General features: G+C 39.8%; 7 protein-coding genes across 13 annotated transcripts in view; 5 read left to right on the top strand and 2 right to left on the bottom strand.

The window, feature by feature from the left end:
* Window positions 1–4648, top strand: part of LOC122014549 — a 7159-nt gene extending 2511 nt beyond the window's left edge. Inside the window, exons 3-5 of the mRNA XM_042570801.1 lie at window positions 3639–3722; window positions 3808–3936; window positions 4130–4648. Of these exons, the coding sequence (XP_042426735.1) occupies window positions 3639–3722; window positions 3808–3936; window positions 4130–4288 (372 nt within the window). The 3' untranslated portion in view covers window positions 4289–4648. The remainder of the gene's footprint in view (window positions 1–3638; window positions 3723–3807; window positions 3937–4129) is intronic.
* A 2069-nt stretch (window positions 4649–6717) lies between these two features.
* On the top strand, window positions 6718–12245 carry LOC122016600 (4-hydroxybenzoate polyprenyltransferase, mitochondrial-like). Of its 2 annotated transcripts, XM_042573955.1 has the most exons (9): window positions 6725–7446; window positions 8162–8297; window positions 8535–8656; window positions 9978–10047; window positions 10136–10285; window positions 10397–10532; window positions 10616–10712; window positions 10988–11060; window positions 12037–12245. In XM_042573955.1, the coding sequence occupies exons 1-8, from the start codon at window positions 7052–7054 to the stop codon at window positions 11055–11057; spliced, it is 1176 nt and encodes a 391-aa protein (XP_042429889.1). In that variant the 5' UTR covers window positions 6725–7051; the 3' UTR covers window positions 11058–11060; window positions 12037–12245. The 2 variants fall into 2 exon arrangements, 1 of the variants encoding a protein (XP_042429889.1); XR_006121141.1 differs by lacking the exon at window positions 12037–12245 and having other exon boundaries at window positions 6718–7446; window positions 10611–10712.
* A 332-nt stretch (window positions 12246–12577) lies between these two features.
* Window positions 12578–21022, bottom strand: LOC122015790 (putative B3 domain-containing protein Os04g0676650). Of its 2 annotated transcripts, none has more exons than XM_042572824.1 (9): window positions 20554–21022; window positions 17073–17258; window positions 15856–15971; window positions 15642–15758; window positions 14791–14880; window positions 14524–14624; window positions 13466–13512; window positions 13311–13387; window positions 12578–12905 (listed from the first exon to the last, which is right to left on the bottom strand). In XM_042572824.1, exons 1-9 carry the CDS (start codon window positions 20666–20668, stop codon window positions 12771–12773), a joined length of 984 nt encoding a protein of 327 aa, XP_042428758.1. In that variant the 5' UTR covers window positions 20669–21022; the 3' UTR covers window positions 12578–12770. The 2 variants fall into 2 exon arrangements, with proteins under 2 accessions (XP_042428758.1, XP_042428756.1); XM_042572822.1 differs by having other exon boundaries at window positions 14791–14883; window positions 20554–21020.
* An 830-nt stretch (window positions 21023–21852) lies between these two features.
* LOC122014679 lies at window positions 21853–35072 on the top strand. 2 transcript variants are annotated; one of them, XM_042571035.1, is made up of 8 exons: window positions 21853–22319; window positions 22721–22808; window positions 22903–22988; window positions 32714–32792; window positions 32877–32936; window positions 33080–33201; window positions 33292–33363; window positions 34481–34755. In XM_042571035.1, the coding sequence occupies exons 1-8, from the start codon at window positions 21931–21933 to the stop codon at window positions 34587–34589; spliced, it is 1005 nt and encodes a 334-aa protein (XP_042426969.1). In that variant the 5' UTR covers window positions 21853–21930; the 3' UTR covers window positions 34590–34755. The 2 variants fall into 2 exon arrangements, with proteins under 2 accessions (XP_042426969.1, XP_042426970.1); XM_042571036.1 differs by lacking the exon at window positions 34481–34755 and adding an exon at window positions 34770–35072 and having other exon boundaries at window positions 21854–22319.
* An 84-nt stretch (window positions 35073–35156) lies between these two features.
* On the bottom strand, window positions 35157–36486 carry LOC122014680 (stem-specific protein TSJT1-like). Its single transcript, XM_042571037.1, has 4 exons — window positions 36196–36486; window positions 35764–36007; window positions 35553–35673; window positions 35157–35455 (listed from the first exon to the last, which is right to left on the bottom strand). The coding sequence occupies exons 1-4, from the start codon at window positions 36420–36422 to the stop codon at window positions 35262–35264; spliced, it is 786 nt and encodes a 261-aa protein (XP_042426971.1). The 5' UTR covers window positions 36423–36486; the 3' UTR covers window positions 35157–35261.
* Window positions 36487–37137: 651 nt separating this feature from the next.
* LOC122014678 (protein BTR1-like) lies at window positions 37138–42326 on the top strand. 2 transcript variants are annotated; one of them, XM_042571033.1, is made up of 8 exons: window positions 37138–37336; window positions 38021–38259; window positions 38327–38427; window positions 38859–39049; window positions 40152–40252; window positions 41412–41558; window positions 41825–41886; window positions 41982–42326. In XM_042571033.1, the coding sequence occupies exons 1-8, from the start codon at window positions 37255–37257 to the stop codon at window positions 42073–42075; spliced, it is 1017 nt and encodes a 338-aa protein (XP_042426967.1). In that variant the 5' UTR covers window positions 37138–37254; the 3' UTR covers window positions 42076–42326. The 2 variants fall into 2 exon arrangements, with proteins under 2 accessions (XP_042426967.1, XP_042426968.1); XM_042571034.1 differs by having other exon boundaries at window positions 37139–37336; window positions 41415–41558.
* A 1785-nt stretch (window positions 42327–44111) lies between these two features.
* LOC122015636 (two pore potassium channel a-like) lies at window positions 44112–46368 on the top strand. Of its 3 annotated transcripts, none has more exons than XM_042572636.1 (3): window positions 44112–44429; window positions 45040–45951; window positions 46044–46368. In XM_042572636.1, the coding sequence occupies exons 2-3, from the start codon at window positions 45047–45049 to the stop codon at window positions 46195–46197; spliced, it is 1059 nt and encodes a 352-aa protein (XP_042428570.1). In that variant the 5' UTR covers window positions 44112–44429; window positions 45040–45046; the 3' UTR covers window positions 46198–46368. The 3 variants fall into 3 exon arrangements, with proteins under 3 accessions (XP_042428570.1, XP_042428569.1, XP_042428571.1); XM_042572635.1 differs by having other exon boundaries at window positions 44119–44278; XM_042572637.1 differs by having other exon boundaries at window positions 44119–44278; window positions 45044–45951.
* The last annotated feature ends 22755 nt before the right edge of the window (window positions 46369–69123 follow it).

Below are 69123 nucleotides of genomic sequence, written 5' to 3' on the forward strand. Positions count from 1 at the left end.
TCATTGTCTGCACAGAGACAATTCTCATCTAACTTCCATTATAGACTTACTAATAAGTCTTGAAATATCCTTACAATCACAACAACAATTTCTCCAACAACAAATTGAAACATTAACTAAAACTATTAAATAGAATAATCAGATTCTAGCTAAAGTATTACGAAATCTAGATTATCTAAAAGAAACCCAAGAATATGTTCAAAGAACTTTGAAGGATAGTAGTCCGCTAAAGCAAGACATACTAGCCCTTTCCAAATAGATACCAAAAACTCAAAGCTCAGATAATAAGTCTAAGGCTCTGTTACTTCAATCAAAAGAACTAATTGTAAGTAATCGAACACAACTTTATGAAAAACTGGGCGCCCTTCATAAAATACTTGAGGAAATCAAGTATAAATAAACAAACTTAGGTTTGAAAACACACATTACAAAGAAGCTTTAGAATATGCCAAACAATTTTCCGTGACTAAAGAAAACAGATATTGTAATATTGAATTGACTAGAAAAGGAGACCAAATCCTGTCACAACAAAACAATGCTTGCTATCTTAGCCCTCTTAACCTCACTTCACTATAGACTCTCTTTATTAGAAAATAGGCTACTAACCAAACTATAGACCGGAAAGAAGCTTTAACTAACTTGAATAAAGATTTAAATAAACTATCTCTTGGGAAAACAATAACTAGGAAATCACCAAGTACTTATAAGTTTCTCACTTACACCTTAACGTCAAAACAACAAGATGAATCTAACAAGAATTGAACCTTTCACTGGTCTGTCACAAACAGAAAGAGACAGGACAACAGAAACTAATACAACTTCTTGGCGAGACACTATTCTTACAAGAAGAAATAGCTTCTCTACTACAAATAGACTAGAAGAAGTTATAAATGTTGAACGAGATCTAAATATCTTCTCAATTAAATAGTTAAATGCATTAAATCCTAGGCGTCTATACAGCCAAGGTATACTTAATTTCTCAACTGCTGTGTACAAACACCATCGACAAGAATCCCTTCATCTCCCAGATGGAGGAGAAGTGAGATTGAACTTAATGACAGAAGAGGAAGCTAGGACTCTACATAATCACAGACATAATTATATCCATTTAGGATTAATAGTTTTTGAACTAAGAGGACTTACAAGAGCAACACTAGGAGGAAAAGTATTATTAGTCTTATATGACTCCAGATTTTCTGATAAGGAAAAATCCATTATAGAACTTGTTGAAGTAGATGCAAATAATAATTTAGGAATGACTTACTTATGGCCAAATTTTAATATTACAATCAGAGATCTCATCAGACATATTAACATGCATATCTAGGCAAAAGGATGTGGGTAGTTTCAACTTTCAAGGTGATAATCTTCAACTTGACATTATTTTCCTCAGAAAAGCAATGAACCATATACATAATCATTTTAAAATCATGATCACATACATGATTGAAGTATTTACTACGAAAGGAATTCACTTCCTAAAACCTAGAGAATATAATTCAGAGGTTTTAGCAGGATTAGAATGGAACATTCATCTAAATAATCCTGAACAAACATTAAAACCCACAACTTTGATCATGTACAAAGACAGAAATGAAAACCTGTCAGTTAGGTTTTTAGGATATCAGCCTTCTACTTCTCAAACTAATGAGACTATCAAAACTGATAACTTAAATCTCATGTCTATCGAAACTGATAACTTAAATCTCATGTTAAGACAACAAGAGGATCCTATCAGTATACTTAGAAGCTTAGGAAGGAGACACTTAAAATTAATCCAAGACATGAAAAATAAACAAGCCAGTCTTACAGCAGAAGACTTTAACTTAATGAATACATCTGAAGATGTTAAAAGTAGGAGGGATTTTAATAAGTGGTCATCCCCCAAAAAAAGCAAAAAGGGGTAGGATTTTCACCAACATAAATTTTGTGGCAATGTCTAAGTATCGTCAAATTAAATGTTATTTTTATGAATGTGAAAACTAGAAAAAAAATTCTAAGCACGCATTGTAGACCTTTTCAGATTTTTTTCAGGTTATGAGAAAAAAAATCTTAACATGCACAAAACAGCTTTGGTGATTCAACCTATTAGTTTCCTGGGGTCATTGTGCCGAACATTGTTGGTGAACAAATTTTACACAGTTGTCATAGATTGTAGGGAATGTGTTGCAGTTTCAAAAATTTGAGGACGGATCACAGTAGAAACAGATTTGTTCCCGATAGTATTACTAGACCTGTTGGTTCATTTTTATATAGATTTTAGTCAGCTTTGATGGATGTGGACAACTAATGGGTGTGCCATTTAATGAACTGTTCCATGATATACATGATTAGCTTCAATGCGTATTGATGTAAATATTTGACCTTGCACGACCTAATTCAACTCACAATAAAGGGGAAGAATGAACGGTTTGTTTTACCTCATTCAAGCACATGATTCTATGAAAGGCATGCCTTATCCATTCAGTTTGAACCTACTCCATGTTGCCTTTTTCATGCGTTAGAAATAGGAAAACATCAAGAGTGATGATAAAGAATATCTTTTTCATATTGGGGACTTTTTGTTTATATGCTGTGGCTTGTGATATTTAGGGAAATGTCTTTTGACTTACTAATTTTAATGTCATAAAAATAACAAGCATGGATATGTAATGCAGCTTAGAATAAGACTGTTACTTGACAATCATATCTGGAAAACTATATTCACTAGAGCTTGCATGCCCAATTTAAAACTGTGGCTTCATTGTGAATGGTATGATAATCATAGGACAGTTCATTTGATCATGCTTGTTATTAGGCATAATAATCTGGTAGCAATAGTATATATTCATATTATTCTCCTTAAGGGGTCAATTGTTCAAGTCTTTCTTTGAATCACGTGACATTAACTTCATTCCTGGTTAAGAAGAACCCTCCATTTCCATGATACCTGGGCATTACCTGGTTGTAGTACGTATACATACAATTCTTCTTAAGAGACCAACTAGTCTATTGGTTCATAGGATTCATTGGAATTAGTTCCATTCAAATGTAAGAATAAGACCTTCGTTGCTAGGTTATGTTACAGAAAATTGATGCTCTTCTATTATTATCTTCAGCTTTCCATGTAAGCTTGAGGTTAGTTCTTATGTAACATTCGTTTGAATGTTTTGGTCTATTTTTGTGTCTGATTTACTTATACTCTCATGTCTTCTGGCAGCTCTTAAAAGGCACTTCGTTCATAATTTAACCATTTCTTGATTTGAAATATCATGGTCTCTATTTGATAACCTCTTTTGTTTTATGTGGAAAAGGCCCCTTCAAGTTTAGAGAGAAAGGTTCTTCAGCCAGTAGTTGCCTATATCGACGAATTCCTTTAATAATGTTTTTTTGTAACTTATCGATCCTGATTCTACCAAATGCTTAGCATTTCTTGTGGTTGCCTTGCTAGGTAAGAATTAATCTTTTCAGAATACCAGTTGGTTCTCTAGCCTCTAGATTTCTGATTAGTTACACAGTTTACATTCTGTATGGTGTATAATTAATGCCTTGGATCATTTAGATCTATTCATTCAGTTACTGAATAAACATTTGTTTCTTTTATCACATATATAATCCTAATTATCCTTATGAATGTGTGACATTGTTTCATCTTATAGCTGGAATCATTGGCTACCAAAATTGAGACCTTGAACAAGGACAAGGAACATTTGAGGACAAATCTTCACACAGCTGAAGAAGAGGTTTGAAATCCCTTCACTTTCTTATTCTCGACCATAAATGATCCTCATCATGGCAAGTAATCTGGTGTTTTACATATCATGCAAGGTCAAAATTCTTTTTCAAGAGAACAAAATGCTGGATGAAGAGAACAAGAGGTTGTTGGAATTACTGAAAACAGAGAGGCAGCGCCAAGGATCCAACAGCCACAAGCGTTCCGCAAGTGCTGCTGCTAAAGTGAGGATAACATAAATCAGAATTTCCTGTCGTAAACACAAACATTGACAAGATTTTAACATAATTAAAAATTGGCAAAGTTTAGTCCGGGTGATTCAGTTTTGAAAACAGGCACCGTTTCATCTTGTCCTAGATAATCTCCTGCTACTAAACAATCTGAGAATGTTGATGCTTCTTTTTTCTATTTGTTCAGGGTAAACGCAAGTCAAGGCCAAACGATGGCAGTCCTTTCGGGCTAAGGATTGATTTTGAATCGTCAGATTCATCAAGATTACCATTGTCGCCAATCCATCAGAACTTACCTGAGTCTAGAATGCATAAGAAAGTTCCATCGACCCAATGCTCAAGCTAAGTTATCTCTAAACTGACAACCTGTTTGGTGGCCGTGTTGAGATCAACAGTTCTTGTTGTTCTTCTTCTACTGAAAACTGATGGCTTTCATTGCCCATGCTCAATAAAGTCAGATTGTTTGCTAGCTCCTGACTGTTGACCAAAAAATATCAATGCAATATACTTGGAATCACTTTTTAGGCCGTTGTAAAGACTGAACAAAAGTACTAATTGCATTGTTCTGATCTATGTTACTATGATAAATATAAGTAGGATAGAAGCAATAGGGATGTAAATAAATTTAGCTTGTTCAAACTTGTTTATTTATTTATCAAACTTCTTTAACATTGTTTGTTAAAGAATCTATCTAGCTCCATTTTAGCCTAAATTTTTATCGAGCTCAACTAATAATGTTATTGTCCTTGTAAATTAGGTTGAACTTTTATCTAATGCTATAAAATTTATATTGTTTTTTTTTCTTTTAGCATATTATAAATAATATTTTTAAATTATAATTAAATTTTATACAAATTAATAAATAAGTTTATTTATAAATTATTTATGAACTTTATTTATAAATAATTTTAATGAATTAGGTTTATTAGTGTTCAAACTTGTGTATTTTATATATTCTTTTAATACTAATGAATTAAGCTTATTTAGTTCAATTCATTTACAAATTCTAAATTAGGATTAATCAATTTTAAATAAAAAATTTGAATTTAAAATTTACAATAGAGTTTGATACTTATTTCCTTAACATTTAAGTCCTTTAGACAAAACATGTTTCTTTGCAAGAAGATAAATGGTATGCTTCTTTTACACTTCCTCATCATATAATAAATTTATATAACATCTAAATTCCAATTAAACTAATAAAATATATTTATTATGAATTTTAAAATTTTGTAGCCAGTTTACAAGTTTACAACACTTGAATTCAGAATTATCAAATTTATATTTATAAAAAAAATTATAAATGAAAACCAACATCTTGTGACACAAATCGGTAAGCTTGAATCTTTCAATTTTTCTCTCAATAGCCTATAACCTCTTCACAATTGATAACTAAAATTTGATTCAATTTAAACTTTTATGTTAAACTAACACCACTTAATCTTCGGGCTGATTAATCATAAAAATAATCGGTCCGATCTCATAAAAATTTTTCATCAATCATTAAAATAATTATGAAAAATGCTCGCAACGACTTAGCAATTCAACACTTTAGATTTATTACTTCACTAAAGAAAAATATCTCATAATACGTCGTAATTAAAAATTAAACCATAAACATTTAAGAGACTTCTAGACTCCCTGCTGCCTTGCCGCTGGACCCGCGGTTGATTCAATTTAAACTTAAACTATAGATAGTCTAGTTTGAAAGAGTAACGATTCACACCTCATTCCAATTAAGTAGACAATTGAATGCCATTAAGTCCTCTTTCTTCTAATAATACTTTTATAGGATAAATTCGAAGTATAATTACATTCAAAAGTTGATCTTTAAATTCATCCTCTTTAAAATTCAAATCACGATATTTTTTCTTTTCATTATTATGGTAAGAAGTGACCGTGGCCACATCACGTAGCACTTGCTTCAATTAAATTAAGCAATAGGAGTTCACAAAATGGGGGTGTCTGCCCTACCTTTTTCCTTGCAAGCAACCTAATGCCTCTAGCAAAGACCCTTTTTTTTTTTTGTCCTTTCATTGCATTAAAATTGTTAGCTAAAAGAGAAGAGGAAAAAGATGGCTACACAGGCACCTGCCTCCCCATAAGCATGCGGTTGGACCCCCATGTTTCTTGTCAAAATTATTGAGTAGGGTTGGTCAAGCCATGAACTAGCTAGCTAGAACGAGTTACTAGTCGAACCAAGAGGGAGGGCACAGATAACAACTGTGTCTACTCATTTTTGTTGCCATAGCTAAGATCAACAAGAATTATTGTTATCATCTTAATAATCTCATATTATGATGAAGTGGGTCAGATGAACACTCTTAATAGCATTTTCAGCCAATTTGTTACAGTGACAGAATTATTCTAGACTAATATTTGATATATAAATTAATAAATTTTTATGTAAGAGTTGAGCTTGAGTTATATCTTGTTCGGTTCAGTCTTACTATTGAAGGCACTGTATGAGGCGTGTGCAAAGGAAGAAGCAGTGGACTATACCTTTTCCTTCTATTTAAACAGGCAAAAAGGGCAATCTTTCTCCACAATCCTTCTCCTTTTCCTCGTCTATCTTCTTCTCAATTCTTCTACATCATAAATAATTCTCTCGTTTGAGCTGTTTCAGTTCAATCCAATGGCAAAAGATTGTAAGCATGCTTTCCACAGGCTTTCTTGAACTGCGTGAGTTGATTCTTAATTGTTTTTTCACAATTAGTTTCTTCTCCAAATCAAGCTGTGGAAAGAATTAATTATCTTGTTGTTCATAGTTCAAGAAAATCCGTGGAAAACATGGTATGAATCTTTCTTATCGAGTTTTTGTTGCTGTTCTTTTTCCATTTTAATTTTTTTAATGGGAGGATGACATGATTAGTGGATAATTTTTTTATTTCCTACTTGTTATAAAATAAAATAAAATTGAAAAAAAAATATATTTGTCATCAAAGATGCGTCATCGTCCTAAAAGTAACCGAAAAAAAAAGAGAAAAATAATAAAGCAGCTGAATATTTAAATGTCTGCATTTTCTAAATGGGCCTTCTTTAGATTTTAATTTTTAAACTCTCGGCCCATTTTACTCGGAGTTGTGAGCGCAGGGGATCGATCGCCTCCATGGCGCTGTGGTTTGCTCGCGCAGCTCGAAAGCTTCGCCGCCTATCGCCGGCGGCTGCCAGGTCCATCTTCCCCTTCGCTTCCCCTCCGCCAATTCCTAGCTCTTCCTCCATCCTCTATATTTTTGGATCTCCCATCCCGCGTCTGAGTCGCCCTCCTTGGGCGGGATCGCCGCTTCTCGTTGGATTCCCCCATCATCTGTCCTTCGCCTCTCTGTCCGGTTCCTCCAACGAAACCGAAGGGGATGGAGTGGCGCGGCGTCCGGAAGATGGAGCTGTGGAAGCGCCTCCGTCGTGGCTCGACGCCTACTTGCCCCCGTCGGTGCGCCCGTATGCGCTACTAGCACGGCTGGATAAGCCAATAGGGGTATGGCTATTGGCTTGGCCTTGCACGTGGTACTGTTTATTTCTTTTTATTTTACATTTGCTTGTCAGATTTTCTTTGAAGAACAAAATTTACGTGTGTAATTATAAAACGAAGATCAAATGTATGAATTTTTAACTTGCAAATAATATGAGAATACTTGAGGGAACAATTAAGTTGAATGAATAAAAAAATCTCCACTACATGAATCCACTGTTCAAAACGGTAAAAAAAAAGGGTGCTTGATAGGGTCCCAACTACTTGGAGTCATTTACCTGGTCTTATCCTGCCATCTAGGATTCTAAGCCATAAATACAAAATAGGTATAAGATCACCGATACATAGGGAGTGTTGATGACATGACCAAAGATGCTAATTACGTTTTTCTTTTGTATATTTAGTCTGTTTTTAAGATTTTTTTTTTTTCTTATGTGCTTGTTTGTGTGTGCGCGCTCGTGTGTGTGTGTGTGTGTGTGCGCGCGCGCACGCTCGTGTGTGTTAGCACATGCACCTATTCATGTTTCTGATTTCCACTTTTTTCATTCTTCTTATGAGGCAATCAAATGGGCTGCAATTGGCCAAAGTCTAATATAAACTAATTTTGCACGCCTATCAAACCCATTTGGTAAAAGTATTGAAACATACTTTGATGAGAAACTTGGTTATCTCTTTGGCATATCCTCTAGATCAAGATTTTTTTTGTTGATCAATTCCTGCCATGTTGATACTCTCATAATCGTGCATCAGGTCAATTACCATGGCAGCAACACCAGGGCACCTTCCTGACATAAAAATGTTAACATTGTTTGGTTGTGGAGCTGTGCTTTTAAGGGGAGCTGGTTGTACTGTGAATGACCTTCTTGATCGTGACATTGATGTCAAGGTAATCTACTTCCCTTTTTCTTCTATTATATATGAACATATATATATTTCAAGTTGGTAGGGCTTATTTACTAATGCAGTTTATTTTTAAATTATAAAATTTAATGTTTTTAGTTCCAATTTTAAAGTTTGTTCATGGCGGTAAATAGTGTCACAGCATAAATAAAAAGTTTTTGATCACTTTATAAACATCTTAACAATGTGCGTTCATACTCACATGAGGTTCCTTCTGCTGCAGGTTGAGCGAACAAAATATAGGCCCATTGCATCTGGTATTTTGTCACCATTTCAAGGGCTTTGCTTTTTGGGTTTCCAACTTCTTTTAGGTTTAGGAATCCTTCTGCAACTCAATACTTATAGGTAAACATATCTTCAATAAACTTTATTAATGTTTTCCTCATTGAGATGCCAACACATTTTGCATGTGTCAAAGGTTTCTTGTTAGATCTTGTTTTATATTTTTTTTAAAAAAGAATTCAATTACTTCTGTCATTTACTTAAATTGAATCAGGATGTTTCTGTTAAAAGTACATTGAGATATTCCCTTAGAATAGACTAAAATTGGTCTCTTCTCACAAAGGTTTTATACTGGTCTTAATCTTGACACTCTAATTTCAGCTAACATTCAAAATCAACTGGTAAATGTGTGTCCAACTTGACAGCAGAACTTAATCATTTTTCCTATTTTTTATGTCATTACCTATGGACAATCAGAATGTTCTGAACCAGACTTAGAATTGCTATACTCTTAAGACTTAAGTACTTACTGGACTTCTTTCAAAGCCATCATAATTAAAGCATATTTGTTCCACAAATAAAAATAATGTGGAAATTTGAAGGAATTTGTGGTAGACTCAGTGCACTCTTTATATGACAATCAAGTAACTCAGCAAGAACTGTTTCATGAATAGGAAACCATGCAGCAGACCCTTGGTGAAGATACTTTTCGTCATGGATCAAGCATGCAATCTTTGATTATCCACAAACTAAGGGAAAATTTGTTTGGGTGAGATTTAATGTCATGGATAATGATGCAAAAATAACAAAAAGGATGTTCCTCATTGCTCACAGTTCTAGGGTGATGGTGTTTGTTGTTTTAAAGATCATTATCATGCATAAAATACTTGTAAGTCAGAATTTATGTTTTTTGAATACTTGACAATATGATTCAGATTTTTGTTGTCTATTTAGTTTATACTGAACTCACCTTCTTTTCAACTAATATGCATGTCCGTTTCATAGATGGTAGAAATCTAGAGCACAAGAGAGATTTGATGTTGCCACGTCTTACTAGGTCCCTGATATTGGCTGAACAATGGAGAATACATTCTCAACTCAAAACCTTATGTGTCCAAGAGTACTTAAACTTTAGCATGGGCTTTACTTGCTTGACCCATCTTTTGTAATCTGTCCTCAGACCCACCTTTTATAATCTGTTCTCTGGTCCTATTTAGTAAGATTTTAGTTGCTTTGATCTCGTCTCAATATCAGTGTTCACCCCTTGTAATATACTTTCAAATATAGTTCAATTCTGTTATACATAATAGTGAGTTTCTTTCCTAAAAACATAAGCATGTGTATTTACAGAAGTACTATTCTTCCAAGTACTTAACTTGTATTAACTTGTAGTTTTCGGAGAACTAAATATTTTTTTACTCATTTTAATTTTTTCTAAGTGCAGCCAAATACTTGGTGCATCGTCGTTATTTTTGGTTTCCTCCTATCCTCTTATGAAGCGATTGACATTTTGGGTATGTACTAAGAAAAACAGGTTAATGACTATGTTATCATTAGTTTTTTTAGCGTCCATTCTACTTGCCTTAGCTAATATTACTACAGCCTCAAGCATACTTAGGTTTAACCTTCAACTGGGGAGCTTTATTAGGGTGGGCTGCTGTTAAAGAAAGTTTGGATCCTGCAATTGTCCTGCCATTGTATGCTGCTGGTGTCTGTTGGACCCTTGTATATGACACGATATATGCACATCAGGTATATATTGTTAACATTGGCACTTCTTGTCAGTTTGAGTTTTTTACATTTGTTTTTATGCAATTGATTAACTTTTTAAAGTAGTATTGACTTAATACAAATTACTCTTAGGATAAGGAAGATGACAAAATGGTGGGTGTTAAATCAACAGCTTTGAGATTTGGAAGTTTGACAAAGAACTGGGTTACTGGCTTTGCAATTGCATGCATTGGCAATCTAGCTCTTAGTGGATACAATGCAGAGCTTGGTACACATTATCTATTTCTTACAATTATTTATCTATGATTTTTTCATACTCTAATGAATGTGTGCTTATGTTTCCTAGGGCAGCATGGCAATACTATACATTTCTTATAGCTGCTGCTGGGCACCTAGGATGGCAGATTTTTACTGTTGACTTGTCTAGTCGTGCAGATTGCAACAGAAAGTAAGGCTGATTTTCTTCTAGAAAATATTTACATTTTGGTTACATGACATTCATGAGAAAGGATAACAAGCTTTGCTTTCTGTGTGACTTCCACATCAAGAGAAAAAAATAATCTTAAAGATCTGATGAAATGTAGACACGTCAAAAAAATGGAAATTTAGCAAGGAAGTTCACGAGTTATTCAAGAGCAATTTTATTTCTGCCAAGCAATCATTGCATTGTGAAAGATAAATTGTTTTGCATTTCAACCATTGGACAACTTTTCTTGTTTGTAGATTTGTGTCAAACAAGTGGTTTGGAGCTATCATATTCAGCGGAATATTATTTGGTCGATTAGCTTCATGAGAGGTAATCTGTGTATTTTTTTTTCTTCATATTTTTTGGTTGGAAAGTGGTTTGGAGTTATCATACTTGGCTCAGACATGGAATTCCTTTTAATTGTATATACAAAATCTAATCTTCTACTTCAGTTGTATCTTATCTAGAAGCATTCGATTACGTGCATAATGGAATTTATTCAACCATCATAGAATAGGATATGTCATGTCAACTAGAATTAGAACACTCAAGCATGATTTATCGACACAAGGAAGACACAACAAAACAAGGAAAGATAGTCTACTTTAGTTTATGTAAAATCATGTCATGTACATAAGGCAATCTTCTTGTTAATGACAAGTTATAATTGAAATAGATTAAATTTGTATAAATAAAAAATGGAATTAGATTTGCAACAATCTGAAAAAATTTACTGCGCTATTCAATTTTGTTTAATGTTAATTCAATCTGCTTTATTTCTTTTTCTTCTCAGTAAACAATCCATATGCACTTAACTCTGTTATTGACATCTTCTGCAGTTGCAGTTGGGTTCTTTTCAGAGTATCTGAATCTGAACTTTTGTAAACAATCACACTGATTATTGGAAAAAGTTTTTTTTTAAAAAAAAAACAAGGCGGGATTGATTTCATGGTCATTTTATAAATTAAGAATTGCTAAACGATTTTATTTTTCTTACTAGTTACAATTGGATGCCTTGCGTTGATTAATTTATCATAACCAGCTACAAAACTTTGTTATGATTTTGTTGTTGTTGTTTAAGAAAAATGATTCATGTAGAAGATGAAGAAACTCATTTTATAGGTTTGGAAGATGACGAATATAAAGGTTGGGACAGAGGTTCATATTTCTTAATTTCTTTTTTTCCCCCTCCAAGAAAAGCATGCTTACGCCTTGTTATTGTTTTCCAAATATGACCCTGAAGCTTTTTATGATCTCACCTTGTCCGATTTAATTTTAATACCTTTGCGTTAAATTATATTTTCAGGGATGTTTAAGAACGTGGAAAAAGGGGGGAATGGCTTTAGGAAGGAAAATGAGCAGAAAAGAAATGGAAAGGCTCCTATAAATTGTACTGTTAAAAGTCTATACGTTTTAAATGTATTATTTTTGAAGTAGCACTTAAAAGGTTTTAAAAGATTATATTGTTGGAGTAAACGTAAAGTTTTATAAAATATCAAGTAGACTTGAGGTTTGTGTTTATGCAATAGGAATCAGATATTTGCAAAAATAGAGCTATGCTTTCTTTCTTTAGGCATTAATAAAATTTGTTTTGATTTATGTTTATATAAATGATTAAAGCTCAACAGCAAAAATTTTATTCTTTTGTTTAACTTCGCACAACATTATAGTATCACCAATATTTATACTTTTTCTCTTTTACGTGTCACATTTTCTACTCTAATCTAAAATCTATTAGCCATCGGTAAGCATATTCATACAATCTTCTCACCTTTTTAGAAACCAAATTTTGGGTTGAATTTTGCATCTATTTTAAATGATCACGTACTAATTTTACAAACGTGAACTGACGTCCGACCGAAATAAATATATATGAAATTTTATTGACACCGGGTTTTTTAAATTTCTCCATGCTAAGGAATAAACAAAGTTGTACAAAATAGTTAGCAAAATAACCCCTGGGCCCTGGCCAAACCATAAACGATCAGTTGAAAGAACTGCTTCGATCCCCAATGAATTATCTTTGTTCCACGTACCTCCCTATCGGTTCCTTGCTTCATTATTGTACATGGAACTGCTGCAGTGTTTTTCATCGATACTGAATTGATTTTTCCAGTTGCACTTCACCGTATCCAAAGGAGACTGCTCTGGATTTGCCTTCTTGCCCCTAACAATCTTGAGAATAAAAGAAAAACTGAAATGAGAAACTACAAAAGGCTGAAGTTAAAAATTTTTTTGAAGTAGTTCTAAATTTCTTATGAATAAAGTAAATACATAAATAACTTTATGGCAGAAGAATCACATGAATGAGAATTATTTCTGTTAAGATTTGATCAGGTTACTAGGACTTATGCCTAGGAAGGAAGCAGTTTGTGTTATTATAGTTAAGATGTGATTTAGCTGAAAGTGTTTCAAAATATTAGGCAAAGAGGAATGCGACCAATTTATGTTGCCAACGTTATTAATTTCCATTGAGATTTGTGGAAATTATTCAGATTTCATATTTTTGATTCACCAAATACAGTAAAGATCTAGTAATTTCCAACACCTGGAATGGACAAAAGGAGAGTTTCAACTTACAAAACTTCCAGAAGTTGAATTTCGATAAATAATTAAAGAATCTCCTGTTTGAAGACAATGTGCCCTTACAAAATCTCCTGAATATGGAAAAGCCATTATATAGAAAATTAAAAAGAAAGAAAAAGGAAACAGGATGCAGCATCCACTATTCTTACCTGTATTTTCCAAAATATACATCCTACTTCTGTTATTTGGCCAAAACCTAAAGATAACAAGGGAAAAAGATGAACACTCAGAATTTCAACAATTCAGGGAAATAGAAATTGAAGATGTTTCACCATGAATATACACTAACAACCTTAAATAAGTGATTATTTGTGCAGTGAGAAGTATCTAAAGGTTAAGTTCGTAGCTTACAATTTCACGCTCACGATGAGGTAAGCTTCAATTCAAAACATAAAAACCACAGAGCACTGTGAAACAGCTGATCTAGAGCAACTTGATAGACAAATTCATAATAAAGAAGCAATAAAGAAGCACTGTGTTTATTGCAACAAAATAGTTCATACAAGATTTGCTATCCAGGTACTAATTCATAAAGTAGTTTTAGATATTATAAATACTCCATTACTCACAGAGGAAAAAGATAAGATATTGATAAAGATCACTAATTGAATAAATAGAGTGGTTGAAATACAGAAGAATTTAAGGTGTCTTGTGAGATTGCAATGTTCCATTTAAACTAATAATATTATATCAGACTGGTGCTGGTGCAATCTGCAATACTTATAACATGGATAGATGAGGTAACTAGAAATATATATATATATATATTATTCAAGAGTGATTATGAATTAGTTGTAATTCAAATAGATGATATAATAATAATAAGTCGGTTAAATGATATGAAATCCAACAAAGACAAGCACATGCTACACTTAGACAAATTGAATCACAAAGTTATGAGTGATAGAGAGAACTAAGGAAAACTATAATTAGTGAAACTAAAGGTGATTATTAAATATAACCAGTGAGATATAGTTTACACAGATTCAGTAGAGCGTTATACATAAGCCAACTAAAACTAAAATTTTATTTTGTAGAGGGGTTATTTTGTAATCTTTTGGTGGATATTCTAACATAAGGCTGCCTTAGCTAAAAAAGCTCCAAAGAATTATTTGCTTTGAGAAATGATGTTTAATTTTGCACAAGGAAATGGTATATTGAAATATAATGGAGAACTGCCTTTTCAGTAAATGAACTAGAGACATACCTGTACTTAAATTTCCATGAACATTGAAGTGTCATATCTTCCATGTGCAGCACTATGCCATCTCTTTCAGATAGTGGAGGAAGACAAGCCTCAGCCTCCCTCTACATGTAAAGGATATATCATACTGATGGTTCTTTAAGAAGGATACTAATGTTTAATTAAATGTTAAAATGGATAATAATTGCTCAATACACCACGAGCACTTCTATGGTTATTTTAAAAATAAAAACTAAGTAACAATAGGGAAAAAGACAGAAAGGATCACACCTTTGGCAGTACTATTCTTCCAGTGTTTCCAACATCACTTTTTGTCAACTCTTTGCACAGAGCAACTTGCAAGTCTTTACATCCAAGTTCCTTCTATTATAAGAAATTTGATATTAGTGTTGCATTATATGAACTGTCTTTTGTTGAACAACTGCCACATAATCAATAAATTATAAAACTCAATATTGACATGTGGGTACAAGATAACCCTCACCAATATTAAATGTTGTGTCTGTCTGGTATTAGCTGTTGTGATTCATTTAACATATAATTTAGGTATCCATTTTTTGCTATGCCATAGAATAGTAGCACTTATTTGCAAAACTGAGAGCGTTTGGTTTGTTCGTTTTCTGTTTTGTGTTTTCATTTTCTTAGAAAATGCAGTTTTCTAGAAAATAGTATTTGGTTTGCACTTTCCACGTTCATTTTCTAGAAACAAAGAGTATTTTCTAAGAAAATGGAAAATGTGAAAAAAATCATTTTCCAAATATCTAGAAAATGCAGCTTTCTGGAAAATGAAAATGAAAATGGCTCAAACCAAATGCTCCCGTTGGGAAAACATATGTTACAAGGATGATTCACACTTGCCATTAGACTTTAGATGGCTCATGGTGAAATTTACAAGACTCTTCAAACACTATTGAATAAATCTGGTTACTCAAATGATGGAACAGAGTGATCCTCCAACCAAAAAAACTAAAAATAACCATCTTTGAAAAATAAATTATGCAATAAAGGCTAACAAACAAATAAATCAATAAAAATTAACAGAGAATTATAAATGGAAGGCGATAAAGCTAGAAACCAGTTTTCAGATAAATGAAAATATGCAGAAACATAAAAAAATATACTTTGTCAGTTATTTCTGACTCAAGTTGAAAGGTTAATTGATTCGGTATTTGCAATGTTGCCTGTTCATTGTTTTCCCATGCTGGAAGTGCACTACATCCTCTGTTGCTTATCAACTCCTGGCACAATAGCCTCTATTAAATATTCACAATAGAAACAATAATCTTTTACTAATTTTACTTAATCAACTTTGAACCCATGTAACAAGATGCTTACCTCTTTCTTCCCATCCACCACGCTGAAATCACTGCTTTTAACAAAGCTTGTAGATGCCATTGGAAAGGTATAATTTGAGATCATTTGTGGGAAAAACCTAGTATTTGGCTGGAACACTGTAAAAAATAGTAGTTCAAGTTAATGTAATGCCATCAGAACACATCTCATTTCAAGAATCTCATCGAACAAGTTCTTGACAATTTTGTATTCTCCAGTAGATTGCTATGACTACTTTGCACAGGCATTTCAAGCAGTTGATAATCCTGAGTAGCAAATGCTTCAGAAAGTTTGGACGATATAGCCAAGTATGTGGCGTCAATGTACCAACTAAAGCTAATGCATCAATGTCCTAACTAAATATATCCTTCCTATTATTAAGCTATGAATATTAAATTCGTTTCTAACAGCTTATGAATTTGGGTTAATCATGATAGCAACCCAATCAAACAAACTAGTTTATTTAAGTTCAGTTTCTTTTGCTAATTTTTGTTTGCTTTGGTTTGTTATGAATTAAACACAAATAGATTGAAAAGGTAAGCTTTATTTTATTTTATTTTTTTTGCAAATAGTACGAGGGTAAGTTACAGTTTCAGCCTGTCATTTTTACATATTTCAAGTTGCATATCTATTGTTAATACATTATCATTTTACCCAATTCATTATTCCAGCCACATGAGTTTTATGGTTGTATCAGTTTGCCCACATTTAATGCTTTCAACAAAATACTTCTGTTGCTTCCTTTATAAAATAGAAACTTACCATTGAAAACATAGTGGATATAGCAAGTAGATGATCTGCTAACAATGTTAAATGTCAAAGGGAAAAGAGCTAAAAATACAACAAACACAGACAAACATAAAATGTGTCTACCTAATTTACTTTTATTGTTTTCTCATTTAATTCAGAAAACAATAAATCATGATAACTGAAACAATACACATGTTCCTAAATTCAACCAAATAAAATTAATATATTGCTACCACGTTTAAAATCTTCTCATGTAGATTTACCGCTTGGTAGAAGTTTACTTCCTGAGAGATTAAACTCTTGAGGATGGCAAATTTATGAAATAGCTATATAGAGGTCTAAGTGACCTGATATTGCTTGCTATGCAAGCATGACCTCTAGCGGCATAGAAGTGCTACAGAAATATTGAGCCAAAATACCTCATTTGTTATATATAACTAAAATGAAAGATATAACTTTAATATTCAAACCTGGTCCGAGATAAGCATTGCCACTTAAAAGTTCAGAAAAGGAATTCACAGATTGTAGCATTTCCAAATCAGCAATGGAAGGATTATCCATAGCAGCACTTGTGAATTGTAGACTTGAAGCAACCTCATTACGTGTAGAGTGAGATTTGACCTCATCATTATTTGTGTTTGGTTGTCCTGCGTTGCCTTTTTAGAGGCACAAGACGGTAATAGAGTCAAGAGAAAGAATGCAAAAGAAAACCACATAAGATTAAAGACCATAACTATCAATATTTTATTAAAAAGGAAAGGAGAAACAATTTAAAGCAGATCAAGCAATTATGTTAAATGATCAATGACTTGTTACTAAAGGCAAAAGGTTTCATGTGATAGAAAAGAGTCATATTGGCATCCCATATTCTTAACGTTCTTCACATTCAAGCCAGACTAAGACTGGACATGATTGTGAAGCAAAGATAATGCAAGCACAAAAATAGAAACTAATATGCAGAAAAAATCCAACAACGAGTAATTTAATAAGAAAAAATTAGGGGAAAAAAAATAAAAATGTGCCTTTGATCCCATTATCACTTGACCCTTGATCTCAAATTGAAACTTCAATTAAGTCTTGAAGTTACATTTAGTTTATCATTTCAATTCAAATAATCACATTTAGGTTCCTCTTTCCAAACCTATTAAGCTGTGACATCCTATTCCTACAGCACATACTGCTCAGCCAACGCCACCAAGGATTTCAGATCTTAGGGGTGAGGGAAATTTGATCAAGTAACTTAAGCCAGTCATCAGGCTGATGACATTCTAATCTTTTGCTAAGATAATACAAGTTGAATTCAAAACCTTTGGAAAATTGTCCTTCAATTTGAACATAAAGTGAATAATTTACAGTAGAAGTATGATCAGCTCCATGGGACTTGATTCTGAAGAATACATGGCATTTCTGAATCTTTTAAATGTGCTCTGGAAGAGTTGCCCCACACCCATTTAGGCCTTTCTCACTTTTTTAAGAGGTCACTCAAGTGTGATTGGTCCCTTATCTCTAGGGCTGACAACAAGCTGGCAATTAAGAAAGTTAGATTCTTTTATTAAGAAGTCACTCTAGTCAACAGTGATATTTGTTATTCCATTATGTTACTAAGTCCTTACCATGATTATTAAAAGGATCAACCAAACTTATAAATCATTTTTGCAGGCGTGTATTCTACATTTGCAAAGTCAGCAAGTCATGTTCTAAATTGGAAGGCCTTGGGTGTTATTGATATCAAGAACCACAACCTTGCCCTCGACTCCAATTGGCTGTGAAAATAAAGCATGATACTATGGAGCAAATTTTCAGGAATTAGTTCCTTGCTGTGTTTCAATGGCTCAATGGTTTTCCATCATACCTAAACCACAGAAAGCATGGCTACTTCACAGGTCAATCTTCATGGATATTATAAGTTATTTCAGTTATTGAAACCCTACAGCACAGCAAAAAAAAAAAAAGCTTAAGATCAACAGAGAATTACTCCTTATGAGAGCTATTTCCTGATCTATATGCATTCAGCACCATTCTCTATTGGAGATCTTTACTTACCATGTTAGGTAATTATTTGGAATACATCTAACAGCTTTATGATAAAAATAATGAGTACAATTTGAGGGGGGATTTTGGAATATGAGACTTCCATGAATTAATGAAGGTGCATATAGCATCTCTTGGATGGATCATTCTAAAGGGTCTGCTACATTCCAAACAGCAAGGTAATTCATCACCAAATCTACTTAATTAATGAATCTCTTTATGCTTTGTGTATTTTAAGATCAAATGCAGATGCTAAGATCAGTGACTAAAATTCTTCTGGGGAGATCAAAGCATGCAGGAGAAAAAAATAAGATAGGTGGGAGGATCAGATTAGCTGGCTAATTCACATTTCTTTTTTCTGGAAGTGATAGCTTTGCACTTTTCCATTTCTTAATTTCTTCCATGTGTCCCTTACATGATAGTTGGACACCCTGTATAAACAGATAGAAGTATGCACAGCATTAAAGATGGTGTGCAACTTGTCTCATTACTTTTCAGAAACCAAAAGAATATTTCTTATCAACATAAGATATATAATTAAGGCTATCTGGACTAACCAAATACAAATTTAAGGGGTGATGCAAAGTTTCCAAAAATTCAAATGTGAAAGTGGTAATAAGGCCAAATTTCCTTGAAACAAATTACGGCAAAGAACACTATACGACCAGAGCCATTGAAACCATGTCACAAAATGTAGGGGCTAATGTTTTATTTACCGAATTGAAGAGACAAATTGATAGAACAATCAAACCTCAATCACCAACTTTAAAATTCCATTTATACAAAAGTATCATTATGGCACAATCTGAATCAAAACAAAATAACAAATATTGGGCTAACATGAAGTTTTCTAAATTCAAGAGTGAAAGTATTAAGCAAATCAAACTTCAGCTGCAAGACTGAAATTTCGCTAGATACAACATTAAGATTCAAAATGTCATACAATCATATCCTTTGAATTAATTGAAGACAATTTCTAAATTTACACGCTAGGGTGAAGCTTTTAGAAATTCAAGTACAAAATGGTAACAAGGTCAAACTTGAAACCAAAATGCAATGTGACTACCTGGCCAAGTGAAAGTACCAATAGCTTGTTATGCTCAACCACTAACTCCAACACTACTTTTGGAAATTCAAGTGGCAAAAAGGTAACAGGATCAAAATTGAAACCAAAATTTAATGTCACTATCTGCCAATTGAATGTACCATATCTATAACTTGTTATGTCCAACAACTAACTCTGACACTAAGGCCAAGTTTGAATTAGTTAATTCTATAAACTTCCTTCACTAGCTCACAACTACTCATGTGAGACTAAATTAGGATGTAGAACACACTCAAGAATAAGACCTCGCGTAATTCTTAGCCTAGAATTACTGCTAATTAACAGTGTTTAAGGCCTAATGGTGGCTCCATCATCACCCAGATAACCTGTTCCAAATACCATTATGTCACCTGTGATACCAAATGTCACAAATCATCCAAATAACATAATCTATCTATCTAATTGTTAAGCCTCACTAATGATTGAGAATAATTACACCGAAACTAAAACTAATTCCCTCATATAAGCCTATTAATTACTTTCATTAGCTCATAACTCTCCACGTGAGACTAAAGTAGGGTTTAACATACATTACTTAGACGCTGATATGAGGTTTGCTGGAATCCAAGAAGGAAAATGATAAAACGATCAGATTCGAGGGAAATTCAACTTATAAACTAAAATCCAACAATTTATTGGCTGGTTTTTCACCCCTTGTCTACTACTACAAAAATCTGCATTCAGAAACAGTGTTCTAATGCAAGTATATAGCACAAAATATTTTTAAATGAACAAAATAATATTAATTCCAGGAACAGACATTAAAAAAGGTGGTAGAGCTAGATTTTTTTTTTTTTAAAAAAAAAAATACTGACCTCTGTCACAATAAGAACCTGGAAACAAGAACTCGTCAAACCCAACTACCTTGTCACTGCTCCGACCACCATTATAGTACTCGGCTGATTCACGATACCTGCTACTCCCATCCATTACCAGATCACAAGAGCAACTTTAAACCCTCAATTATGTGCAAGGAATTAAAGACCATGCTCCAATCCAACGAGAATGAAGCCCCTGGGACAACAAGAAGTGGGGATCCTGGAGCAATTGACCTAAACTTGCAAATGGTGTGCTAAGAGAAGCGAGAAGTCGAGAAATGAAGACAGGAAGCGAGGATTTCGAGGTCTAGGAGGGAGGCGAAACGGCAACCCTTCGCGCCGTTCTTTTCCCGCGCCCCCGCCGCCATTAATGCCCACAATATTCCACGAGGTTAACCAGCTCGAAGAAAGGGCGAGAGATGAAGGAAGAAAACTTGGATCGGCTGTCACCTAATGGAGCTTCGCACAGATGTATCTCTCTCGGAAAGTAGACGCGTGTAATTTAAAAATGTTTTCTGGAGTGATGGGGACGCGTGTCACGTCACTGACCGTGCACTTTCGAGAATGGTAGTTCAGCGAGACGCTGCGTTTCAGAAACTACTCCTCAAGCTCTCTCTATGTGAGTTAGTGGAAGCGGTGAGGTGAATTAGGTGATGACGCTTTAAAAGTAATTATTTAATAAATGTGATATTTTTTTGTTTTCGGGAAACTCAAAACACGTTGAATTTCAATGAGTGCCATTATTTCCCAATAAATCTCTTCTTCGAAATAAATCGGTCAAAAAGTATAATTTTGACTTTTTTTGCAGGAACGGAGTAATTGTACACGACAATGAATTGGTCACTGGTCAAATCGTGGGCCATTTAGGGTTCAAAATGGAAAGGCCCACTAACTATTTCTTTATACAAAACGTAGCTTTAAGTTAATTGCCCTTTGACCCTTTCGGTTGCGTATTGCTCTCTCTTTTGACTTTTGTTCGATCGATAATAAAAAATAACAATAAACTAATTAATATCAAAGAATAAATTTAAAAGCATTTATAATATATCTTATGTGGAGAGAAAAATTCTGTAAAAATTATTTGTCGCCACCGTAATAACCTTTCAAGTCGCTTCCAATCTTTTACTTATTTAATGTAAGTCAATGGGGAATGGTAGATTTTTTTTGACTTAGATTCTCTTTGGATAAGTTTAAAAAATATTCCTTTTTGTGTAAAATGGTTAAAATGGAAATTATAAGTGCTCAAAAAGAAATTTACTTTCAAAATTGTCCTCATCCGGGACGATGACCATAACGTAAAGCCGCAGGGGCTCTAAAAGGTAGAAGGGTTCGCGGTAAACTTACCGTTGACGGCAGCGGAGTCGACTCTGAAGAATGTTCGCGCTCCATTGCAGCTTGGTTTCTCTCGCTCCAGTCTTCTCTCCTTCCTTTTCGTTTGGTTCCTCCCTATCCCCAGCGTCCTCTCTACTTGCTCCTCCTCTTCTTACCAAGAATAGTTTTCGGTTGGGTAATCCTTGCGATGCATCATCGTACTCGGACCAGAATCGAAATGGAAGCCGTATAAGGAACCCTAGCCTCGCTTCTACTGCTAGAGAAGGATTAGATTCCATTGCAGGTGATGGTGAAGTTGAAGGGGATGCGCGATGTCCTGGGACGGCGAAGGGGTCGGGGACGACGGCCCGAGGGAGGCGGCTTCTTAAAGTGAGGGAGGAGAAGCGGAGGAGGGAGTACGACCGCTTGCATAACTACCCGACCTGGGCTAAGTATGTAACTATTCATTTTTCCTTTTCGTGCGGAGCTTTGGATATTCATGATAAAGAGAATGTTTTGGCATCCTGTGTATTTAATTTCGGAAAAAGTGTTGATTTATTTGACTATAAGTACAAATGATCTTGTTTTGTCTTTTTAAAAATTGAAATATTTCTATGCACAAAGGTTGTTCGACATAATGCTTGATTATTTTCTATCGCGCACACATTAGAGATGAGGTGATATATGCTCAGCAGTGTGAGCATTTTAACACGGAAAATTACTTCTTTTTGCATAATTGTAAGATGCTGCCTTGTCCTTAATCTGAACATCCCTCATTGTAATCTTGTCATTTTCCTTAATAGTTCTGCTAAGGGAGTTGAACTCTACATTAGTTAATGTTTTTATCTTTAAGGATATTAGAGAACGCCTGCAGAGATGATGCTGAACTCCGTGCAGTTCTTGGGGATAGCATAGGGAACCCAGAACTTATGAGAAAAAGGGTTTGTTATCTACAGTTTATATTGACGTTATATGATTATGTAATAGAAGATTAATGTTGATGTGCCTGATAAGTTTTAACTAAATACTTAACAGGTTGAAGAAAGGATTCGGAAGAAAGGTGGAGACTTTCGCAAGTCAAAAACAGGATCTGTCCTTGCTTTTAAAGTTAGCTTTAGAGAGTGAGACATGATTTCTTTCTTTTTCTCATTTTATGTTGTCCTTTCTTTTTTCTTGCTATTATGAATTTGCTCGCCAGATAACTAGTTGATACAAGTAGAATTTTAGGCATTGGTTCACTTGGATAGATAACTTGTTCTGGAAGGGGAGGGGAAGGGAAGGAACACAGAAATATACATAAGCGCTTCACAACTTGTGCAATTTTTGTCCCTCTCAGAATTTCACTTCGCTTCCTAGTCTTTCAATCAAGTAAATCAAGCCTTAATGAAAGGAAATGTGTCTCTTGGGGGTGAAGTAAAAGCCTTACTGAAAGGGAAAATGTCTTTTTGGAGTGAAGTAAAAGCCTTGCTGAAAGTTAATGGGTATGCTGCTTGATGATTTTCACATAAATTAAGTTCTTATTTGATCCTGTCCCAGCTAAGATGGCAAGCTAGGGATGTGGCTGTACGATTGACGCGGTGAAGACTCCACGTAGCTTTGCAAGACAACAAACGTCAGTGCCGGGCCGGAAAGAGGTTCCCGGTGTTGACCCTCCGACGCTCAAGTCAATATCCGATTATCTCAAAAAATGGGATCAGTAAATGTAGAAGACGAAGTTGCGCATACCTTTCCCTAGCTAAAAACCCCCATTTATAGTGTCAACATGGTGCTTGTGCACGCATCTCAAGGCATAGACACATCTTCCTAGGTGTCTTAGGAAGAGATATGTCAAAAAGTGTCCTTAGCACTATTCCTTAAACAGTCATGCAATCCTCTGACTTAATAGCCTAGAAGCTTCTAAAGTACTATTTACCTACTGGAATGTCCAACTGTCAACAACACAAACTCTGAAAAGGATATGATAAGATATTTGGTGGGATCTTGCTCAGTTGACCGACGCTCGCTCGACCGGGCTTATCCCGCTTGGCAATGTCATTAGGCTTGCTAGCTCGTCCCTTTCAGAGCTTCCCAACTGTCCTCAATTATCTTTGTTCGACCGAGCGTGGTGCCCGGTCGGCGAGACTAATGACTGCTTATCTTTCTTTGTGGTCGAAGGGCAATTTACCCGGCCAGGACAAACTCGGCTTGCTTGTCTCTCAAGCTGCTATCATCCACTCGGCAGTACTGGTCCGCTCGGTAGTACTCGATTCGTTCGACCGTAGCTAGTTTGCTCGGCGGACTTAGATACCCCGCTTAACTATATCTTCCACGTCAGTCGGTCTTTCCTACTTTGACTCATCTTTGGTGGGACCCTATATCCTTATCGGATCACAAGTTTCCCCTTTGAGTCTAGTCAAAGGAGGCTGCAAGTCCGACTGACTGGACTATTAGTATGCTCGTGAGCCTCTATACCCGATCAGGTGTCCTGCAACTCAGGGTCGCCTATAGACTTTGCCGATGTCTTCACAGGGTTTTTTAGCCTTCGTTCGGCTATTGCTGACGAAGATGTCCGGTTTTAAAGCCATCGTTTGGCTACTGAAGCAAAGACATTTGGTTTTATAGTCGTCGTTCGACTGTTGAAGCGAAGACATTCGGTTTAATAGTCGTCGTTCAGCTGTTGAAGCGAGGACATTCGGTTTTATAGCTGTCGTTTGGCTGCTAAAGCGAAGACATTCGATTTCATAGCCATCATTTGGCTGCTGAAGCGAAGACACAGCCAATTTTATGATTCTCCATTGAGCTATGCTCTCGACAGTAGTGGTTTTTAATTGCCGCTGATGTCATCTTAATTTCTCGAAAACCACTCAAATCTTTATTCCATCGCTCAGCCATGCCTTGCAATCATGCTCTCAGTTTTACTATTAGTGCTTCCGTTAGAAGAATGCCATGTGGCGTGCCCGTATGCTGTCGTAGACATGATGTGACAGGCGATGGTTGGGAATGATGTGATTGTTGCCTTTTTTTAAATCAACGACCGCTCTCCATGTTTTTAAGCAACCGATTCTTTCTATTCCCTGCACCGTCTTCCTCGCGCTCATCGTCGTCTCCTCCTCTGCTGTCGATTTCTTCTGTAGTATGCTTCTCTCCCTTTCTTTCTTCGAATCTTTTGATCTTTTTCCTCCTCTGTTCTTCATGGCTGAGTCTCCTTGTCCTCCCCTGCCCCGTACCCGGGCTCTAGTATACCTCCACAACCTCCAAATTCAACGGCAACCAAATCGACCAAATAAAGCTTACCTATCATTTCCCCGCTGATTTCCCGTTCCCCACCGATTCTTTTTTGCTGCCCAAATCATGTTGAAGGCACGGCTGAGCAGCAAAAGCAGACCGGGCGATACAAAGATTAATGTCAAGGGTGTCATCGAGCTAGAAAGTTGTGGTTTACTGTCGGTCAAACATTCCTACGATCGGACCGGTGAAGTAGTGGGAAGCCACGTGGCGACTAGCAAGGCAGGAGGAAGACAGACGGTGGCTAACGATACAGCGGTCGTCACAGGTGAACTCCCCCCCCCCCCCCACCAAAGAAACCATTCATGGCGCCAATCGCGGTGCCTTCAGAGTCGGCCACCTCGGGTGAACCATTAATCCAACGGCGCAAGAGGCATCGCGGGGAAACTTCCTCCCATTCGGCTACCTCCGCCCAGCAAACCCCTTCACTTATCGCCCTGTACTCGAACTCCGAGCAGGGCGAGACCTCATCTTCTGCCATCCCGGAGAGGGAGACTATCGTTCCCACTCTACCATCGTCTGATCGGACACCCTCGCTTTCTGCGTTGCCGGTCGGGACCATATGCGCACAGCCAGTTGCGAACATACCACCTCAGCTGTCCATGACGGCCTCCCAGGTGTCTACCATCCGCTCCTCCCCAATATCCAAGTCAAAGGGTCCGCCACTTCCAAGCCGTCGGATCTGAGCGGCCACAGGCACATAACGGCTATCATCCATCTATCGATCAACGAGTGATGTCACCCAGATGATGCCGAGCTGCGCTCCCCTAGCACCAAATTAAGATTCAAGGACTGCTAGCCCAAGTCTGGGCCGATGCAAGGGCTCGTGCGGTGACTATTCCAGTTGGGGAGCTCGCGGACGGCTTCACCCACTGGGGTATATATATATACACACACACACACACTAACTGTTACTTTTGTTTTCTCGATCGGCGCTTATTAACTTGTTCTTACTGCAGTACTGGGTGGAAAGTCTGGCAATGTGCCAGAGGTTGGCATTCTTAGAGCACGAGCTGCAGCAACTACGTGCTTCGGCCGGGCAATCAAAAGTCTCCTAGGCCCTTATCGATCAATTGAATGCGGAGGTGGCCCGACTGAAAGAAGATTTAGATCGGAGTTCCGAGCAACTGCTAGGCTCCAAACGGGTGCTCAGTGTTGAGAAGAATAAAAGTCACGAGCAAGCCCTCCAACTCGACCGGCTTACTAAGCAGGCTCATTCTTTTGAGTCGAAGATAAACTCTGCCAATGCCAGAAAACTCAGTCATCGAAGACCTGGACATTAAAAACAAGGAGACTCAGGTTCTAGCTCAGAATCTCAAGGAGGCAGAAGCTGCTCTAGAGGCCGAACGAGCGAGTCGAGCCCCAGAGCAAGCGACGACCCAGCTCCAGCTCAACACAAAAGATGTCGAGTTGACTTCATTAAAGGTTGTGTTGGAGGCATCCCGAACGACTTTTGATAAGTACCAGGAGGAGGAACCCAGTGTGTTGGAGGTTTTCAAGGTGAATTATCTCCGCTCTGACCCATTCAATGATAAGCTCACCGATCAAGCTTTTCGCCTCTTTAACTGCGGCATCGATGGGTTCCTCCAGCAGTTGAAGGACGGCGGCTATCTCTCCTCAAAGTTGACCAACAAAATTATAAACAAGGAGAAGTTCACCGAGTAGCCCGCGGACGACGTCCTCGACTACCTCGACTAGCACTCTCTTCATATTTCTACGTAGCTTTTTGTACTCCTCTCTGACACCTTGTAAAAATTTTCAAGTGTCAATGAATGTGCACCTGTTCGATGGTTTCAAGCTTTTGCTTTAGTGTTTTATTAAATATTCTAAGTGCCCTTCGGTGCGTCCCCGCTCGGCGTTGTTTCCCGTTCTATAATCTTATAACCCTTGTTAAAATCTCGTAAGTGTGAATCCTTGCGTTCCCACTCTTCTAAGTAATTATTTGCTAAGGCATTCGATTGATCTTCTTAGCATAGGCCGAACGGCTTCTTTGCCTATAAGTCGCCCACTCGAGTCCAGTGTTTTCAGGCGCGAGAGCAACACTTGCTTATAACTCGCCCGATCGAGTAGAGAGTCTTTGACACGCCCGGTCCGAACCCCGTAGCAATTATCTTCCGTCGCGAGAGCAAAGCTCGCTTATAACTCGCCCAATCGGGTTGAGAGTCTTTGACGCGTCCGGTCTGAACCTCGTGGACATTATCTTCAATTGCGAGAGCAAAGCTCACTTATAACTCGCCCGATCAGGTCGAGAATCTTTGACGCGTCCGGTCTAAACCCCGTGGCAATTATCTTCCGTCGCAAGAGCAAAGCTCACTTATAACTCGTCAGTCTGAACCCCATGGCCATTATCTTCAGTCACGAGAACAAAGCTCGCTTATAACTCGCCCGGTCAAGTCGAAAGTCTTTAACGCACCCGGTTTGAACACGGTGGAAATTATCTTTCGTCGCGATCGCAAAGTTCGCTTATAACTCGCCCAGTAGGGTCGAGAGTCTTTGATGCAATTATCTTCAGTCGCGAGAGCAACGCTCGCTTATAACTCGCCCGATTGGGTCGAAGTCTTTGACACTCACAGTCTGAACCCCATGGCCATTATCTTCAATCGCAAGAGTAAAGCTCGCTTATAACTTGCCCAATGGGGTCGAGAGTCTTTGACGCGCCCGGTCTAAACCCCGTGGCAATTATCTTCAGTCGCAAGAGCAATGCTCGTTTATAACTCGTATAATCGGGTCGAGAATCTTTAACGTGTCCGATCTGAATCCCGTGACAATTATCTTCAGTCGCAAGAGCAACACTCGCTTATAACTCGCTTGATCGGATCGAGAGTTTGACGCGCCCAGTCTGAACCTCGTGGCAATTAGAGAGCAACGCTCGCTTATAACTCGCCCGATCGGGTCGAGATTTTTTGACGCGCCCGGTCTGAATCCCGTGGCAATTATCTTCAGTCGCGAGAGCAACGCTCGCTTATAACTTGCCCGATCTGATCGAGAGTTTGGGCCACTTAGAATGTTTTCATTCAAAATTTCCTACATCCATAGAATGAACAACATTACATGTTACATCCTTCTAGTTACAAACTTACTACCCAGCCCGATAGGGCTAAAGATGATTCGCATGGCTGGTCGAGCTTCATTTCGTTCTCATCTTGTAGATAATATGATCCCGAGCTGAGCTTCTGAATCGCCTTATAGGGCCCTCCCCATAGGGCTTCCAACTTGCCGACGTCGCCGACCGGCTTGACTCTTTTACGGACAAAGTCGCCAACCTGGAATGACCTCGGCCTCACTCGTCTGATATAATTTTGCTTCATGCTTTATCTGTACGTCATCATCCAAACGGTAGCTTTGCCTATGATTTTTTCAATTAAATCTAACTCCATTAGTCGTCTCTCGTTGTTATCCTCGTCATAGAGCTGCACCCGATCGGACTCCACTCCCATCTCGACCGGCACTACAGCTTCCCCCCATCCTAAGTGGAATGGGGTAATATCGGTCACCGAAAGGGGTACTGTTGATCGCCTCTTGGGGCATGGTACAGTAGACGCACAATATGCTCAACAATTCATCCGCCCAACTCCCCCTGGCATGGTTAAGCCAGGTCTGAGTCCTCGGAGGATTTCTCTGTTGGTGACCTCCACCTGGCTATTGCTTTTGGGGTAAGCTACTGAAGTGAAGGTTTGCGTAATACTGTAGCTAGCGCACCACTCTCTGAGTTTTATTCCTTGAAACTGTCTTCCATTATCGAAGATTAGCCTATGAGGGACGCCGAATTGACAAATGATATTTTGTCACAGAAATTTTATGACCATCTGCTTGATTATTTTGGCTAGTTACTCGGTCTCTACCCATTTAGAGAAGTAATCCACCGCTACTAGGAGAAACTTCCTTTGTCTGATCGCCATCGGGAAGGACCCTATAATGTCCATGCCCTATTGGTCGAACGGGCATGACACCACGACCTATGCGGTATGTTCTGATATTTTTAGCAAGAGATGCAGGTCGCCACTGTCCGTGAAATATCTCGCCATTAGGATTTTTCTTACCAACGACTGTCCGTCGGGTGACTTCCGTAGAAGCCTTGGTGAACTTCTTGCAGAATGTATTGAACGTCATCCGATCCGACGCACTTGGACAGGGGTCTTGTGTAAGCTCTCTTGTACAGATGGTCTCCAATCAATGTCAACCTGATCTCCAATCAATGTAAACCATCGGACCCTCTTTTTTAGTAGCCGAGCCTGCTCCCGGTCGGCCAGCTTGTTCCCTGATCAAAGGTACTCAATTAGAGGCGTCCTCCAGTTGTCGGCAGCTCCCACAGTTGGCCTATCGATGTGGGCCACCAACATCACCTGCTCGATTGGCTTATCCAACACCACCGGAGTCGAGAAACTTGCTAACTTTGCCAGTTTGTCCATGTATTGGTTCTCCGCTCGAGGGATCTTTTGAATATTGACTTCTTGAATCCAACCTTCAATTTCTCGAATGCTTCCGCATATAGCCTTAGCCTGACATTATTTATTTCAAAAGTCCCTTAGAGCTGTTGCACCGCCAATTAAGAGTCGAAGTGGAGCAACACCCGCGTAGCTCCCACATGCCTTGCTGTTGCAGATCGGTTATTAATGCTTCGTACTTTGCCTCGTTGTTCGTGGCTTTGTAGTCTAGCCGAACGGACAATTGCATTCGATCTTCACGTGGTGATCTTCGTGCTACGCCGCGAGATGCCCGAGAGCTCGTGTGTTGTTCATGTCAACACATCATGATTTTGCCTTAGACAGACAACTAGCTCCTTCTTCTTTTAGGCAGCTAGGTCAGCGGCTATGAAAGTGGTAGCCTCCAGTCGGACTGGATGAATTTGGACTTCTTCCTTCTCGTCATACATCAGTGCGGGAGGTTCTTCCATGATTGCATTTACCCTAAGCCGCTAGGCCTTCCAAGTAGCTTTCAACTCGGTCTTGACCATCTCAACGTAGCATCCCCGAGTGGCCAGTTGGTCACCCTTCACTTCTCCGACCGAGTTCTCGACAGGAAACTTGATCTTCTGGCAAAAGGTGGAGACGACCGCTCGAAATTCATTCAACGCTGGTCGGCCCAGTATGACGTTATAGGCGGACAGAGTGTCCACCACGATGAAATTCGTCGTCCTTGTTCTCTTAAGCGGCTCTTCTCCGAGAGATATGGTCAGCCGAGCCTAGCCGATCGACAATATTTCGTTGCCAGTGAACCCGTATAAGGGAGTCGTCATGGGCTGCAACTCGCTCCGGTCAATTTACAGCTGATCGAACGCTTTCTTAAAGATGATGTTCACTAAACTACTTGTATCTACGAAAGTACGGTGAATATTGTAGTTAGCGATTACCACTTGGATTATCAGGACGTCGTCGTGAGGGACCTCCATTCCCTCTAAGTCTCGAGGACCAAAATTGATCTTCGACCCTGCTGTTGCTGCTTTGCTGCACCCGACGGTGTGGATTTCCAGGCGTCGGTCGTGCGCCTTCCGGGCTCAATTAGAATCGTCGTCGATCAAGCCCTTGCGATCATTCCTATGTCGTCCCGAGCGGCATTGTGGCGGTTCTCCTCTTCCCGAGCTGAGGTTCACGGCCGCTCAGTTGATGTTCTCCGGCTCTGCGTCGACTGTGGATGTTCTTCGACTGAAGGCCTTCTCTTTTCCTGTCGTCCTCCGGATCGCCTGTGATGGTGATGGTCAGGAGACGGGGATCTGCAATGCGATCTTGGCAAGGCCACTCGTTAGGCGTTCGGCTTGAGACTGTAACAATCTCTGGTGTTTTGTGTCGCCATCCGATGAATCAAGCAAAAGAGTGGCGTTCATGGTCATCTTTCATTGTACCTTCCCCGTTCGGCTTCCACATGCTGGACCACGTGTGTACGGGGTTCTTATTGCGATGCTCCTGCTCGGGACCCTTTTGGTGGTGGGTTTGAATGGGTCGTTCAGCGTTTCGGTACGGCTGCTGGCTTGGAGATCAGTTCCCTCCTCCGAGCTGCTTGGGAATCCTCCACATTGATGTACTCGGTAGCACGACTGAGCATATAACCGAAGTCCTTAGAAGGCCTCCGGATGAGCGAGCGGAAAACTCGCCCTCCAACAGCCCTTGTGAGAATGCACTCACAAGGATCTCCAGCGTGGCCGAAGGGACTTCCATAGCTAGTTGGTTAAATCTCGTGATGTAAGCCCGTAGTGCCTCTTTGGGCCCCTGCTTGACCGCGAACAGATTGACAATCGTCTTCTGATGGCGGCGGTTGCTCGCGAAGTGTTGCAGGAACGCCGCTCGGAAGTCTTTAAAACTACACAGAGTCGATCGACAATCGCCTGAACTACCTCTGAGCCCATCCGGAGAGTGTAGTGAGAAACCCTCGGCATTTGACTCCATCAGAGTACTGATGTAGCGTGGCCATATTGTCAAATTTGATGAGGTGATCCTCGGGGTTGGTTGCCCCCGTGTATTCTCTGATAGTTAGCAGCGCGTAGTGTCACAGTAGTCGGTCGTCCAAGATCTCCTAAGAGAATTGTCTATTTATCCGTTCTGGGGAGTCATCAAGCCTTGGGGCTTTACCCTTGCGCTCGTCCCGAGCGAGCACGAGCGAGCACTCCCTCTAATGAGGATCCTTGGGCCCTATCCGCTTGGCTTTGTACCTCTGAAGGGGTGCAAAACAACGCCTGATGATAGGGGATTGACGCATCTGGTGCGTCTTTGAATGTGTAGATTGGCTTGTTGTTCGACCGACGAGCGGCGGCATTTCTCGCTCGGTCTCTATATTCGGCTTGTTGGCCTATCGTTGATGTCGCAGGTTCATTTACTTGGCGACCGGCTAATGCCCTGCTCCAATATTTTCACCACTCGCGCTTGCACCAGCATATTGAGCTCCTTTTGCATCAACGTCACCGTGATGAGTCGTCCAACATCCTCCATCTCAGAGCTTGGATTCAGGTAAGCTTCCGACGACGCCAAATATGATCTTGTCTAAAACTAGCTAAGATGGCAAGCAAGGGATGTGGTTATACGGTTGACTGACGAAGACTCCACGTAGCTCTGCAAGACAACAAACATCAGTGCCGGGACGGGAAGGGATTCCCGGCATTAGCCCTCCAATGCTCAAGTCAGTATCCGGTGATACGAAAGGATGTGCAACTCAAGCTTTATTTTATGTCTGGAACATCAACGCCATACGAAAGGATACTTTACTGGTTGCTGATAGAGATAAGTACTCACTAATTTAGGACCTGTATCGACTGAATCATTGCTCTTTAACTTGAGATTACCAGCAAAGAATTCCATAACCTGGTTGTCTAATCCTGGACACCTGTTACAACAACAATCTAATCAAAATATAAATTTGTATGTTCAGATTATCAGAAAGAGTTGGCTGTCAAGACACATCAAGGTCTAGAATGGATAATCAAATACTGAGAATATACCATACTATGCTAAAGTAAATTATCATTCCTATAATGATGCCTGATACTGTCTGTGTGGAATTCTGAACTACTGCTTCTTGATAATCATAGGTGGGTTCTGTTTCTTCTCGTGCTTTAATTTCTCTCTACTAAGTATTGTAGTCCTCTTCTATGCAGTTTTAATCCTTTAGATTCTTTTATATGGTTTGAACTGTATGGTGCACCTTCAGATCGTGATGTTGACCTTCTTGGTAGTGTAAGTCAATTGTCCTATTAGTTTTCATCTTGTAACTTTTTCATTCTTTTCTTATCGTTTTGTCATTACTTGTTTCTTACACAGGTTATTCAGTCATGGTATGTTATGGGACGTTTAGGAGCTTTCAACTCCTCTAATTTACAGGTTTGCTCAAACAAAACTCACAACCTTGTGCTATTTCATTATGTATTTTTGTTATGTTATTTTTCTTGTATCGCTTTTCTTTTTTTCCTTTAAATTGGTGTCTATCTTCGGGAGATTTTTTTAATCTCGTTTATCTACTTTAGTTGGCAAACTCATCCATGGATTACAATCCACTATATGATTCTGATAAAGCTGCTCAAGCAATGCCTTCATCCTTCCATGATATTGGCGATGTTGAATTCCAGGACAACTGGGGAAGGGTTTGGTAAATTATTGGGTCTAGTAATTTCATGGAAATATTATTACAAGAGTTGCACATTTTTCATCTGTTTTTGGTTAACTAATCCTACTGCAGGGTGGACCTTGGAACTGCTGATTTCCTTGCTGTTGATGTATTGCTTAATTGCCTTACTGTATTGAGCTCAGAGTAAGACTTTCTTTGAAATTACGTCTCTATCTTTTTTTCTACTTCAGCTCATTGCTTAATTTCAGAGATTCCCATTAATTATACTTTAAGCTCCGGACAAACCTTTTATTATTTGACTACTAACCTGATTTGATTATGAACTGGAGGAAGCAATTCTCATACTAATCAGTTTGCAAATATTTTCATAAAATGGATACCTTCACAGAAGAATGGCACCTAAAACACAGAAGATGCATGTTTTGAAATAAACAAAATTCACAAGCAAATATTCAAACAGCCAACAGATATAACTCAGTAACCCTTGCAAGGTTTTGACCATGTCTATTTCATGTTCTAAATTGGCTAATGGTATTCTTTTTCACTAGATGAGACCGTGATGTTTGGTCATCTAGTGTGTGACAGGCTGAAGCACAGGTTAATAAGGCTCCAACAGGCTAGAGCCTGATTTATTCAAATAACAAATTATTTATAAAAAAAGTTCAAAGGTAGTACAACTTTCATTTTTATCAAATATAACAAAACATTTAAGTTTCATATTAAAAATGGTCATTCGATCTCCGTTAAAATTATGATGTGACATTCACACAGTATGTTGTCGTGCATGCTTGTTTTCCTCAAGAAAAAAAAAGTCAGGCCCTGGGTGCCTCACTCGGCTAGTCCCACCGTCATTTGTAGAAATCGAGTAGGTCACCGCGTGGGAGGGTATCACGCATGCTTGTTTTAGATGTATATGTGGATACCATATATTTTTGTTATCATGCTATTCAGTCTCCATTTGAAAATGGATTTATCATCGAAATAGATTTTAGAAGTGATGAACGAATGTGGAAATTGATATCATCATCCAAAACAACAGTTTACGTATCATCATTTTAAAGAGACTGAATAAGGGATGCTAGATTTTAACATTGTGTTATATTAAATAAAAACGAACGGTTCTGTGTTGGATTGTCTAAAAATGTACAGTTTGCTATATTGAAAAAAAATAATTAATCAGTGGACGACCGGCCCAGCCAGTTTTGCTACATTGAGAAAAGCTTAAAGGTTGTACTAGATTGTTGTATTAACTCAGATATATTGACCCATTATTTGATTGCCATTTCATTATATATTTCAGAACAATTTATGATAAAGTATGCGGCAATCTCCCAATTCTGAATAAGCTGCTTGAATCCATAGTTGGCATGAAGCATGGGATCTTATATGACCATGGTGACACCCATTAGCCCCATATTTGACAAATTTTAGGGTGATAAGTCATACCCACTGGTGATTGTTATGATATTGAAGTTGTAAACTATCTTCTTCGAGATGCTGTGAACTTTGTAACCTATAGATGTTCAAGTCTGGGGTTCTATTGAAACAAGATGTTTTTAGAAATTTCATGTTCGCACTCTTCCACTCAGGTATTTGGGCATTCAGCAAGTGGTATTTGGTGGACGACGGATGGGTGACTGGGAAGAGGGCATGACTAGCACAGAGGACGGTTACAAAAGTTCCAAAATCTGAGATGGATTTAACGCTCTTACATTCTTAGTTTCACAGTTGGTTCATGTGAGAGCATGCTGAGATTCTTCTCGGATAAAGAAAGAAAGCCAATTATGTTGTTGAGATGTGTTATTTGCTCACTTGTTAGTTCTCAAGCTTTATTTAGCTCTTTGTTTAAGAAAGCAATTCAATGTGGAATAGATTTAAATTTTACATTTTCATTGTGAGTATTATTTGTGGGGTGCCCGATCTGAGAATTTCCAATTTAAATGGCAAGAGCAAGATTCCAGATATTTGCGGCGCTATTTTTGGTTAAAAAATTTTATTTATCAGCATTCCACGACACATCGCCTTCACTGTACATTATACAAACTAGATTAGGAAAGCAGCACTGAGTTTGCTGGTGTATTTCAGCAAGATCCTTCCCATGAAGTCCAGTCCGCGGCGCTTCCAACCCTAGGCATGGAGTTGATCCGGGAGTAAGTGTCCACCTTGAAGCTCGCCCCGCACATCACACCCTCGCTGTCCACCCTCGGCATCGCCTTCAGCTTGTTCAACGGATGCTCGAAGCTCCTCAACCCTCCCTCGCTGTGGAACATGCACCCTGAAACATGTCATCAAAAAACCAAGCCCATCGTTGAAGCTTTTCTGCAACGAGCAGCGTTTGATATAATAGGTTTCACAATTGATTGGAAGAGTACCAGTTGGAAATGGCGCATAGGATTTGCCGCAGCTCGCCTTGACGACGTCCAGGTCGTCACAGATCACCACGGATCCATCAGCTGCAACGCCCCAAAACAAAGGCACTCCTCCATCTGAGCTCTATTTTGCAATTAGACATGAAAGAGATGAGATCTCGAAGCCAAACTTCAATCTATTTCTAGGGCGATCATAGTGTTTGTGGAAATTTACCAGAGCGGCGAATACGGTGCCGGCCTTGTTGTCGTAGACGACGAAAGCGAAGGAGCCGCTGAGGTCCTTGACGACCTGATCCGCAGGGTAGGGCCCGCGGTCGCGCAGCGTGCGGTAGGCTTCGATCACCAGCAGCGCCTCATTGGTAGACTTGCTGCAGAGCCCGTACTGCCGGATGAGCGAGCTTAGGTTGTTTAGGCTCCCCACGAACATGCAGTAGACATCATCGAAGCTACAGAACAACCTGCAAGACCGCAAAGAACGCTATTAGGTACGCTGATCCCGCGAAAACGAGGCAAACCCGGTACTGCACTCAAGATGTTCGAGAAAATGTCCCAGAAAGATCTTTTTCGCCCTTTTTATGTTCTTGTTCGAATTCGATCGACCTCTTCGGCGGAAAGTTTAACTTACAAAACAATACACAAGTCATACCTTGGGTGCGAGGAGGTGCGAGGAGAGTGGACAGAAACGAAGGCGAGTGCGGCGCCAGCGGCGAAGGAAGCAGAGAAGGAGTGGCTGGAGTAGGCAGCGTGGAAGTCCTTTAGTATGTCATCTGGTTTCTTCGGCTGCCGGAGAATGGCGCCGGGGCTCGGCGGTATGGCCGGACTGTGGAGCTCCTCCGGCGCCTGGGCCACGGCATTCTGGAAGATCCCTAACATTTTTGCCTTCGCCAAGTAGAGTTCTAAAGAAACACGATGGACGAGTGGTAGCAAGTTTGAGATGGGTCGGTATTTATACCGGAGAGTGGTGAGGATGACGGCAACAGCGGATAGAGGTGGAACTGGGGAAGCAGGAAGATAAGGCACTTGCTTGTTTGAATTTGATTCCGCGATCTGCACGTCATTCGGTTCGATTACCCCCCATCTCAATCAAAAGAATGACCAGAAACGAGAATACGAAATTTCAAATGATTGGGCGGTGAGCACACAGGGAGTGAGGGGATCTGCAGATGGCTGACGGTCACGGTCAGTGAAGCGATGTGCTTATCCGTTTAAGGAAAACGGAAAGAGCATCGTCGGCGCCCACGGATTGCAGGGAAAAACTATGTGCTTTCTCCGCTTCCACGTGACAAGATTAGATTGGCCGAATGTTGTGTGGGCCTCGATAGAAGTGTTCAAAGTTTTTAATGGGCCGTCGCCGAGATGCTCCTGCTTTAGTTGGGCCGTATCCCATTAGGCCTTGGCCCGAATTTTGCATGAGTCTGGTAATTTATATTGATTTTAAATACATTTTAGTTATGTGTCGGATCAAATCGATCACGGGGCGGATCAAATCAGTAACGATTCAATCCGGTTAAATCAATGGCGAACCGAAAACTGAGTCTTTGTTGGGTTCAATTCGGATTCGGATGGAAAACCCCTGACGTGCCTATAAGAAACTATTAACGGGATTTGAGTCAGAGAACGTGTTCGTCTTCAACCCCGCCTCGGCCTCCCCTCCTCTAATCTCTCCCTCACTCTTCTCATCTTTGGCTGCCCTAAATCATTCGCCATGGAGTCCCCTGAGCTGCACGGCGACTCCTCTCCCGAAGATCCCCCTCGGCGATCACAGCGCCCTCGATCTCCGATTCTTGGTAACACTAATTATTTGCCCCTTCACTCTCACGATATCTCGATCGCTTGTTTTTGACCTCATGGTGAATTGGTGAATGTCTTCGTTAGTTTTGGAATTGTAAGCTGATGGATTATTGTAGCAGGACGATGATTTGGTTTGTTATTGATTTGCGTAGCTTTTTCCGAAGTCTCGGTTTTAGCATGGTTCAAAGTCTGTCTGGTACAAATAGCAATATAGTGTCGTTGTACTGACTAGATGAATTATGTTGATGGCATCTGAAATCGAACAGGTGTACTGAATTTAGAACCATGTGCCCTGGATCAATCTACTGTGCTCTAGTGTGCCTTGTTTGCAGGATTGTTATTTTTCTAGTTCAACTGGAAAAAAAAAAAAAGAATAAAATTATAGCCAACAAACTATCATTCCGCAAGGGTAAGTAAATTCCTTTGATATATATATTGTTTGTCTATCATCAAATAAGAGATAGCTTCTGTACACTACCTTGAGATAAAGAGTATGAAATGCAATTTGTATAATTCTACATTTCTTATTGTGTCTTTTTCTTTCTGTAACTTGTCATGAGTTTCAACTCTACTGAATAACTTTTGCATTTTTCTAGAATTTTGAACTTCACAACTTAAGATATGGTATGTGTTCTGTTCGTTAAATCCCTATGCACCTGTTCAAAATGTAAACTTTTCAGATGATAAGGAAAAACATACGCATGTGAGACTTCTTGTGTCGAATGCTATGGCTGGGAGCATCATTGGCAAGGGCGGATCAACAATTAATGACTTCCAGACACAATCTGCTGCCCGTATTCAGCTATCCCGTAACCATGAGATATTTCCAGGAACATCAGATAGAATAATATTGGTTTCTGGAACATTTGATGAAGTTTTGAAGGCTACAGAACTAATACTGGAGAAAATGCTGAGTGAGGTATGGATACTTATTTGTATTGTATTAATAAAAATTTCATTCTAAGTTTTCATTGTTGAATATACAGGTAGAAGATGGTAATGATGTTGAAGGAAGAACAAAAGTCAAACTCATCGTTCCTAACAGCTCATGCGGTGCTATTATTGGGAAAGGAGGGTCAACTATAAAGTATAGTCTGCTAGCATTTTTTTTTTTACTTCTTCAGCAACGTGGTACATTGTGATTCTTGAAAATTAGGAATTCTTTCATAGGTTATTACTTATTTTCATTAGATTTGAATCTCCTGAATTTAGAAACAGCCATGTCCAGAAAATTAGACCAAATTACCAGAGCCTCATCCTTTGAACAATTAATCAATAATGGCCAGACTTATTGGCATAATGTTCTAGTTGGACCTGTATGTTTTGTATCAACGAGTACAGAGCATGTTGAAGGTCCAGAAGTGACTATTCAGTTATTTTCCTATGATTTTTGGAAACATAAATGATTATGTATTAATATAAACTATTTTCTTGGTCTTGGTACCAACAAGAAATTTCACACGATGATCTTACCTTCTATCCTCATCATTAACATGGCTGAGCACTCCATTTTTGCAGGTCTTTTATTGAGGAATCCCGAGCTGGGATTAAGATATCACCTCAGGATGATAACTCTGGCCTAAATGATAGGCTGGTTACCTTGGCAGGATCTTTTGAGGAGCAAATGCATGCTATCTTTCTGATATTGTCAAAATTAATTGAAGATCCTCACTATCCACAAAAAGTAAATTCACCTTTTACATATTCAGGTGCGTATCCAATATATTTCTGCTGATTATTTAGTTCTTCTAAACCACTGGTTACTCTCTATATTGCATGAGATGCTTTGTTTTCTAAACGTCGACTTTAGTATAATATGTTTCTATCTAATTTTCTGCAAAAGGCTTCTATCTTTATTGATTTTTATTTCTTTCCTAGAATCTTTTTTTCCATCATCTGAGGATTGAGGAGAGAGGATTGTTGTACATTAGTTGGTGTAGCATTCTTATTGCTTATCACTAGGTTACCTCATTTAAAATTTGTGCAGACTCTTATATGATTGATCAAATGTTGTGCGATATTGTCTCTTGTGAACCATTTGTTCAATGTCAATATGGTCTGAAATTTGTTCTGAACAAGAGTCCCACATTTATTTGGGTTTGAGGCACTATTTATTTTAGTTGCTTCTTTTACGCATGCCGACTTGTCGGCATTTCTCTTGAATTTTCTTCTATATTTAAGGTTACTCCTCACCTTTGGAAAATTTTATCTGATTAATATTTCTTGTGAGTGAATTGGTTACTGAAGATTATGATTTTCGTTTTGCATGTCCTACAGAATTGTTTTGGTAGGGTGAAAGAGGTCATGTGCATGGGTTTACCTTGGCTTATAGGTCATCATTAGTTTCTTCTTAAATGGGCTAATGGATTTCAGTTAATTATGATTAATGGGAAGAGTTCTACCTCATTGTGGTGGGATGGAACTGCATGAATAAAAACAAATTTCTCTCTGTCTGCCGCATTCTCCTCTTATTGGTTAGGTCCTTGTCCTTCTCATGCTTGACCACAAAAAATTATCCTGTCAACTCAAGGCTTCACTCTGCTAGAGGAAGTATCACCGAAGCAGCCTTATTGACATGATGTTGAAAATGTAAGTGAAACTACAAAGTGGCGTCCCAGCATACAGTACCTAGACGGGGGCGATGGCCTGGCCGGGTTTACCCAGGCTGCATCAATATCTATTTTCTCCTTTCTCGTGGCATGATCAACCTGAGAAACATTTTTTGTCAACATTATGTGACTATCTTTTGTAGTAAAACTAGCTGTTAAACTGCCATGTTTCCTTTTTTATTTGGAGGTGTTAATTTTCCAGGCCTTCCTAGTAATCCTGTTGGATATATGATTCCTTCTGCTGGATACAATCATGTGAATTATGGACTAAATGGTGTTGGAGGAAAATATCCAAATAACAAGGTTAGAACACTATTCATGCATATATCAATTTCTGATAAAACAAGGTGGTTCTGATTCAGAGATGCCTCTTCTTTTTATCTACTTTATATGAAGGAATAATTTCATTATTTGGAATACCATTTGATTCTGTGCTGAAGATTGTTAACGGTAAAATGATTGTGCTAGTTCATGGCAACTATACCGTCATGAGCATGGTTGCAAACTTTATAATCATGTCATTCCATGATAGAGAATACATGTCAGTAATGCTATGCCAAGATTATTTTCCATTCAATGCCTTAGTGTTGACCATCTTGGTAATTCTAGGCTTTGTGCACTCATTTGTCCTCTTTTATAATGGACCTACCAGCACAAGCATGTTCGCAGGAAGGCAGTCATTGTTTCCTTTAGTGCAACTTCTCCATTTTTTCTTTTGTTTTTTCAAAATCATAAATCCAACATTTCTAGAAAGTAAGAACAATACCTATTAGGATAATTCCTGCAATGGTGTGTTGGTTAAATATGTTTTGGATAAATATATTTTGATATACTGAATTGGTGGTACACTTACTAACTTATCTTAAACAATGCTTTATATATGCTGGGAAAATGCTGATCGAGCCACTTTGACCATGTTATATTCTTATGATAACGAAGAAAATTAATCAGGAAATTTACATTTTTTTCGCTTGATAGCCCATATATGAACTAGCAAATTGACAAAAAAAAGTAATGCTTGCCAGCTATAGCATTCAGCAAATGTGTCCTAAAGAATAAATTAAAATTCTTTCGTTTTCCTGCTTTGATATTCGTGGATCATTCAGCATGAAAGACAAGAAAGCTTGATTGATTATATCTTAGTGTGGCCAATTGCTTTGCATGAACTTGAGTTGACAAGGGAATGAGCTGATTATTTTAAGCCATTGAGTGCCTTTATTGTTTCCAACACTCATCTGATGCACTGGTTGATATTGTATATTTGGATCTTGATAGGACAAGGTACGGATTACCATGCTTATTTATTCTCCAATATATGATGCATCCTTATAGCTTATTGTTTTACTTTCTGAATGTATTGTTACACGAGTGTCCGATCATATGCTTGAAGATTATGTAGCGGTATGTGATAGCTTAAATTCTGACTGGATCTTGACTAAGAATCATTAATTTAACTGTTCGGCAGGGTATGGCATCTCCTGCGATCCTGGCAAGGACTTCTGGTGGGACAAAAGAAGGCCTGAAAAACTCAGTCACAATTGGCGTTGCAGATGAGCATATTGGAGCTGTTGTTGGGCGAGCAGGGAAGAACATAATGGAGATAAGTCAGGTTTGTAGAAAAATTGGAAATTATTCCCATCTGTTTCCTTTAACCTTAAATGGATTAGAAACCCTGTTAAATATTATCTGTTATGTTAAACTATCTGCGAGTCAACTAAGGGAATTGTTTACTAATCCCATTTAAGTCAAAAGAAAAAGGTGTATTGCTCTTCGATTTTATCTAGTAGATTCTGTTGATGCTAAACTTGTAACAGGTGTAAGATTCGATGCCGAAATAATTTTTTGTTTTTCTTCACATTGTATTCTGAATTGCAGGTTAGTGGAGCTAGGATCAAGATTTCAGATAGAGGCGATTTCATTGCTGGCACTTCAGAGAGGCAAGGAAGCTCCTGAACTTTTTATAGTGCAATTTACTGCATGTTCTATGTTTTGTTTCTTTATTTTTGATTCGGGTGCAAGCATATATGTATAGGAAAGTAACGATAACGGGATCACCAGAAGCAATCCGTGTGGCAGAGGCTATGATTATGCAAAAGGTTTCAGCTTCCGCCAATTCAGAAACATGATTTTGGTTGCTCAATGCTGCGGAGTATCCAGATGACCGTAGCTGCATCCATGCGAGATAATATAATTCAGAATACTGGATATTGCTAGGAGATCAGATATTGGAAAACGTACATTCCTCGCAATACAAATGAAGGAAAAAATAATAATATTTTTCTTGTACTAGAGGTGAGATTTTTTGTTGCAGTATCATTAGGTGGAGAATAGCTGTTGTATTTTCAAGAATCTCTTATTTTTAAGAATCTCTCCAGTATGACAAGTCTTCCATTAATTCACCATTAAACCTTTAAAACTTGAAGAGACTCCGCGTCGACCACTTCAACTTTTGCGCTTGTCACTGTCCTCAACTTATCCATCTTTCCAAGTTCATTATTTTTTTTCTTCTGAAAAAAAAAATGGTGGGCAGCGGACGGCGCTCTTTTGAAATGGTCGTATTAAGTTGATGTTCCCGGTCTGAAAATGATGCATTGGTTGATTTAAGGGTAATTTTACATGCAGTTCTATTGACAAATAAATCTTTGTATGTAATTTTTATCCATGAAAATCTTTATTTTCACTCCCCAGTTAAATATCTTTACCTAATTACTCATGATATTTTTAGGTACAAAAAAATCTGAAAATCAATATAAATCCTCTTAAATTGAGTATATTAACTTAGAATCTAGTATATTTTTTATCAAATTGAGTACGATTTTTTTTTTCATCTCAAAATATATTCAATTTTAATTTAATGTGCTGAATTTAATAGGAATACTCATTTTTAGATTATTTATACCGAAAAATATGAGAGTTAATTTTGATAGAAAATATACTCGATTTTAGTATAGAGTGTTGGATTCTAGTGTAAAGTGCTAAATTTAATAAGAATTATACTTGTTTTTAGATTTTTTTATACCTAAAAAATAAGAGTAATAATTTTAATAGGAAATATACTCGATTTTAATATAAAATACTGACTTTAAGAAGAATTATATTCATTTTTTGACTGTAATATTTTACATGTAGAGAGTGAAAATAAAATTTTTTAGATATGAGGATTACATGTAAAATTAACATTGTGATTAAAGATTTTTCTCTAATTTACAGTTGATTTAATTTATGTCATGACAAAATTCTATGAACGCTAGTGTCTTTTGATATATTCGACAGTATTGAAATTGTATTCGACAGTATTGAAATTGTCAAATTCTAGGCGGTGTTAAATTTCGGAAAATATAAAATTCGAAGGTAAAATGAAAATTTAAAATTTTCTTTATAAAATTGATAAAATCTAATTGTTTCATAAGCAATAAATTTAAATTGGTCAATTTATACTTGCTGAAAAAAATAAAACTTTTTCAAATCTGATTTGTTAAGAACAAATGGTAGAATCATCACTTATCAAAATTCAACGACTATTTTTTTTTTTCTCCATTTTCTATTTTCACCGCAATTGGTCAAAACTCATTTATTTAATTATTTTTAACAATCTAAACAGTCAGCGGCACGCCGATCGATTGCGACGTGGCAACGGAACCGACTAAACTTGGCGACCTCACGAGTTCTTTCGTTCCTTTTCGTTCACCGATCGATCAAACTTCTTCGTGCCATCGTCTCTTAATCGAGGTAAGTAAGCCTCTTTTTCTCTTTTAGAAAACTGTTCTTGATCTAGAAATGTTTTGTGAGTACAATTCTTTACAAATTTTCACCGTCAATACTCTCCTTCTTGCAATCCTTTTTCCACAAAATTTGTTTCTTGATGTTTTTTACCTTATCTACAGCGAACTCTGAATTATTACATTTTATGCGCTAGTGAGCATAATGGCTCTTTTAAGTGTTGCATCAGTTATTGTCGGCAGAGTTTAAATCTGAAATGGACAATAATCCATGTCTACGTTAAATAGTCGGAACAAACACGGCTTGTTCCTCATGTTGCTGTTCTTATCTATACATTTTTAAGGGTTTGGGGTCTTAAGGTCAAGTGCATCGTGGGTGCTGACGTCTGCTGATGCAATTGTGTGGAATCCTCTTTTTAACTGTTATCCTTTCCTTCGAGCTGCAAATATTCCTAGCTGTTTCTCCAAGTGTTTGAAACTTTACTCTTTTCAGTTACATTTTTCTTTCAGTTTGTCGTCATAAATTTTTCCCAGCCTTCGCAATTTAATACTATCTGTTAGTATAATTTGATCCGAGTTCAATCTGCCGATATGAGTTAGGACTTCAAAGGTTATGTGCATGCTTTCTCTGTTAGGTTTCTTTGTTTGTCCTTTCTCTTGTTTGGAACTCCTTAAACGATAAACGAAGGACCGTCGTTTATGATTAATTGAGTGATGGTGCGGTTTGTGATCCTGTGTTGTTTCCATCTTTGCCTGATTTTGTAAGCTATTTCTCTAAAACCTAATTGTTGATAGCATGTAGCTTTCCTTGGTTATTTCTGTTTCGAAAAGCCAAGCAAAAAATCAATGGTTCTTGCTGTTTTTGCTCAAGTGTATAGTCTAGTTATAGTTTGGAATTATGACAAATAAGGCCCTTAGAAGTTCAGATATCTTGTCTTATGCATTTGATTAGGAAGAAATGCTTTTTCTCAGCTAGGAATGAGCATCTATAACACGAAACTGATAGACTCGAATGATCCAAACCGAACTGAACAATCGATTTTTCCAAATGCCTTTTCCATAACCACCCTGGAAAGATGAGCTCTTGAACTCAGCAAGATCGATCGGTCACTTGGTATACATGTGTGTTTGATGATGTTGATGAATAACAAGGCAGTCATATGATCGGAAAAATGTGGCAAAGTGTATAGTTAAATTAAATGTTTGAAAGCATGTAATTGTCCATTTAGATTGCATTGATCTTGTAGATTTAAGAATTCTAAAAAATGAAGGGTTGATAGCTGTTTTCTTTTTCTGAAATAGATTGATTCTTAAACATGAAGTATATAGATTCCATCACTAATACTTGTTTGCTCAACTTGTGTCATTTAGATAGGTAATGGCAAACGAGTGGCCACGGGAACCCTTGCTCCCGGGGTTACTAAATCCTCCTAAGCAGCCAAAAAAGGAGAGCATGGTGAAGAGGAAAAAATTCTTTCGTAGTAGAAGTGCCCCATCGGTAGACCGTTCGTTGGTACCTATGGATGTAGTTCATGACAAATTTCCTGGTCCACAGTTAAGATCGGGTTATTTTTGCCCGAGTTTTAAGAAAGTTGCTCTTTTCTTGGTCATCTACCTTGGCGCAGGTGTTCTTTGCTTTTATCTTGTGAAGGATCAACTTTCCGGGAAGAAAACAAATGGAGTGCTTGATGCAATATACTTCACCATTGTGACAATGACCACAGTTGGTTATGGTGATCTGGTTCCAAACAGCACTGCTACTAAACTTCTGGCCTGTGCATTTGTGTTCACAGGCATGGCGTTAGTCGGTATGTTGTTGAGCAGAGCTGCTGACTATCTTGTCGAAAAGCAAGAAGTTCTTCTATACAAGGCCTTGCATATTCGTGAAAAGGATGGTGAAGCACACATGATGCAACACATCGAAACAAACAAAGCGAAGTATAAATTCTATACCGCGGCAATGTTTCTCGTGCAAATGGTCTTAATTGGCACGGTGTTTCTGTGGAAAGTTGAGAACCTAAATCTTGTTGATGCCTTCTACTGTGTTTGCTCTACGATCACGACACTAGGATATGGAGACAAGAGCTTCTCTACTGAAGAAGGTCGAGTTTTTGCGATTTTTTGGATCGTGGCTAGTACTATATGTATGGCTCAGTTCTTTCTGTATCTTGCCGAGATATATTCTGAGCAGCGCCAGAGAAGGCTAGCAAAATGGGTCCTAACCAGGAGAATGACATATGTGGATCTTGAAGCAGCAGATTTAGATGAAGATGGAGCTGTGGGGTAAGCAATGCATCTAATTGATCCTCTGTCAATGTAGAGATTGTTTCAATGATCATCGGTTCGGTTTAAAACGTTTTCTGAAATGGTTGTAGTGCGGCGGAGTTCATAATTTATAAGCTGAAGGAGATGGGGAAGATCAGCGAGCAGGATATCGCAATCGTGATGGAGGAATTTGAGGATCTAGACGTCGACCACTCGGGTAAATTAACAACAAGTGATCTTGATGTTGCACAATGTGATCGATAGAGAAGCTCATCGAGTAACACCACAATGATGGCCATGTTGCCTCTTTGAATTTTGTTTGATATAATATATGGCTTCACAAATGATGCAGAGATCTAGTTAATCAATTTGGCTTTGAGCTCATGTGGAAATGGCATCCTTGTGGGTTGAATAATCTTAACTTGTTTGACTAAATTAACTTGTTGAATTTGTCCGACTAACTTATTCGACCCACCTAAACCCGATTAACCAAATCATCCCTATCTAGATTGACGTACCCAACTCTCTTGCGCTACTCTAACTATCTAGTTCACCCAGATCAACTTGTGTCTCCACGAACCAATTGGTCCATTGAGACCGCCTCGATCCAAACTAAGGAATTTTTGTTCTTCCTACGCCAAGGACAGAATATCTCTATTTCTAATAAGTGTTTAAGGAAAATAATTTATATACATAAAATATGTCATAAAAGCCTAGTTGTTTTTTGTAATACAATTTTGTTTCCCTTGATTTTCATGAGACATCTGCAATAGCAAAGCACTCCTAGAAATTATTATTATTATTATTATTATTATTTTGTTTCCATTTCGTCCTCTTTTCTTTTGTTCGTTACTAAGCCGAGCGGGAGAGTCGCTCGGTTGCATACTCGGACGGGCATGCAGCCCTAGTTGTTCGGTAGTTCGGTCGAGCGGACATGCCGCTCGGCGCATCGACTCTTTTATATGAGAACCCCTGAGCATCGAAAACCCTACCTGCGATCGAGCTGTCTTCGCGCTGGCCTGGGTGCTATCGCGGCCGATCGACGAGGTGACCTTCCCGCTCGGCAAGACCATTGGGCTGACCATCTTGACTTTGACTTCCACGTGTCGTTGACCACTGTACAGCCAGGCCCCCTCCTTCACCATCGGATCACGTGTCTTCCCCTCAAGTCTAGTCGAAGGAGGCTGAAAATCCGACTAACTGGACTATTAGTTTGGTGGTGTAACGGTCGCTCGGCCACTGATGTGAGTGCTTCTCCGCTCGGGCACTGTGAGGGTGTCATGCAACCACTCAGCGACCCACCTGCTGGCCTTGGAAAGTTTTGCTTACCGCTGATTGCCTTGCCGACCCGAGGACGATTAATGCTGACGTCTTTAGGATCTCCTTGGAATTCATGCGAATCCTTGCCATTAAGGTCGAGCACGCGACCGCACCGGCGCAATGGAGTTCATTAAATGTTGCCCTGTAACCTGACGCCACGTGGAGCCGTCGACGTCATAGTGCGGCGGGGGCGTCGCCTCCAATGGGACATGCAGTGGTTTGAATTCAACAGTCGGATGTCGACTTCGATCTCCGCGACCTAGATCGGACGGCTAGGGTTGACCGAGCCCGATCTTTATAAAGCACCGGTGCCGACTTCTGTTCCATCGTTGCTGCCTCCGCGTGCTTCATCGCCTTCCTCGGCCTCCTGCGTTTCGGCGATCTTCTACCTTCCTCTCCTAGGTCTCCTTTTGTAAGCTCTCTGATCCTCTCTTGTTTTTATGTATGCTTCCCTTTGCTTTCCTTGGCATCGCCTCTCTCGCTGCTCTTTTCGTCAATCTTTTTGACGAACCTTCTGTGTTTTCATTTTCCGATCATGGCCAATTCTTCCGACCCTTCTCCTGGCCTCTGGTATCAAGCCATGGAGAGTCGGTTTGACTCGGGAGATGCCTCCAATCTGATTAATGCTTATGGCATTCCTGCCGACCACAAGCTTACCCTGGCCGAGCCGTCCGATCGACCCCACGATCCGCCGGTCGGTACTTTTACTTTCTTTCACGACCAATTCGTAGCTGGCCTTAGGTTTCCCATCCACCCCTTCATCATAGAAGTGTGTAACTACTTTCGCATTCCGCTCAGCCAGCTTGTACCCAACTCCTTCAGGCTGCTGTGCGGCGTAGTGGTGCTCTTCCGAGTGCATAACATCCCCCTTAAGCCCCAGATTTTTCATTATTTTTACTATCTCAAATAGTCCGAGATAGACACCTTCTTGTTTCAGTCTCGGATCGGCTTAGTTTTCTTTGATAAAATGTCTACCTCCAACAAGCACTGGAAAGACTATTTTTTTCTTTTTGAGTTTTCCTGAGTCGTCACCTTTCCGAACTCAATGGCAAACTGCTCTGCCACCTCCCCCGACCTGAAAAGGTATAGGACCGAGCCCGCTTTTCTCCACGCGGCCAACCTACTGGCCGGGCTGAAGTTAGACATCCACAAGTTGTTGCCCGAGAGATGTTGTATCTGTTCGGTTTAAGTCCGATCCGAACGCAACTTCCGAACGGCCCTGGTAAGAAATAACTTTCTCTACTTTTCTTTGGGTCTAACTGATTTCTTTTCTCTTTCTTGCAGCTGTCACCATGATGAAATCAGTGGTGCTCGGCATGCTAAAACGCAAGGCTGACGAGATAGAGGCAGCTGCAGCGCAGGAGGCGGAGAGACTTGGCATCGCCCCGGTCGGCTCTCATGAAGGTGAGAGCGAAGAGGCGCAAACGGCGAGCGATGCGTCTGCCGCTAGGACTGCCACTACCGATGCGGCAGGAGAGACCGCTCCGTCGGGTACTCAACCGGCCATTCAGACCGAGGAAGCCGGGTCTTCTGGTGACGAACTTCCATTGGTTGGACGCAAACGCCGCCGAACGGGCACCCCCACTCGCTCAGCCACCTCAGCCGTTCGCGTGTCCGAGCAGACAGACATTCCCCCTCCGTTGGCTCCCTCGACGGTGGAAGCAATATCTTCCGATCGGACTCCCTCTCAGGGTGATTGGCCTTCTGACCCCATCGTCGTCCAACCCCTTAGGACCCTCCCTCCTGCTCAACATAAAATTAAGCGATCTCTTATCCGCTCTAATCCGATCGGCCAGTCCTCTGTCCCTTCAGCCTCTGCTCAGTCTACCCTGGGCGGGCAAAGGATTATCAAGGCTATATTGCATCTTCCGACGGAGGAAACTCAGCGGACGACCGACCGGCCAACGGGCCCCGAGCACCAGATAACCATCCGGGGACCCCTGGTGAAGGACTGAGAGGACGCTCGGGTGCGCGTTGCTTTGATGCCTCCGGGGCTGCTCGGCGACAGCCACATACAACAGGCCACTGGGGTAACTCTCATTATAACCTTCTCCTTTTCGTTTCGATCCGGCACTGTCCCTTTCCCTTCCGATCTGGTTGCAGTATTAGGTGGAAAGTATTGCGGTAAACAATCGCCTGACGCTCCTAGAAGAGGAGTTCAAAAAGCTCAAGGTCTCTGGTTGGGCTCCCCCTCAAGGCCCCCCTTACGTCGTGTTAAAGGCGGAGCTTGACAAGACCAAGAGACTGCTGGAGGCCGAGCAACACAAATCCTCTGGCCTACAAACTATGGTGGATCGGCTCCAGACCAAGGTTAAGACCTATGACAAAAAGATCGAGCAGACCAACACCAGAAAGAATAGGGCCATCACCGACCTAGAAGCAAAGAATGTTGAGGCTCGAGCTCTCGAGCAGAAGGTCAAGGAGTTAACTGATCTGCTCACCGCCGAGAAAGCGGGCCGCTCGGCGGAGGTGATCGCTCTCCAGGATGACCTGAAGACCGTTCAGGATGCACTTGAGGCCTCCCGAGCCGCCCTAAAAGAATATCAGGAGGCCGAGCCGAGCCGGTTCGCTGTCATGCAGCAAAACTATATTCGTTCGGAGAAGTTCGTAGAGAAAGCATGCGCTCGGCTTGTCCATGCGTTCGAGCTGGTCATCACTGTCATGGCTGACTATCTGAAGACAAAGGGCCGCCTTCCTAAGGATTTCACCATTCCTGTCCATGACCATGCCGAGCTTCTCACCACGATCCCTGATGAAATTTTTACTTATCTAGAGTAAAGTTGTTGATATGTACTGGTCGTTCGGCCTGTTTCATTGCATGTATTCGCCGTTCAGCCTATTTTGATTAATGCACTCTTTTGGCCTTCCATTGTTTTCCTGTTCAATTGTTGTGTATATCCAAGCGAGTTACATGTTCCCTAGATCACTACTGAATTCGTGAGAACCTCTACTTTATACCTCCAAGCTGCTGCTCGACAATCGAGTACAAGACCACCTCTTTTCCGTAGGACCTGTCAGGTTGAAGCTATGCCAAGGCTGAGCTTTATTGTCGCCGCTCGACTCTGTCGTTTAACGTCGCCGCTCGACGGTCTTCAGGTCGGTGGGTTAATAGTCACCGGTTCGACTCTAGAGTTTAACGTCGCCGCTCGACGGTCTTCAGGTCGGGGGTTTTATAGTCGTCGGTTCGACTCTAGAGTTTAACGTCGCCGCTCGACGGTCTTCAAGCCAAGGGATTTATAGTCGTCGGTTCGACTCTAGAGTTTAACATTGCCGCTCGATGATTTGATGGAGCATAGCCGCTCAGCACAAATTTGTTATACCCTTGTGTTTCATGATTTCATTCTTGCAGTCAAAGGGTACCGAAGAACGGAAATACACATAATGAATTACATTGGCGCACCTTTCACCCAGCTCGGTATGGCTGGAGATGGTTAACACTCCATGGTCGTTCTAGCTATCGTCCGTCTTCATTTTCAAGGTAATAGGCGCCCGATCAGAGCTTCTTGATGATCTTGAAGGGCCCAGCCTAGGGACCCTCCAGCTTGCTTACGTCGCCGATCGACCTCACCTTCTTCCATACTAGGTCGCCGACTTGGAACGCTCTGGGAATTACTCGGCTGTTGTAATTCTGCTTCATTCTTTGCCGGTACGTCAATAACCGAACGGCTGCTTTGACTCGCGTCTCGTCTATCAAGTCCAGCTCCAGCTGCCTCCGCTCGGCGTTATCCGCGTCGTACTTGTTGGGACCGAAAAGTAGCTAGAGGGGGGGTGAATAGCTCATCGCGTGCTCGTGGTCGGCGTTGCTTGTTTCTTCAAAGATATGCAACGGAAATACAAGAAACAAAAACACGCAACGCTAACAAGGATGGTTTACTTGGTATCCACCTCACAAGAGGTGACTAGTCCAAGGATCCACACCTACTCACGCACCCTCTACTATGAAACACTCCTTTATGGTAACTACCAAAGGCGGAGAAGCCCTACAAGACTCTCAATACAAGAAGAAAGGGAAAGGTAATGAAATACAAGCACAAGCTTACAACGAGTACAAAAGCCCTAACCCTAGCTTCTTCTTCTTACTTTTGATCCGCCTCTTGACTTGGAGGAACCTCCAAGAACCTTCAAGAACTGGCGATCTGGAGCTTAGTGAGAGCTGTGGAGTTGCTGGTGAAGATCGTTATTGAACAGTAGAAGTTCTACCGAAGAAGAGGCACGCCAACAGCCTTTATATGCGCCAACGGTCGGATCCCGATCGATTGGATTGCTCCCAATCGATCGGGGAGGCTTTGGATCGATCCATGGATCGATCCAGAGCACCTCTGTGCTCTGGAAATTCGCCTGGATCGATCGGCTGATCGATCCAGGGCTTATCGCGACATACAGCACCTTCCCAATCGATCAACTGATCGATTGGGACTCTAGATCGATCGGCTGATCGATCCAGAGACATTCTGTGCGCTCGCGACTTCCTCCCAATCGATCCAATGATCGATTGGGATGAAGGCTCCTCGCAGGGACACCCCAATCGATTGGGCTCCAGCCAATCGATCGGTTGATCGATTCGGCTTCTAGTTTTTGCCCAAAACCAAGTCCCAAGCCTCCCAAACAAACATCCGGTCAACCTTGACATGTTGATTTATCATGCCTAGCATCCGGTCACCCTTGACCTGCTAGGACTCCCTCATCAAGTGTGCGGTCACTCCCTTTGACCCACTTGGACTTTTCTTCATCTTGCCAAGTATCCGGTCACTACCTTGACCTACTTGGACTTTCACTAGATGTCTGGTCAACCTTGACCCATATGGATCTCCTTGTGCCTGGCTTCACCCACCAGGACTTCCCTTCTGCCTGGCTTCACTCACCAGGTCTTTCACCTAGCTTCACTCACTAGGATTTTCACCTGGCTTCACTCACCAGGACTTTCACCTAGCTTCACTCACTAGGATTTTCACCTGGCTTCACTCACCAGGATTTTCTTCTGCCTGGCTTCACTCACCAGGACTTTCACCTAGCTTCACTTACTAGGATTTTCCTCACTGCCTAGCTTCACTCACTAGGTCTTTCCTTCTGCCTAACATCCCAGTTAGGACTTCCCAGTCAAGTATCTGGTCATCCTTGACCTACCTGACTCTTCTTCAATCAACCTTGTATTGTCAAATATCAAAACCCAAACCAAGACTCAAGCTTGGTCAACCAGGTCAACCTTGACCTGAGGGATGTTGCACCAACAATCCCCCCCTTTTTGATGTTTGACAATACCAACACTATCACTTACAATACCACATGTAAGTTAGGCTAATCCCATAGCCTAAACCTTCTTCATGCCACTAGGTAATGAATACATAAGTTAAGCCCTTCATTCTCCCCCTAAGAGGGCAAACTTCCTCTAGGTAATGAAAGCCTAATTTACTCCCTTTCATTCTCCCCCTATTGGCACACATCAAACCATGCCCCATTTTTGGACACACATCAACAAATTCACTTGTTGAAAACTCTCCCTCTGAAGAGTTGCTCATCGTTGTTCACAACTTTACTCGTTGTGATCAACACGATAATGAAGGTCTTATACCCTTCATTATCCTTAACCCTACATTCTCCCCCAATGTAGGCAAATGCCCATCCTTGAGCAATATCCACTGGAAACCACTTGAACAATGAGGATATCCACTCCCCATTAAAGTTCAAATGCTCAACCTTGAGCATGTTCTTAACGGAAGGTTAACCACCTTCCAAGGTTCATGAAAAATAATTTTCATGTCTTTAAAGAGTCACTCTCCCTAAAGACATGGTGGTAACTTCTGTCACTGCACCAACAATGACTTGGAATCCCTAAAACTTTAGGAAACCCAATTTTAGAAGTTTTGAGGTTCAAATATTCAAAATTTGAAACAAACTTCAACCTAAACTTCAACTTAGCCTTCCTTAACCAATTCATCCTTGTTTTCCACATGAAAACACCCTTTTTATGTATACAAATGTATTTTCAAGGGTTTGGAATGGTTACCTAGACTAAAATAGGTTCAAAGATGCTGAAATCAGGCCATCCCAGTCAAAATCAGCAACTTGGATCGATTGGAGTTGGGTTCCAATCGATTGAACCTTGCTGAATCGATCCACTGATCGATTCAGGAGGGCTGGATCGATCGGTGGATCGATCCAGGAAGCTTCCGTTCGCGAGAAGCTTGCTCTCAATCGATCGCCCGATCGATTGAGACCCTTCAATCGATCGGAGGTCTGATAGTTGCTGAAATTTACTTTCTGTGAATTTCAGAAGCCCCTAGAAAAAACTACAAAATTCTAAAAATCGTAAAAATTTGTGTAGACATTATTTAGGGTATATACTATCAAGGAAAAATAGCTTTCTAAGAAAATACTTCATATTTTCAAAGATTGACACAAACTTGAAACCTTATAAAAACTTTAGTATTTTCTTCAAGTTTGTGTCTAACTATTCAATGGTGATTACTATCAAAAGATAGCCTTCACCAAGGTTTTCCAAAATCATTTTAAAAACATTTTCAAAACCAATATCCCACCATGCTCCTTGGGCTTAATGCACATGACTTGTACATTAGCTTTCCCAATGATGGGAAAACACATAACTATGTGTTTTGATGAACTCAAAACAAAAAAAATGCACTAAATCAACATCTTGAGTTTTGTTCATCATCCTAACATCTCACTTGTATCTAAAGTGCACAAAACACATACAAGTCATCTTATAGGTCTTTGTGAGATGTAAAGTTTGGTTTTGCCCTAATCTAGGGATCATGCATATTTATCTAGGCATTTTGTAGATATTGGACATCCACCTAGGATGTCACTTGTTGATACACTTGTACCACTTGTTACCACTTGTTGGTAGCACTTGTTGGTACTTGTTGATAAATGTCATTTGTCCTTAATTTTAAGGAAATAAACATAATGCATGATAATGTTATGGCATACATCAAAACGAAATAATTTTCAAAAGAAAATTTCCTATAACTACATGTTGTATGTATGGCATGACATGGTATTTTTGTATTTTCATAATAAGGCATGAATGCAAAAATAAAACATGATGTCATGGCATATAATGGGCAAACAATCATGGCAAGATTTAGCATAAATAAAATATACCTACATTATCTATCTAAGTATCCTTAATCATGGCTAATCCTAAAACTTAAACCCTAGATTGCCCAAAGTGCTTCAAGAAAGTGCCAAAACCTAAATTGACATTTCTAATTCTCTTGATTAATTTATGTCAATTGAAATTAAGCATATTCCTCAAGTGTTGGCATATTTCATTTTTACACAAGAGTAGCACTTTAAATTAAGGATTAAATTTGCCTTTAATTTCCTAAGAACATACCAAAATCCCAACTTGGTAGTTCTCATGATTTCCCAAATTGTGCCAAATAAAATTAAAATCATCATTTTCAATTTTGACACACTTTACTCTTCCAAAGAGTAAATGATAAATCTATTTCATTTTCAAAGGTTGATAATAACCTTGAAAATGCTCCTTGAGTGTCAATTTCTTCAAAGTTGGGTTAACTACCCTTCTTCTTAGAGTTGACACTCTCTAACCCATCTATGGGGTAGAGAAAATGCTCCTAGGAACCCAACGCATATTGGTGCTCCTTGGATGCTCTAGGTATTCACTAGGGATAACTTCCCTAGATACCTTCCTAGTAACCTTGTTTGGCTTCTTAGAAGCCTTGATCACTTTTTCTAGGTCAATCCTAGGGATTACTTCCCTTGTGACCTTGTTTGTGACTTTCTTAGACTTCTTAGAAGTCTTAGTCACGTTTGTGATTGCAAAAATATTTCTAGGGATAACTTCCCTTGTATCCTTGACTTGACCTCTAGACTTAGGATTGGTTCCATAGCTATATGGAACCCTATGGTAAGTAGGTACATCCTTTTTGATTTTAGGTTTGTATCTCAAACCTCTATGACCCTTGGATGACTCTTGTTGTCCTAAACCTAGATTTTGCTCACTTTGCCCTTTAAGGATATTTTTCATCCTTTTTAGGGTCTTTTCTAGTTTGTCAAGTCTTGACCTCAAGACTTGATTTTCCATCACTAAGTCCTTAGGTTTTGGTTTTCCATTAAATCCATGAGCATTTTTGTTTCTAGGCTTGTAGCTAAAATCCTTAGAGTTCTTGCTTAGACTTTTATCTACATTCCTAGCCCTAGGTGTAGTGGTCTTAGCATGAAAAGCTATATGTTTTTCCTTAATGCTATCATGCTTCCTATTTTCATGGTAAATAGCATTAAAATGATATAGATTAAAATTAGCATACTTTTTACCATAATTTAAAGGGGTAGGCTCAATGAAAGTTACCTTTCTTTTTACTTTGGAGGCTCCCCCTTGAATTAAGCTTCCTCCTTGAACCTTGACCACCTTCTTCCCCTTTGGGCATTGACTTCGGTAATGCCCCTTTTGATTGCAAGAGAAGCACACAATGTGTTCCTTGCTCTTCTTTGTTGTGGGGATGGTCTCCTTGGGCTTTACCTTGCCCTTTAGTGCCACTTGGCCCTTTTTCTTGGCCAATTTAGGGCACTTGCTCTTGTAGTGCCCTTTTTCCCTACACTCAAAACAAATAATATGATCTTTATTATTTATTAAAATGTTTATACCTTCATGTGTAGGGACGGCACTTGCTCCTCCATTTGACTTGGAAGTAGAGGCTTCCTCTTGATCCGAGGATGATACTCCACCATTTGATTTTGCTTGACTTGTGGAGGTGGAAGCCTCTTCCTCCTCTTCTTCTCTTGACCCGGATGTAGAAGCTTCTCCTTCTTCTTGATCCGGCGTCACCAAGGATTGCTCCCCCTCAATCCTAGAGGTGGAGGCTTCATCATCTTGTACATGGAACAAGGAGTATGCTCCCTCCTTGTTCCCTTCATTGCATTCCCTCAAAGATGAAGCTTCTTCTTGGACTTCTTCTTCTTCAGAAGTTGAGCATCTCTTAACTTCGGAATCCTCCTCTTGATCTTGCTCCAATGAGTCGCCCTCTTTGGATTCCTCTTGATTCGGCACAGTGGAGGGGATCTCATGAATAGTTGTCAACTTGCTCCAAAGCTCCTTGGCATCTTCAAATTGTCCAATTTGAGCCAAAATGTGGCTAGGCAATAAGTTGACCAAAAGCTTGATCACTTTATCATTTGCCTTGCTCCTTTGAATTTGCTCCGAGCTCCATTTGCTTTTCTTGAGGACTTTTCCCTTGGAGTTTGATCCGGTAGTAAGAGCAGGGGGCCCCGCCATGGGAAGTCAACGCCACGTGGAAGCCATAGTGGCAGTCGTCCGCCCGGAGAGGGCAGGGTCCGACCGGACGTCCGACCGGCCGATGGAATCGAACGCCCGGAGAGGGATGGGTCCGATCGGCTTGCCGAACGGACGATATACGGCTGATGGTTAAAGGCGCCCTGTCGAAAGCAGGGTTCCGGCGCTCAAGGGAGAAGGTCGTGGGCCGAGCGGACCCCACGCTCGGCCAAAGCCATAAGGTAACACTGCTAATAGTCCCCATAAAGCATGTGATGGAGAATCTCCCAAGTAAACCACCGCATAGGTCCGGCCGGATGTTGAGGGAGTTGTCCGCCCGGACTCTAGATCTGGAGCAAAGGGGAAAAGGACAAGGGGGAAAAGGACAAGGGAGGTCTTTTTCTGACAGCAGGTATGTTTCACGTGTAGGCCATGCTCCAAATCTTGTGACAGGGGATTCTGCTGTCCCATCGAGGACATGCTTTGACTGTAGCGGTATGGGTCAGGTGAGCTTTCTGACAACCGCGTACCGAGGAAAGGATAGAGGACACATATGCACCTCGGTATGCGTGCCCTAACCCTTCACAACTCTATATAAAGAGCCTCAGACTTCGCCGGAGGTACGCATTCTGAGACTTTGGGAGCCACCTTTTTCATCGTTGCTTACCTGACTTGAGCGTCGGAGGGTCGCCGCCGGGAACCCCCCTCCCCGGCTCAACTTCTGTGCAGGTTCGCCGGAGCTTCGTTCTAGCAGTTGAAGAGCCACGTCAGTAGTCGAAGAGTGCTCCGTGCCCAGCGTCCATTGATTCAGCCTTCGGACAGGATCAATTTGGCGCTGTCTGTGGGAACGCTCCTGCATCCAACCGGAAACAATGGATGAGGCTGGACGACAACACACGGTGACGCTTTCGACGGAAGAACTCGACACTCTGGTCGAGATAAGGGCCGCCAAACTTGTGGAGCAAAAACAGAAAGCATCTACCGAGCGGCCGGAGCAACAAGCAACATCTGCGTCGGGTGGCCGAGCAGAAGCACCTCAAGCCACCCTTGCATTCCATCGGGCCTTATTTCGCACCCCTGAAGCCGTACCAGCTCGAAGAGATAGAGGATCTTCTTCAGACGAAATGCCTAAGCGAGATGACAGAAAGTGGGAAAGCCCCCCGAGCGGACGCATCCCCCAAGCGGAAGACCGTCGAGCTCCGACGTTAAATATCGAGAGACGGACCAGCGTCTATAAATAATCCGAGCGGAAGACCGTCGAGCACCGACGTTAAATATCGAGAGACGGGCCGGCGTCTATAAATAATCCGAGCGGAAGACCGTCGAGCTCCGACGTTAAATATCGAGAGACGGGCCGGCGTCTATAAATAATCCGAGCGGAAGACCGTCGAGCACCGACGTTAAATATCGAGAGACGGGCCGGCGTCTATAAATAATCCGAGCGGAAGACCGTCGAGCTCCGACGTTAAATATCGAGAGACGGGCCGGCGTCTATAAATAATCCGAGCGGAAGACCGTCGAGCTCCGACGTTAAATATCGAGAGACGAGCCGGCGTCTATAAATAATCCGAGCGGAAGACCGTCGAGCTCCGACGTTAAATATCGAGAGACGAGCCGGCGTCTATAAATAATCCGAGCGGAAGACCGTCGAGCTCCGACGTTAAATATCGAGAGACGAGCCGGCGTCTATAAATAATCCGAGCGGAAGACCGTCGAGCTCCGTCGTTAAACATCGAGAGACAGCGGAAGGCCGTCCGAGCGGAAGACCGTCGAGCTCCGACGTTAAATATCGAGAGACGAGCCGGCGTCTATAAATAATCTGAGCGGAAGACCGTCGAGCTCCGACGTTAAATATCGAGAGACGAGCCGGCGTCTATAAATAATCCGAGTGGAAGACCGTCGAGCCCCGACGTTAAATATCAAGAGAAGAGCCTGCGTCTATAAATAATCCGAGCGGAATATCGTCGAAGCTGCGATTATCCGTATTCTCCGCCGATATCGTTCGACCGATTCCAAGTTCCGCTCGGAATCAAGGCACAAAGGTTCTGGTCGGTTTATAGTGAGCGACTCTTGATAGCAATACAGAATGATAGTCGTCCGATCGGAAGGGCTTGGCATATGCCGAAGGTAGGATAATAGGCGAGCGGGTAACACACATATTAGCAAAGGGACAAAGTGCAAGAAGATAGAATGCACGAATGGAAAGAATTTCATTGAAATTAAAACCTTGGGCCGAGTGGCCTAAGTACAAAAAGGTTCATATTCAGCCGAGCGGCCAAATTACAAGAACTACTCAATATAGTCGTAGAGGTCCCTCGGAATATTGCTCAGGAGCTCCACCTGATCGCCGGCTGGAATATTGGTGGACTCCGGAAGAAGGCCCTTCGACTTCAGATAGGTCATGGTGGCCGTAATGGCCAAGTCGAAAGCTGAGTACATCCGCTCGCAAATTTTCTCCGAGAAGTCAGGCGATCGGATGTGGTTTTGTCGAAGAGCAGCCACTCGACTCGGCTCGGCATCCTGGTATTCTTTGAAGGCCCCCTGGGAGCTTGTGAGGGCCTCATTCAGATGCTCAATCTTCTCCGTGTCGGCCGAGCGGCCCACCTTCTCCCGGTCAAGCTGCTCCGTCAGCTCCTTTATCTTCAACTCCAGGCCTCTGGCCTCAACATTATTTTTCTCCAGGTCGGAGATAGCAGTATTCTTCCGAGTGGTGGCCAGAGTTATTTTTGTGTCAAGCGACTTGACTTGTCGCTCGGACTCGATCAGGGCGTGGGCCTGATCAGCTGTTTTCTTCTGCTCGGCCGCCAGCAAAGTTTGAGTTTTCTTCAGCTCCTTTTGTAACTCGGCGTACGAGGGGCCTTGAGAGCCGCTCGGACCGCCTGCCGCCCGCAGTTGCCTTATCTCCTCGTCCGCCATAGCCAGGCGGCTGGAAACCGCTATCTCTTCCACCCATCTCTGAAGCAAGAAGGCACAGTTGTTAAAAGCCGAGCGGAAAAATTACAAGCGAAACTTTAAAAACGAACTTACCCCCGTAGCCTCCCGCATGTGGCTGTTGGCTAAGTTCCGAAGGGGGATCATTGCAACTCGCGCCCGAGCGTCGGCCCACATCTCGGCTAGGGGCCCTTTCAAAGTAATGGTGTGCTCGGGCACGGTTGGTCGATCGGCTTCTGGTAGCAACTCTTCAGTCGGGAGATGAAGAGTGACCCGTATTGTGCGGCCGTGACCAGGGATCGCTCGACCAGGATCAAAAGCCGGCGCGGAAAACCGCGAATGGATGGTCGAGCGTTGGACTGAATGGCGAGCAGGGGGGAGAGTGTTGACCGGAGTGGCCTCAACCGGAGCAGTCAGCTCATCCCAGTCAGAAGGAGTCCGGTCGGACGAAATGGTTTCTGCCATAGGCGCTTTGCCTCTAGCAGTCTCGGCGACCCGGTCGGAGGGTTGGACCGCTGAGGTAGCCGAGCGCAGCGGAGTCTCCACCCGGCGCCTCTTTTGCAGGGGTTGTTCCTCCTCCCGAGCGGACCCTTCTGTAAGACCGTTAGATTCGATAGAGGGGGGGTGAATATCGATTCGAAAATCTCGAGTTAAGACGCAGCGGAAAAGTAAAGAAGTAAAGAGATGAACACTGTTGATTTTTACTTCGTTCGGAGCCTGTGACGACTCCTACTCGAAGGCCCGTACTCCTTGAGTACTTTCGTTGGGAAATTCACTAGCAATTCGGATAATTACAATTTACGTACAAATATTGCTAATGAAAAGAAAGAAAACAAAGCTAACCGACAAACAATGAATTAAAAAGAGAGCCGGAGTGAGTCGTCGGAGCTTTGTGAACGTCGTTGGAGCGCAGAGCAGCGAGTGATTGGACTCGAGTTCTCGAAGCGATATCATGAAGCTCCTGCACAGGGCTTCTTTATATCTTTGCCGGCGCTGGATCCCTTCCGGCGCCCGGAATGTGACGTAACACTCCCAACCAGCATGCTCCAAGTATCAACGTCGTCCGGGGATAAAATTTGCCTCCGGCGCTGGATCCCTTCCGGGCCGGATCCATTCTCCCGCAACAGTGTTAGTCCGAGGCAAATAAACCTGCAGCACAGTTTGTTAGCACATTTATAGATACGCTAAGTAATAAAAATTAGCATCAAGAGTATGACTTAGATTCCGTCTTTCCGAGACCGGAATCTAGTCACGATCTCGACTTAGATATCCGAAATGGATCTAAGCCGGATCGACGCCTAATGTTCCCTTCCCGGGAACGCGTCCTCGCAGTCACTCCCCTCCAGTGACTTACCTTACTTACCTGCCAGACGTCCGGTCAGCCCGTCGACCCGTCTGGACTTCTTGCCAGCTATCCGGTCAGCCCGTCGACCTAGCTGGACTTCTTGCCAAGCGTCCGGTCAGCCCGTCGACCCGCTTGGACTTCTCGCCAGCTATCCGGTCAGCCCGTCGACCTAGCTGGACTTCGTGCCAGACATCTGGTCAGCCCGTCGACCTGTCTGGACTTCTCCTGCACACTCGATCAAAGTGTCAGACAACAACACAACTAACTTAACCTATTTGTCATTCATCAAAACCTGGGTTAGACCGTTAGTGCTACCCGCACCAACAATCTCCCCCTTTTTGATGGAATGACAACCTGGTTAAGTTAGTGAAAGCATATGTACGAAACAACATGCATTTGTGTGGTTTTAAAGTTAGTTTGTGTTTTCAAATTGGTTTAGCTAACTTAACCACCTAACCCTTCTCCCCCTTTGGCATTCATCAAAAAAAACAAGGGTAACAATCATAGTGTAGAGTTACTTAAAACAATAACACTTAATCTTTGAAAAATAACTGAGTTTGGTTCATGATTCAAGGACAAAAGTATAATTTTTAAATCCAAGAAAAGATCAAGTTGACTGGGGGGAGTATAAAGATTTGAAAACTTTTAAGTTTAATTTTCAAACATAAGTGTATAAGGTCTAAATTTTAAATTTTCAAAACAAGTTTCAACTTTGAAACGCTTTTCAAACATAAGTTTTCAAAACCAAAATTTCAAAACTAAGTTTGAAAAATCTACTTTTCAAAACTAATTGAAATTTATTTTTCAACACTAAGTTTGTAAAAGATTCAATTTTCAAAATCAAGGAAAATGATTTTGAGAAGCTTAGTTTGTAAAATAATTTTTGTAAAATTTAACCTTCAAATCAAATTGTCAAAACTAAGTAAAATCAAATTTTAAGAACTAGATGCAGGAACATTTTCAAAGTAAAGTTAAATTAAATTTAAATCTTTACTTTTTAGAATGTTTTGATAAAATTTGTTTTCCAAAATCAAATATTCAAAGTTTAAACGTACTAGATTCAAAACCATGGTTTAAAATACTTGAAAAGTTCAGTTTTCAAAGATTAGGTAAAAAGGATAAAAAGTTTGTAAATTAAAAAAAAATTCACAATTTTAAACAAGTTGTTTTTAAATTTTGATTTTCAAAATTAAGTTTAAAATTTAATTTGAAAAACTAAAGTAGTTTTATTTCTCCCCCTGAATTTGATACTTAACTCTTACCAGCTGTCTAACCAATTAGGTACTAACTAATTATCAGAAGATAGTAGCTTTCACTTGGTTAGTCAGATTAAGTTAATTATGATCAGTCAGTGTTTGACTTGACTGATGAACTTTAATCTGATTAATATCTGAATTATATTTAACGTCCAGACTTATGCTGATGCACTGAAATAAGCATCTTAAGTCCAGACAGTTGGCCTATGCATCTCACCCCTTTCTATGTTTATCAAACACAAGCAAGGTAAACCTAAGATGTTGGTGAGATGCTCAAGAACTAAACCTATGGGTACATGTTTTCTAAGGATGTAAAACTAGTCTAAGGCCAATTTTTTTTTTAAAAAAAAAAATCTAAAAATGGAAAGTTTTGAAAACAAACAAGTTTAACCTATAATTTGATAAAACCATTTTTGAAAGTATTTTTGAAATTTCCTAGTCTATTGAGCACATCCCTAATCGTCGTCGTAAGTTGCTAAATTCACTCTCAGGGAGTGGTTTTGTAAAAATATCAGCTAAATTTGATTTAGACTCAATGTACTTGAGTTCAATATCACCTTTAGTAACATGATCCCTGATGAAGTGATGCCTAACTTCAATATGTTTGGTTCTTGAATGATGTACAGGATTCTTGGTTAAGTTAATCGAACTTATATTATCAATTAATACTTTTACATTTGTGATATTTAAGTTGAAATCTTTTAGAGTATGCATCATCCATAATATTTGTGCAACACACTCGCCTATAGCTATGTATTCTGACTCAGTTGTAGATAGTGCAACACAGTGTTACTTTCTACTAAACCAGCTGACAAGGGATGGACCAAGTAGTTGGCATCCACCACTTGTGCTTTTGCGGTCTAATTTGCATCCGGCATAATCTGAGTCAGAATATCCTATTAATTCAAAGTTGTTGGTCCTAGGATACCAAATTCCTACATTTGTGGTTCCCTTGAGGTATCTAAAGATTCTTTTGACTTGAGTCAAATGAGATTCTTTAGCACAGGTTTGGTATCGAGCACACATACTAACTGCAAATAAAATGTCAGGTCGGCTTGCAGTTAGGTAAAGTAGACTACCTATTGCGCTCCGATAATGTTTTAAGTCTACTGCTTTTCCATTAGGATCATCATCTAGGATTGTGTTTACGGCCATAGGTGTTTTTATTTCTTTAGTGTTTTCCATTCCAAATTTTCTAAGTAATTCCTTAGTATATTTTTGTTGATAAATATAATTTCCTTCATTTGTTTGTTTGACTTGTAACCTTAGAAAATAAGTTAATTTTCCTACCAGACTCATTTCGAATTCGTGTTCCATTAGGTTTGTAAATTCGTTTAAAAACTCTGAGTTTGTTGAACCAAAGATGATATCATCTACATAAATTTGAGCTATAAAAATATCCTCTTTTATTGATTTCACAAATAGTGTTGGGTCAATTTGACCTTGGTTGAACTCTTTAGAGGTTAAGTAAGAGGTTAGTCTTTCATACCATGCCCTAGGTGCCTGTTTAAGTCCATATAATGCCTTTTTTAATTTGTAGACATAATCAGGGTGTTCTAGGCTTTCAAAACCTGGTGGTTGACCTACATAAACTTCTTCTTTTATCAATCCATTAAGAAATGCAGACTTGACATCCATTTGGTATAGTTTGAATCCTTTATGGGCTGCATAGCTTAGTAACATTCTAATGGACTCTAGTCTAGCTACCGGGGCATAAGTTTCATCGTAGTCAAGTCCTTCAACTTGACTGAACCCTTTGGCAACTAACCTGGCCTTGTTCCTAGTAATTTCTCCAGTTTCACTTAACTTGTTTCTAAATACCCATTTGGTTTCTATTATTTTCTTATCGTTAGGTGGAGGTACTAGGTCCCAAACTTCATTGCGCTCAAATTGAGCTAATTCTTCTTGCATAGCTATGACCCAGTCTGGGTCAAGTAGAGATTCAGCTACAGTTTTGGGTTCAATATTTGAGATTAACGAGATTTGACTTAGGTTTCTGAAAGATGACCTAGTTTGGACCCTCAGGTCTGGGTCACCAATTATTTGATTAGTAGGATGGTTTGGGTTGACTCTTATGGTTCTAGGAGGTTGACTTTCTTGTAGTTGTTCTTCTTCTTCATGATTTTGGGTTTGGTTTGTTCCCTCAGAATTGATATGTTCGTGAACAGAGTCAACTGGTTGAGGTTGGGCTTGTTCTAGGTTTTGATTGGATTCTTTGAATTTTACATTGGTGGTTTCCTCAATTCTTAAAGTAACTTTATTATAAATTCTGTAGCCTCTGCTATTCAGAGAGTAACCTAGAAAAATTCCATTTTCTATTTTGGAAGTGAATTTGCCTAAGTGTTCTCTAGTATTTAGGATAAAGGCTGGGCAACCAAATACCTTAAAGTATTTTATATTAGGTTGTTTGTTGTAAAATATTTCAAAAAATGTTTTATTGTGTTTTTTGTTTAGTGTTGTTCGATTTTGTACATAGCAGACTGTACTAACAGCTTCTGCCCAAAAATATTTAGGTAAGTTGTATTCATTTAGCATAGTTCTAGATGCTTCAAGTAAGGTTCTATTTTTCCTTTCTACAATTCCATTTTGTTGGGGAGTTTTAGGGCAAGAAAATTCATGATGGTAGCCATTTTCAAGGCAAAATTTATCAAAATTATGATTTTTAAATTCTCCTCCATTATCACTTCTGATTCTTTTAATTTTTATGCCTTTTTCATTTTCAATTTGTTTGCAGAAATTTGTAAAAATTTCAAAGGTTTCATCTTTATTTTTTAAGAATTTGACCCAAGTGAACCTAGAATAGTCATCTATTATAACTAAACAGTATAGACTTCCATTTATTGATTTGACCCCATGGGAGTCAAATAAATCTAAGTGTAAAAGTTCTAGGACTTAGTTGGTTTGGGATTCATTAATTGGTTTGTGGGTAGATTTTGTTTGTTTGCCTTGTTGACAAGCATTACATATTGTTGAATCTAAGTTAGGTAATTTTGGTAAGCCTCTAACTAGACCATTTAATTTACTTATGTTTCTGAAATGTGTGTGTGACATTCTTCTGTGCCATAACCAGGTTTCTTCTTTTTGCGTTAAATAACACTTGACTGAAGAGGTGGTTAAGTTGATGGCATAGATATTGTCTTTTCTAAAGCCTTTTAGGCTTATAGTTGGATTATCTACATGTTTGATCAAACATTCTGAGGATAGAAATTTTACCTTATACCTAGTGTCACACAATTGACTTATACTCAGAAGATTGTATTTAAAATTTTCAACAAGTAGAACATTTGAAATTATGAAATCTATTTTTAATTCAATATTACCTATACCAATTACCTTGAGTTTACCGTTGTTTCCAAAGGCAACTGTTCCTAGGCTTTTGTAGGTTAATTGAGTGAACTTGGTGTGATCTCCAGTCATATGTTTGGAGCAACCACTGTCCAAAATCCACTTGGTTTCCTACAACAAGTAGGATTTTTATGTTAGTCTTAGTTTATCAATTTTTAAATTTTAAATTTTTTTTTTTGAATTTTGAAATTGATTTTTAAGTTTAAAATTAAAATTTTGAAAATAATTTTTAAGTTTAAAACTAACATTTTGAAAATAATTTTTAAGTTTAAAATTGAAATTTTGAAATTAATTTTTAAGTTTAAAATTGAAATTGAAATTAATTTTTAAGTTTAAAATTGAAATTTTGAAAATAATTTTTAAGTTAAAATTTTGAAAATAATTTTTAAGTTTAAAATTGAAATTTTGAAATTAATTTTTAAGTTTAAAATTGAAATTTTGAAATTAATTTTTAAGCCTTATTCATCTCACCCGATCTATATTATCAATCAGGGAATCCTATGATTTTGTGAGATGAAATTAGATTTTTAATTATGGAGTTTTGGTTTAACGTGTGTTAGATTCAGATTTAGTTTTGGTTTCCACAAATAGGCATTCTTCGGATAAATTTCTAAGCTTGGTGAGTCACATGGACATCATTAGAAGTAACCAACCTTTCGAAGTTTTCCGAATAGTCCTACCCACGGAACTTAGCACTAAATCTTGGTCTAACTGGTTAGGATTCGTTTAAGGGTAGCTTCGGTCAGTTCCACTTGGCCAAATGCACCAGATCGAAGCCATATCTTTCTAGACATGCGATGCCCAAGCTTCCCTAACGTACTATCATCCAAAAACTTCACCAGTACCATGAGTCAAGTTAAACTTGGTCTCTTTTTAACTAATCCTAATTACCCTGCCGGGTTAGTTTGTTTTGGGTTACCCTGTCGGGTAGGTTAGTTTTGGAGGTGCCAGCTATTCTGGAGCCTCCCCCTGAATTATTGGCCATTAATTTAGATTTTGGGTTTGTGTCGATTCTTTTTATAGTTATAATCAACTTGGTGATAATCTAAATTTTGTTGAGTTTTGAATTTTGATTTTAATTTAGATTTATATTTTAGTTTTTGATCTGATTTATTCAAGTTTATATAATGTATTTTATCTTTAGGTATATAGAATTGATTAAGTCCTACTTGCGTGGTTAAGCATGCTTTCGGGACCCAAGCTTGTTTAGTTGCTTTGTGTTGGGTTAATAATGATTTAAAGGTTTTGTTTGAGTTTGACTTATATCCAAGTCCGGTTTTATTATAGCATGCCTTTTGGTTATTTAGAATTAAATCTAAATTTTTAGATCTTGTTGTGAATTTTTCCAACAATTCTTTTAACTTATTAATTTCATTTTTTAATGATAAATTCTCCTCCTCAAGTGTTCGATCTTGAGTTGGATTCAAATTTTTTAATTGTTCCTTGAGGTTTTGATTTTCCTCAAGAAGCGATTTATTTTTATTTTCCAATTTAACTAATTTTTTATTTAAACACGAGATAATTCTAAAGAATTTACGATTTAAGTTTAGGTATACCTCTTCGGAACCTTCGGAAACGAGTGCGGACTCGTGGCTCGATTCGGGTTCGGACCCGTCTTCCGATTCCTCTGATTCGTCTTCTGTTTCAGCTTCGCGAGCCATCAGCGCGAGGTGACTTTGGTGCTTTTGCCTTTCTCCTTCCGATTCGTCTGAGGAGGAATCGTCCCATGTTGCTTTGAGGGATTTCTTCTTTGTTGACTTTGGTTTGTCAAGTTTCAATCTTGGGCATTCGTTCTTGTAGTGCCCCTTTTTGTTACATCCGAAACATGTGACATTTCTTGAGTCGGCTGGCGAACTGATCTTCTGAAGATCCTGTTTGCTGAAGCTTCTCTTTTTCCTGGTGAACATTTTCCTTACCAGGTTCACCAGGTGTTCTTCGTCTTCAGAGTCTTGATCGGAATCTTCTTCAGATTCGGGCTTGTTCTTCTTTTCTTTAGAGGAACCTGCAAATAAAGCTACACCTTTCTCGACCCCGGCGTTAGTTTGCTCATGAAGTTCTAATTCACAAAAGAGTTCATCCAATTTTAATTTAGATTAAATTTTTTGAAATTTTGTAAGCATCTACGATTGATGCCCACAAATTGTTTCGCGGAAAAGCATTTAACGCGTACCTGATTAAGTCTCGGTTCTCCATTTGGTGGCCTATCGCGTGGAGACCGTTGAGGATATCTTTGACCCTCGCGTGGAGCTGACTTGCCGTTTCTCCTTCCTGCATTTTTATATTAAAAATTTTATTTAACAGCAAATCTCTTTTTGTTACCTTCGCGTCGCTTGTTCCTTCGTGCAGCTCGATCAGTTTATCCCAAAGCTCCTTAGCGTTTTGATGCGGTTCGACCCGGTTCAGTTCTTCTCGTGTTAGTCCGCAGTGTAGAGTATTGATGGCTTTGTTTTCAATTGATGCCTTTTTCTTTATATCATTTGTCCAGTCTTCAGGGTCTACTATGTTCCCGGAGTTGTCTACTGGAATTTTGTAAGCCCTTGTGACGCTCATCCATTGGTCGTAGTCTGTCTTCATGTAGACCTCCATTCTCCTCTTCCGATACGAAAAGTCATCCCCGTTGAATAGGGAGGACGTCATCTTGAAGCCTTCTTGTTGAGACATCTTATCCTGCACACACTAAATTAACTGGAAAAAAATCCCAAGACTTCGTCTTGGATTAGCAGTCTGGGAGAAATAGAAACTCTAAGTTGGTGTTGTACCAATTTAGATTTTAAATGCAACGAGAAAAAATCTTCCAAAAAGATAATAATATCAGTTTGGAATTGTTAAAAAATGATTTCACCCCCATCGATTGGTGGTTGCACCAAATCGAGGCGACTGCTCCGATACCACTTGTAAGACCGTTAGATTCGATAGAGGGGGTGAATATCGATTCGAAAATCTCGAGTTAAGACGCAGAAGAAGTAAAGAGATGAACACTGTTGATTTTTACTTCGTTCGGAGCCTGTGCGACTCCTACTCGAAGGCCGTACTCCTTGAGTACTTTCGTTGGGCAATTCACTAGCAATTCGGATAATTACAATTTACGTACAAATATTGCTAATGAAAGAAAGAAAACAAAGCTAACGACAAACAATGAATTAAAAAGAGAGCCGGAGTGAGTCGTCGAGCTTTGTGAGCGTCGTTGGGCCTTGAGCGGCGAGTGATTGGACTCGAGTTCTCGAGGCGATATCATGAAGCTCTGCACGGGGCTTCTTTATATCTTTGCTCGGGCGCTGGATCCCTTAGGCGCACTGGAATGTGACGTACTCCCAACCAGCATGCTCCAAGTGTCAACGTCGTCACGGGATAAAATTTGCCTCGGCGCTGGATCCCTTCAGCGGATTCAGCGCCGGAGCCATTCAGGCGCCGGACCTCATTCCCTACGCAAAGCAGGTGTTAGTCCGAGGCAAATAAACCCTGCAGCACAGTTTGTTAGCACATTTTTACAGATACGCTAAGTAATAAAATTAGCATCAAGTGGATTAGATGCTTTCAGAGCGGAATCTAGTCACGATCTCGACTTAGATATCGAAATGGATCTAAGCCGGATCGACGCCTAATGTTCCCTTCCGGGAACGCGTCCTCGCAGTCACTCCCCTCCGGTGACTTACCTTACTTACCCCGGGCGTCCGGTCAGCCCGTCGGCCTGGACTTCTTGCCAAGCGTCCGGTCAGCCCGTCGACCCGCTTGGACTT

Source organism: Zingiber officinale, chromosome 8B (assembly GCF_018446385.1).
Source record: "Zingiber officinale cultivar Zhangliang chromosome 8B, Zo_v1.1, whole genome shotgun sequence".
Classification (NCBI taxonomy): domain Eukaryota; kingdom Viridiplantae; phylum Streptophyta; class Magnoliopsida; order Zingiberales; family Zingiberaceae; genus Zingiber; species Zingiber officinale.

Bases quoted from the DNA above. Each gene is read 5' to 3' on its own strand.
- LOC122016600 (XM_042573955.1), top strand. From the start codon at position 7,052: ATGGCGCTGTGGTTTGCTCGCGCAGCTCGAAAGCTTCGCCGCCTATCG. The intron at 7,447-8,161 runs GTACTGTTTATT...ATCGTGCATCAG, and splicing joins TTGGCTTGGCCTTGCACGTG to GTCAATTACCATGGCAGCAA. The intron at 10,533-10,615 runs GTACACATTATC...TTCCTAGGGCAG, and splicing joins TGGATACAATGCAGAGCTTG to CATGGCAATACTATACATTT.
- LOC122015790 (XM_042572822.1), bottom strand. From the start codon at position 20,668: ATGGATGGGAGTAGCAGGTATCGTGAATCAGCCGAGTACTATAATGGT. The intron at 15,972-17,072 runs GTTTGAATATTA...TATTTTTTACAG, and splicing joins CAATGCTTATCTCGGACCAG to TGTTCCAGCCAAATACTAGG. The intron at 14,625-14,790 runs GTGTGATCCTTT...CTTTACATGTAG, and splicing joins GAAGAATAGTACTGCCAAAG to AGGGAGGCTGAGGCTTGTCT.
- LOC122014679 (XM_042571035.1), top strand. From the start codon at position 21,931: ATGTTCGCGCTCCATTGCAGCTTGGTTTCTCTCGCTCCAGTCTTCTCT. The intron at 22,320-22,720 runs GTATGTAACTAT...TTTATCTTTAAG, and splicing joins AACTACCCGACCTGGGCTAA to GATATTAGAGAACGCCTGCA. The intron at 32,793-32,876 runs GTAAGTCAATTG...TTTCTTACACAG, and splicing joins ATGTTGACCTTCTTGGTAGT to GTTATTCAGTCATGGTATGT.
- LOC122014680 (XM_042571037.1), bottom strand. From the start codon at position 36,422: ATGTTAGGGATCTTCCAGAATGCCGTGGCCCAGGCGCCGGAGGAGCTC. The intron at 36,008-36,195 runs GTATGACTTGTG...GCGGTCTTGCAG, and splicing joins CGCACCTCCTCGCACCCAAG to GTTGTTCTGTAGCTTCGATG. The intron at 35,674-35,763 runs GTAAATTTCCAC...ATTGCAAAATAG, and splicing joins GCACCGTATTCGCCGCTCTG to AGCTCAGATGGAGGAGTGCC.
- LOC122014678 (XM_042571033.1), top strand. From the start codon at position 37,255: ATGGAGTCCCCTGAGCTGCACGGCGACTCCTCTCCCGAAGATCCCCCT. The intron at 41,559-41,824 runs GTTTGTAGAAAA...TCTGAATTGCAG, and splicing joins ACATAATGGAGATAAGTCAG to GTTAGTGGAGCTAGGATCAA. The intron at 41,887-41,981 runs GCAAGGAAGCTC...ATATATGTATAG, and splicing joins ATTGCTGGCACTTCAGAGAG to GAAAGTAACGATAACGGGAT.
- LOC122015636 (XM_042572636.1), top strand. From the start codon at position 45,047: ATGGCAAACGAGTGGCCACGGGAACCCTTGCTCCCGGGGTTACTAAAT. The intron at 45,952-46,043 runs GTAAGCAATGCA...AAATGGTTGTAG, and splicing joins GATGAAGATGGAGCTGTGGG to TGCGGCGGAGTTCATAATTT.